At 54.2% G+C, this 68,864-nt stretch overlaps 1 protein-coding gene across 1 annotated transcript; it reads right to left on the reverse strand.

Moving 5' to 3' along the window:
- Positions 1–2,730: 2,730 nt before the first annotated feature.
- On the reverse strand, positions 2,731–34,685 carry LOC102109356 (potassium inwardly rectifying channel subfamily J member 12). The gene is made up of 2 exons (XM_088064252.1): positions 34,478–34,685; positions 2,731–6,588 (listed from the first exon to the last, which is right to left on the reverse strand). Exon 2 carries the CDS (start codon positions 6,428–6,430, stop codon positions 5,141–5,143), a length of 1,290 nt encoding a protein of 429 aa, XP_087920378.1. The 5' UTR covers positions 6,431–6,588; positions 34,478–34,685; the 3' UTR covers positions 2,731–5,140.
- Between the last annotated feature and the right edge of the window lie 34,179 nt (positions 34,686–68,864).

Consider the following 68,864-nt stretch of genomic DNA (forward strand, 5'->3'; position numbering starts at 1 on the left):
GCTCTGTGTCCACCAGGCCATTAACCTCTCCTTAAATAGCATCTCACACACCGTCTCCGCTTCCCTTCAGCCGTGACGTACCATTAAAGACATTTAAACTGTCACCTGGACTTGGTGTGATGTCCCTTGAGGTCACACAGGAGGCAATGCCCGCAGGAAACAGCTCCTCACAGGGCCCAGGGGGACCAAGAGTGCTCTGGAAAGATTTGTTGGGTCGGTCTTGGATGACTGGTTTTGTTCTGCTTGAGCTCCAGACACATTTTCCCATCTCCGGGCTCCCTGCATGGCTGAGCCGCTCCTGTGGGCAGAGCCCATCAGGGCAGGGCACTGCAGCCAGCGGTACCCAGGGAGGGGCTGTGTTTGGGGGGCCTCTGCAGAGCCCCCCCCATGATTCTGAACATTCCTGCAGCAGGGAGGAAAATTATCCTCCCAAGAAAAATTCAGGTGTGTGGTTTTTTGCTCCTGCCTAAAGGCAGCAGGATGGATATTTGCTAAAAGGCTCTTAAAAATAATCTCTGTTTGTCGTGCTGGCCCCAGTCTTGCTCAAAGTTTGCTCCACATATCCTGTGTGTGTGACAACTGACAGACTTGGAAACACGTTGGAAGTTGGCTACAGGCAGACACTTCACTATGATCTTTAAAATATACAGCATGACGCGAGATATTTTAAATAGATCAAAATACATTTATTACATATTTATATTATTTTCTCTAGTCTATTTATATCTTTTGGAGACTCTTATATATAATATATATAATATATTTAAAATAACATAAAATTGGCCAGTTTTGTCATCTGAAATACATTTTACAAATATATATATACATTGTCACATATATCTCAAATATATGTGCAATGAGACAGAGAAACACCGGAGGTGGAAAAGGTACAGATAATTCATTGCATCCCTCAGCTTCTCTACCACCACTGCCCCAGCGAACAGACTCAGCGTGTTACCCCTGGGAAACCAGTGCTCCCAGTTGCCAGCCTGCCCTGTGAACTGGTGCCGGGTCTCCGACCCCAAACCCACGTGGGGCCGAGCCTGGGGGAGCACTGGGGTGTGTTTGGGGGGGAGATGGAGGGGAGACGGTGCCCTGGGAGTGGGCAGCAGGACAGATGTGCACAGCTGGTGGGCGAGGGGATGGATGGCATCGGGTCGGGCACTGCCCCACGTCCTGTCCCTGCTCGTGACACATCTGGATCCTGCCCTGTGCCAACCCCCCCGTGGCAGCGTTCCTGAACTGGGGGGTGGGAGAGCAGGAGGTGGCCGGACACGGCTGCCACACGCTCGTTTCTGCGTGCAAGAAATGGGAGGGGGGGGACGACACACTCAGGGGACTCTTTTGGTTGTCAGCACGAGAGGAAAGAGCAGGAGGGTTTAAAAATAAACGTATTTGTTCTGCCTTATTAAAGATAGAAAAGGTGGCTCTGAAGTCATCTCCTACAAAAGGTTTGAAGGTCAAGCAGGCACCAAATCGCGAAAGGTTGAGCGCTAAGTGATTGTCCCAGCCCTAAAAGACCAAGTGCACTAAATTGGGTGATGAGAAGCTAAGGCTCATCCCGATGGCCCCCGGCCGAGTGAGGAGCCCCCAGGGCACAGGATGCTCTTCCCAGGGGTGGCTTTGGGGCGCGGGGATGCGGCTGCTTTCTGCTCTCACTGGGGCGTTTTTTAGGGTGAAGCCAAGCGGGAGCAGCAGCAGGTGCAGCCCCGACCCCCAGCTCGGGGAGCTGCTGCTGCCGGAGCCCCGGCCCGGGGCAATCCCTACGGGATGCTGGCCAAGAGGATTAGCGGCTCTCTCCTTTCTCGGCCTCCTGCCGTCCTCCAAGGATCAAATGAACTCCAGGGATGGAGCTGGCTTGCTCGAGGAAATGGCCGGCGGCTGGGTTTTTTTTGAGGGGGACATTTCACCTTGCTCGTCTCCAAGCCCTTTCCCACAGGGATTCCACTCCCCAAAACCCCACACCCCCAGAGCATCCCTGTGTCTTCCCAGCCCCCTAAGGAAACCCAAGTGCCGAGCTTGGGCTTTTTCCACCTTTTTTAATTTTTTCCCCTTTTTTGCCCCTTTTTTAGACAATTAATGGGATTTAAACTATGGCTGGGCAGCCTTCCCGATGCTCCCTGGTGGTAGGAAAAAAGACCAGTAGCTCTGAGCTCTCACAGGTAGGCAAAAATAATATTTATACACTATGTACCGGTGTGGTCCATGGTCAGGACAAGGACTATACAGTAGATACAGGACTTCTCACCAGAGCTAGACCCTCACTAGCAGGGTTTGGGGCAGGGGGTGCGTGAACAGGGGCCAGGGAAGGTCCTAAATCCCCTCACTGTGCCAGCCACAGGCGCTCCCTGTCCCAGTTCACATCCTCCTACACAGCAGTTTAAAAATACATCTGTATATATTATTCTATTCTCCCAGGTAACACTGTACAATCATAGAAGTTTCTTTAAAAGCAATAATTTACTTAAAGACATCTCTATTTCTCTTTCGTTTTTATACAAATATTTACTGTGATATATATATATATTTATAAAGAAGTTTAACCCTCTGAGAACTCTACAGCAGCAAGATGTGCACCTTTTATTTTTTTTTAATAATTATTATTTATTCAAAAGAACCTAAAACCACTTAAAAGCATTTGTTTTAAAAAAATAAATAAGTAGTGCTCACACAAAATCTCTCTGCCCCCCCCCCTCCATCCTTCCCACCCCCCAGATGCTGTGGTGCAAAAAGCAGGGGGCAAAAGCATCCCCCCAGGAGCAAAGGGATTGGTGATGGGATGGCATCCGCCTTCGCTGCCTTAGAAACAGAAATATCGTGGCTGGAGCTCAATGGCACGTCCCTACGTGTCCCCACATTCAGGGAAAACGCATTTGGGGCACTCAGTGCTGAAAAATCTGCCTCTCAGTGCTGCCCCTGGAGGTTTTCTCCCAGAGGTTTTTAGTGGAAGCCAAAAACAGAGCAGCCTCTTGGTGGGCAGTGTGGGGTGATGGTGACAGACCCTGGTGGGAAGAAACTCTGCAGGGGTGATGTCCCCAGCACGGTGCTCGGTGGCACAGGGCAGTGGGACACTCAGGGCAGCGGTTCCCCTGAGCCCTTGGCAAGAAGAAGATGGGGATGGGGACACAGGACAAATCCTGCTTCTGCCACCCATGTTTGGACACGCCACAGCAAGTCCTGACCCAGGACACAGCTTCCCTGGTGTGGGCTGTGGGGGGAAAAGCACCAGGAGCCCATCACAGCCAAAATGCCATGGAAGACCCTGCTGTTGAGCCCTCTCCCCAAGGGCTCTGTGCCCACGGTCAGATGAGGGATGCCCATGGGTACAAAGCCCTTCCCATGGCCACAGGGATCAGGGAGCCAGATTTCAGCTCCCAGAGCACCAACGAGCAGCACAGCCAGATGAAGGGACCCACAAACCTGCACCTTTCTGACTCCTTCCCTCTGTGGGGAGCAGGGCAGGAGCGGAGGCTTCCCATGCATGGGGTGCTTTGCCTCGTGCCAGAGCTAAAGCTAAAGCAGGTTGTCACCAAGGCCAGCCTGAAAGGCGGTGGATGAGGGGGAGTGGGTGCTGCAGAGCAAAAGGGGCATCACCCAGAGGAGGGGATGCAGGATGGGGGCTGTGGAGAAGGGCTGGGACACGGGATGAGTCCACATCTCTAAGGCACAATCCACCTTGAGGCCGGGACACAGGGATGGGCTGAAGCGCAAGATGGGGTGATTTTCTCAACTGGCATCTGTTCTTTTGGGGAAAACATCTGCCTCTGAAGCAGGAGTCTCTGGTGGGTTGGGAATTCATAAAGCCCAGCCTGGCACAGACACAGCTCCAGGACTTGAAGTGCAGCCCAACGAGATGACTTTCCCATTGATTTCTACATTTGAAAATGTTCTTCAAGGAAGAAAAGTACCAAATTGGTCAGAAAAGTGAGGAAATACCCACTTTTGAGAGCTCTCCTCTCTCATTTTTGTGCTTTTCACTCTTACAGTGAACCTTATGAATTCCCCATCAGAGATGTTGGGGAAGACCCAACACTTCAGCAGCTAATGCTCCAGACCCCATTTCCGCCCCAAAATCCAACATTTCCAGAAACTGGCTAATTACCATGTTTACAATGCTTTTTTCTCTCACAGCCCTGCTAATCCTTATTACCTCCTTTGTCAATAATTCCACTTTCTTTCACTGCCACAGACCTATAGTCACTTACATCTGTTTTCTGCCTATGAAGCCATGCCAGTGGTAAAAAAACACCCCAAAATTGGACGCAATCTTAACTTTTAGCTCTTGCATTTACCCAACAAGTCACCCCCTCAAAGGACCCTGGTGGCTTCTTCATTCCCTTGTTCATTTTCAAAAAATACTGAATGACTTCTTTCAGATTTAATATTATTATTATTATTTTTATAATAATAATAATTATTATTATTATTATTTTGGTAAACAGTCTCCCAAACGGTGCGGTGAAAATATTAAAAACCCTCTCACCTCCCTCCCCCATTTTTTTCCCAAATTAAAAAGAAGTACATTAATGTTGCATGTTATTTCAAGTGTTGTTCTTGTGCAACTGAACCAGACCACCTGCCAAAGGAGCAATGGTTTTGTTGTTGCTGCTCAGTTAAAAAATAAAAGGAAAAAAAAAAAAAAAAGAGAGAGAGTGAGATTTGTTTCCTGATATTTCCTCTTTTTTGGATCACGCAGTGCTCAGCTCCAGGAAAACGCTGGCGTTTTCCCCGCAGGGAGAGCAAAGCCCCACGGGGCCGTGTGGGGCGAGCACCTGCCCATGCCCCACGGACCCTCCTCTCCTCATCCTTCCTTCCGTCCATCCATCCATCCATCCATCCATCCATCCATCCATCCATCCATTCATCCACCCATCCCTCCATCCATCTGTCCATCCATCCCCCAGAGCCGTGGGCCCTGCCGCGGGCGCCGGGCACGGGGGACGCGCCGTGGCCTGCCACCGTCCCCTCCTGCAGACCGCTCAGTGGTTATTGCGATGAAACTGAAAACTATGAACGATACTAATTTCTCAAGCATTCCTATGGCACTTGCATTGTTCTGCATAATTTGAGCGGGTTGTAGGGGAAGAGATTAGAGGAGGAAAAAAAATACCCTTGGAAAAGTCAACGGAAGGACCAAGTGTCATATTTCCGACTCCCTCCTGTACGACCGCTGATCCAACGCTATTGTGGCTTGAAGCCTGTCAAACTCGTGCCTGTTGTCCGGGCTGAGGTCCTCCAGACCCCGGCTGTCATCGTCTTCCTCTTCCTCGTCGCGGCTCATGAAGGCCAGCTCATTCTCGTAGCAGAAGGAGTTGGTGCTGGGCAGCAGGAATTTGTTCTCCACCAAGTCCTTGGCGCTGCAGCGGGGGGTGGACGGGACCTCGTAGGTTTTGTGGAAGTGGGAATAGTCTACTTTGTACTGGTTTTTCTCCTCGAACAAGACGGGCTCGAAGCGGTGGCCCCACAGTATCTCACTGGCCAGGTAGGAGCTCCGAGCTTGCGTCGTCATGGCTGTGGCCTCTACCATGCCCTCCAGGATGACGACGATCTCAAAGTCATCTGTCTCCAAGTCCTGGCGGCTGATCCCAAACAAGGGGCTGTCTTCGTTGATCTCGTGGAGAATGGTGATGGGAGACACCAAGAAAATACGGTCCAAGCCTTTATCAAACCCCACGTCAATGTCTATTTGGTCGAGCGGGATGTACTCCCCTTCCTCTGTGATCCTGGGCTTAATTAGCTGAGCTCGTACGTGGGCTTCTACTATGTGGCTTTTCCGTAGGTTCCCAACTCTCCACATCAGGCAGAGTTTTCCATCTCGCATCGCCACTACTGCGTTATGGCTGAAAAGTAATGTCTGGGCCCGTTTTTTGGGCCTGGCCATTTTTGCCATTATTGCACCAATCATGAAAGAGTCGATTATACAGCCCACGATGGACTGAACCACCACCATGAAGACAGCGAGCGGACACTCCTCGGTCACGCAGCGGAAGCCGTACCCGATCGTCGTTTGGGTCTCAATGGAGAACAGAAAAGCAGCCACAAAGCCATTGACCTGCAGAACACAAGGCTTGAAAGTATCGTCTCCACCTGGGTTTTCTAGGTCTCCATGAATGAGTGCAATTAGCCAGAAAATCAGCCCAAACAATAACCAGGACACCAGAAATGCCAGGGAAAAAAGCAAGAGCATATACCTCCAGCGGATGTCAACGCACGTGGTGAACATGTCTGCAATGTACCTCTGTGGCTTGTCATCCATGTTGGTGAACTCCACGTTGCACTGACCGTTCTTCTTTACAAACCTGTTCCTGCATTTCCTCCTGGTGTGGATTTTCCCATTGCCAAAGCCGTTGATACCTGGCATGGTGGTCAACCTCAGCCCGTCTTCCTCAGAGGACACGATGCTGTAAGGGTTGACTCTGCCCGTAGTCATCCCTGAGCCAAGCCCACAGTGAAGGTGAAGGGTCTTGCGACTCCCAGTGTCCCCCTGACCCACCCCTGCCCACCCCCCAAATTCTGCTGCGGTGGAAGAGAAGTCCCAAACTTCCACGTCTTGGCTGCCACGTCACCACGACGATCCCGTGAGAGGTTCTGCAATGAGAAAGCAAAGACAGGGCCGTTACCAGTCATGGCACAGGGACCCGAGGGGCTGCTCGCCCAGTGGTCCTAATGGGCTGCATGTTGAGTGGCAAGCTCCTACACTGCTCTAATTCTCCTTTCCTAGGCTGGGCTGCTCCCAAAAAAACATACAGAGGAAAGGCAGAAGGTGTTAGAGTTTGTTTTTTCATGATACAAAGTGAGTGAACAAATCTTACTGCATTTGTGGGACACTCAACAACTCCAGCAGATGAAAAACCTGGGGTTTCTCCACTTCACTTTTCCCACGAGCTCCGCCACCAGAGAGGAAAGCAGAGAGAAAGCAGAGAGGCCGAGCTGTTCTCCTTGGGACACAGATACCAATAAAGGTACTCCTGGAAGCGGCTCCATCAGTTCACATTGCCCGTGCCAGATGGATCGATGCCCAGCCCAGCGCCGACCTCAGAGCACCAGCTCTTCTGGGCTCGAGGGAAAGCACAGGGAGATGTGGATTTAACCTCTGTCCTCGTGCCCGGGGATGGAAGAGGACACAGCCAATGTGCATCTGGTTGGGGAAGGCCCCGGGAAGGTACTTGCTCAGGGCAGATGTCCTGAGGAGCAACTTTCCCAACGTATCCATTGGGACCTGGAGCCATCCACGGTCACAGATGGGTTTAGCTGGCCAAGTCTCATGAAGGAACAACTGCCACTGGGGAATGGGGAGCTGTTTTGGTCCCTTCTGGAAGGCTCAGCTGCAGGGTCAAGGACCTGCACTCAACTTTGCTTGGGAGAGAGGTGACATGGACATGGGAGAGGTGGCCCAAGCCTGGTGGGCTCGCTGGTGGAGGTAAGCACATGATGAGGAAACCCAGTGACACTCTGCCAGGCTGCTGGACCCCCCAGCCCCTTGTGGGGCTGCATCAGGGAGCTGACAGGATTGTGGAGAAGCCATGTGGCACATCCAAAGCACCTTAAAGAGATGGCACCACAGGAACTCTCCACACACCACCCCCAGCCACAGGCCACCCTATTATTTAGCGCCATGGGACGTGCCACTGTGGATGGAACTGCCTTGCTGGCAGTGAGACCTGCACAGGGCAGCAGCGTGGTGGGAGAGCGGGTGCAGAGCCCCCCGTGATACCCCAGCTCACGCCTGGAGCGCAGCGAAGCCGCCGGGCTGGACACGCTGTGCCGGATCCACCGGCCCGATCGATGCGGTCGATTCCTGCAATCAGCTCCAGTGCCCGGGGACACGCTGGGACAAACACACCCTTTCCATTACACAGAGTCCAGGGCCAGCCAGCAGCAGGGAGCACTGCCAGGCACAGCCTGCCTGGGGCTGCATCATCCCGGCTCGCAATGATACCCTGCACTGCCTTTTACTGAAATGCTCCCCAAATCCAGCCTGTGAATCAAGAAACCATCCAGAAGCACTGCAGCACAAGCAGGAGCACTAAAGCCTGCCCAAACCTCCCAGGTGCTGGACACAGACCCATGTGTGCCACCACCTTCCACCAAACAACACATTTCCCCCTGCTGCAATCCAAGCACAACCATTTTTATCCCCAAAGCTGATTTTTTAAGAGTCAGGGTGGTTTGTTGGCATCTCAGCAGACCAAGGGATTGCTCATACGCAGAACAAGAGCTTCTCCCTCCTTGGAGCCACAGGGGAGACTAAAATAGGGACAAACAGTTAATATTAATAGTAAATATTTACAATCTTACTGTCCTTGGAAGTTAAACAGGACCAAAGTGGCCTTGCAGAGCAGATCTGTCAGGCCAGCTGCCCAACACCAACCTGGTCTCCCACCCTGAGTCTTCCTCCTGTCCATCCTGATTGCATCCATTAATGTTTCTCGTCTTTTTTTGGGCCAGAAAAGGCTGCTCCTCTATCACCCTTCTGGCTCGCCCCAGGGCAATACACCGAATGCTTTTGCCACAGGCAGAATTTAGAGTCGGGTTTTTTTAATTAATTCTAGATGCATTTGAGAAGTGAACAAAATGCAATGAGCCCCCAGTGACCTGTGAGAGGATTAGCTGGGGTCTGGATTAACTGTGCTGGAAGGGGAGCTGTGCCCGGGTGACTGCGGAGGCAGCAGCGCTGCCCTCACCTGGGGTGGGGCCCTCAGGTCCCCGTCACCATCCCTGCACTCCTTTCCCCATCCCTCCTTCCTTTCCTCCACTCTTCTGTTTCTTTTCCTTCCTTCCTTCCTTCCTTCCTTCCTTCCTTCCTTCCTTCCTCCCTTCCTCCCTTCCTCCCTTCCTTCCTTCCTTCCTTCCTTCCTTCCTTCCTTCCTTCCTTCCTTCCTTCCTTCCTTCCTTCCTTCCTTCCTTCCTTCCTTCCTTCCGTCCTCCCTCCCTCCCTTCCTCCCTTCCTCCCTTCCTCCCTTCCTCCCTTCCTCCCTTCCTCCCTTCCTCCCTTCCTCCCTTCCTCCCTTCCTCCCTTCCTCCCTTCCTCCCTTCCTCCCTTCCTCCCTTCCTCCCTTCCTCCCTTCCTCCCTTCCTCCCTTCCTCCCTTCCTCCCTTCCTCCCTCCCCCTTTCCCTTTTTCCTTTCCCTTTCCTCTCATGTCACACAGAGTTTCAGGGACCCCTCTGCTGCAGGGTGATGCCAGGACAGATCCAAGGAGCCGACTCCGTTTTGGGTACCGGGAAGCTCTCGTGGCACAGCCCCTTTCCCATGCGGGACCCCACATTCTCGGACCGAGTCCTTCCCGGAGCTCCTGGCGGGACAGAGGGACAGAGGGACAGAGGGACAGACCCCTCCGTTCCAGGCCGGCAGCGGCAGCCTGGGGAGACGGCAGCTAAATAAAAGCAGCAAAGTGGATGTGCCGGAGCAGGCGGCCGCCTGCGGCTCGTCCTTTATTTAGCACAGTTTTGTTTGGAAATACACTTTCTCGAGTTCGCTGAAAGCTGAATTTCTGCTTTGGTTTAAATTTTGAAGGCTGGAGCCCCACGCTGCCGCTGCGGGAGGCTCAGGCTGGGAGAGGGCTCATGCAAACACTGGAAACCCGTGGCTGGAAGGGCTGTGACAGGGGACAACATCCCCGTGATCACCCGACATCTCCTCGGCTCGGGAGTGCATCCTCCAGCACCAGCCCGGCATCTCCCCACAGCCACATCTGCCCCAGGGGGCTGCCAGAGGTGTTCCAGAGGTACATGCCCCTTCCTGCCTGCTTCCCAGCAGTTTCGCAAACCCGCCTATCAAAATTTTCCCTCACAGGAACTAAATCAAAACTTCCCGTGACAATCCCTGCCCGTCAATCCCAGACAAACCCACGCAGGACCGGGACCATCCCCTGCTGTTGGTGCCACGCGTCCCGTGCAGAGCTAACAGCGTTAACACTTAGGAAACAAAACACTCATAATTCGAGTTTCGGGAATGAGCGGGCCCCGGCTCCCCGCGGCTCCGAAGGCATCGGGGACTGCCCCAGCTTATGAGCTGACAAGACTTATGAGCTGACAAAAACTCCTGCCACGAAACTGCAGCAACCCAGCTCCCAGCGCGGAGCGGCTCCCCGCCGACAACCCGAGTGCCTCCAGCAATCTGCCAACTGCACTGTTAATTTTATTTATTTTATTTTATTTTTTTCTTAAAAGGGGATGTTAAATGTTCCAACAATATTCGGAGCAGCCAGCACGCTGGGAAAATGTGCTGAGTGCCGGGGAAGTCATTAGTTAGAGCCGGCTGAATGTGTCAGTGCGATTTATCATCACACCTTTCCCTGCACCTCTGGAGGGGGACGCGTTTCGGCTGCCACCCCCCAGTCCTTGCACCCTCCCAGCGTGGATTTTCTCCTGGAAGCGCGCCCAGAACCGGGCTGTGCTCAGGTGGGGGCTCGGAGGAGCTGGGTTTAGGGATGTTGAGTTTGCAGGTCCCTGTGTGCGGGGCAGGGGAGGTGACCGGCCGGGAGGGGACGGTGTGAGCAGGTCACACTCTGCTGCCTGCCCCGAGCCGGAGATAACGCTGCTATCTCCCGAGGCGATGCCCTTCATGCCCCAGCGGCAGGACAGCAATGTCAGCGGCGAGGAGGGAACTCTGTGTGCGGCGCAGCAGAGAGAGACCGAATATCCCCTGCTCATCCCGTCCCGACAAAGCCCCGGGTGCCCGCAAACCCAGGGCAGGCAGCTCAGGGGCTGGAGGCTCCCCGAGCCATGCCCGGGCAGCTGCAATGCCTCAGCAACTCCCTCCTACAATGCTCAGTCTTTGAGCACCGCCGAAAAATTAAGGGTCAGTGCAAGGCAGGCCAGGTCAGGACATATAAAGAATAAATGAGAATAAATGGCTCCCTGTTTCCCCTCCACTGCCGGGGAGGGGGACAGGAAAGAGGTTCCCACCACAGTGCATCCCTAATGAGAACAAACTGCTCCGTTTTGGAAGGGACACGGGAAGAAAACAGCCATGGGCCATGGGCACACAGCCCTCCCCAGGCCCCCCATGTACTCCCCTGTTTCCAACAAGCTGTAAAGAAACCGCTGTCTGCAAGTCTTGGTGGCACATGCAGAAGGGAAACTGAGGCACCTGGGACAAGGAAGGCCTTTGGAGGCAAGACCGGAGGTGACGGAGTGCCTGGAGAGATGCTGGCTCATCCCTGTCCCCCTGAGCCACATGTGGATGCCACGGGACGGGAGCAGAAAAAAGGGCCCCGTGCAGCATTCGTCACCCCTGGGGCCAGGTGGCCCCTGCAGGGTGATGGGCTTGTATTTAAGCACCCTAAAACTCCTGCTAAATGTGCCCTGGAGCAGAGAGATCCTGGAAAAGAGTCTTTCAGAGGCTGCACTGAGCGTTCATTTGGCCCCAAACTCCATTGTCTGATGTGAGGACTGAGCATCCCAGTCCAGCTGCCTCCACATCTGTTCCAGCTCCAGCACCCATCCCTGTTCCAGCACCCACACCCTTCAGTGACAGAACCCCGGGGCTGTAATCCACCCCTGCTGCCTCCCAGTGCTCCTGGGGGCTGTCCCCCTCCCTGCCTGAGGGATCTGGGAACGCCACAACACCCACGGTCACCCCAACCCACAGCCAGCCCTGCCACCCCCCGGGTCTTGGAATCCCATCTCATTCCCCTGGAAAACACAGGCTGTTCTTCCAGCCCCTCACATCCATACACCCAGAAAACAGGACATGGCTGGGGGGAAGGATGAGGGCAAGGGGGTTTCAGGCCTTGGCAGGGACCCACCTGCACCAGGGGCTTCCAAATGATCCCCCAAAACCCCAGGAGATGCAGCCAGACTGCCCTGTCCACATGACACCCACCCAAACCTCTTTGGTACCCCCTTACTCCTCCCCACAGCCGCCTGCAGACCCCCACAGCCCCCCAGAGCTGCCCCAGCTCAGAGGACGGGTGTTAATATCCCAGGAAATTGCCCTGGGAAGGGGCAGAGCCCCAGCTGCTCCCCAGGCAGGGGTGGGGGGCTCTGGCCAGATCCTGGAGGAGGGGTCAGCCCTTACCTGGTGTGAGCCCAGGGGGACCCCAGCGCTCCCCGGCCATGGCTGCAGGGCACAGGGTGCCCCAGGGCCCTGCTGCAGCCTGGGCAGGAGACAGAGAGTTTTAATTGAATTTCTAGATTATCCTGGGGGAGAAATTGTAATCTCCTTAAATCCAACCTCTGGTCGAGGCCCGTAACCTACTGTCCTGCGCCGGGGAAGGGATTTAGCAAGGGGGAGGGGAGGTTTCCCAGCCTGCTGATGCTCTAGACCCTGCACCCAGCAGGATTTGACCCACAGGATGTCAGAGATCTGTTCCCAGCAGTCCTGGGGCCATGCAAATTAAAGTCCTGCAGCAGCAATGCCCTGTCCCCGTGTCCTGCCATGGTCACAGTGTCCCAGGAGCCTCAGGAGCTGCTGGGGTCGGGACTCTGGTGATGGAGATGGCTGGTGCTGAATCAGCAGGGTCTTTGGAGGGTGAAGAGGAGCCCCCTGGGTGGGACTCATGGCTGGCAGGTGTCCAGGGCTTAGAACTGAAATACCACCTAGCCCAGATGCTCCAAGGGGCCAGTGGGCTGTACAAGTCCCCAGGCAAGTCCCGTTCCCTGCTGTGGTGGGCACCTCCCTCCCCAGAAAACCATCCCTGGATCATGTGGGCCAGAGGATGTTCTTGGATGGCTCAGTGACCTTGGGGTGTCTCCATCACATGGTCCTGGTCCCTCCTGCATGTTCCCAAATCCGGATATGTGCCGGGCTCCAGCTCCAACCCCAAACCTCCCAGTGGTGATGGCAGAGCTGGAATCAGTCAGCCACGCTCCTGCCTGCCGTAGCTGGGGCCTCTGCAGGGACACAGATTTCCATTGGGAATGGCAGGTTCCCATCCAGCACATGCCAAGAGGCTCAGGGGAGAGGCAACACCCCTGCCCCTGACCAAGAGGGGAGCATCCAGCTGCTAAAAACCACCGTGGGAAGAAAGGGAAAAGCGAGGCAGAAAGGGCAAATGTCTCCAACTGGATTTTATCACCAATGAAACGAGCAGAGGGCTGCAGTGCTGAGTGCTTCCTATCCTGAAGGTAACACCAATGCTTGGAAGCATCCCTGGGATATCACAGGCACGGATTATTTCAAGAGCCCTCTCACACCTCAGGGTCAGAGGCAGGAGATGATGGATCTGGATCCATTCATCCTCGTTCAGCAAGATTAATCCCATACCTCCCGCTTGCCCGGTTCCAGTTGAGGCCTTTTTCCCAAATCCCATTATTCCCAAGGCAGGTTTTCATTTCTTCTCACCTATCACAAACCCCCCTCCAGGAGCCGTGTCTCCTGCTCCTGCTCGCGTGTGTGGGCAGAGCCCGCGCCCAGGAAATGTTTATCCTGAAGGCACAACACGCGGCAGGTTGGGAGCGATGGAGCTGCCAGCAGGAGCCAGGAGCTGTGGGGAGAGCGATGGCATCTCCCCACGGTGACATTCCTGCTGGGAATCTGCATGGAAAGGAGCGGGATGACCATGAGAACCGGCTCAGGATACACACATCCCTTCCAGCCGGGAGAGTTGGGATGGAAGCAAGGCCGAGACATCGACTGCACCCTCCACCCTTTTTCCGACCTTGAACCCACTATCATTCCTGCTCCATCAAAGCATTAACAAGTGCTCAACTCTCGGTGACGAACACAGCCCGTGTCCCGCTATCCCAGGCTGTTTTCCTGGCTCCATGGCCGTGCCAGGGTAAAGCTGTCGTTTCCACCCCTGACGTGCTGTGTTCCCAGAGCTCTTTGGCACTGCCGCGGGTTAAGGTGTCAGCAGAGCCCTAAACGTGACTGTTAACCCCAGGAGGAAGGAAACGGGGAGGAAGGACATGCCAAGCTCGGGGACAGCCGCCCTCCTGGCTCCACTTACCCCGCGATCGCAGCGAGAGCCGCGGATGCTGAGCCCGGTGCCGGCGGCCGAGGGAGCGGGCGGGCGGCGGGGACTTCACCGATGTCCTGTCTAATTGCTCCCGAGCTCAAATTACAGCCTCGCTTCTTCCCTACATGTACAGGAGCTGACACCTCGGCCGCGGCCCCTGGGAGCCACCGCCAGCGAGGGGGATGTGCACCTTCGGTGGCATTTCCATGGGGCAGGGAGGGGAATCGTGACAACGGTGGGGAGCCCGAAGCGCCTTAGTGGTCCCCGAGGCGTTGGAATAGAAGCAGCTTGGAGGGGATTTCAGAGCTTTTTGGGAAGTGAAGGACCAGCCAGAAGGATGAGACACATTCCGAACTGGTGGATCAGACGGAGGTGCCAGGCAGTCAGTGTTCCAAGGCAAGACCACTCTGTTCTTGCTGCTTAACGATGGCCATGACACAAACCCCATCTTCTCAGGAGAGGATGAAAAATCCTCCTCCTTTTCTGCTGGGGCTGTCCAGATCCCCTGGCACACTTGTGATGCTGTCCAGCATCTTCAAGACAAAGAAGGCCCTTGCACTGTTTTTGCAGCTATTATTTTTCCTCCAGCTCATGGCTCTGCCCACACCAGTTCATGAGTTTCAGTGTCTTCGAAATCCTGTGAGGGCTCCCTTTAAATCTCTCATTTCTCAAGCAGAGCCTGTTTGGAGGAAGTCTCCTTCCCAGGGGGTAACAGGTTTCTGTCAGAATGTTTCTTCCCCTTCAACCCTTCTTTCTGTCACCAGAGAGCTGGACAACCCCAAACTTCAGGCATGACCCCAAACCCAAGTAGCTGAAGGGCAGCAGAGGCAGGGCAGGGTATTTTGGGGACCGTCTTTATCTGCTGCGTGAAGATTTAGCACAGGCGTTGTGTAACGCTGGGGGGGTCACTGCTCTCGTGCCCTCTCGCCGTCAGAGATCAGAAACTCAATTAATCCTCCCTCATTCCCTGCCCACGGGGACCAGCCGTGGGTGCCCTCTCAGCCTGGCCCTGGCAGCAAGAAGTCAAATCTCTGCCCGACGTCAGCATGCACTGATGTTGGTAGCCTGGGGGTGAGGAGCTGTGGGACACTCCACTGCCACCACCCAGGGCACCCACCTTGCTTGGAAAGCCCTGTTCAAATGGAGGTGGCCAGGAAGGAACCAGACAGCAAGGTCCCTAAGATGACTCATTATTTCTGTGCCCCATCCTTGGGTTCTGCTGTTAAGGGGCTCAGCAGACACAGACCCTGTGGCAGAGATCTGGGCATTTAAGGCATTTAAAAGGTCATTTTTATACCACCAAGGCTTGGTGCACATCTGTCTGTGCTCCCCCTCTGCTCCTTCACACAGAGCAGGTCACAGGTGGGTGGCTTGCTCAGGCACACACTGCAGGATCACAACAGCAATGAAGGGATCCCTATTTTTTTTTGGCCAGCCCTAAAATAACAACCCCCACGTCTGTCCTTGGGCAACCCTACAATGAACAAGGTGAGTGCCTGGCATTGGCGAGCCCGGGCACTGCTGTGTGTGCACACATGGGCTGACAAGGAGAAGGGCACCAGCAGGCAAACCCAAAATGCTGTCACAGGAAGATTTGGAGAGGTAAAGGTGGTGTCATGCTGCTGCCACAGCCTGCAGAACCCCTGGGGTCCTGGTCCTGCATCCCCTGAGTGGTAAAAATAGACATCACACAGCATCCTGGCATGGCTGGGTGGCCCTGATGGCAATGGGAGGGCACAGAGCAAAAGGGTCCTATGGGTGGGACAGGGGCCGAGTCTGGTGGCACTGGGGAGGATGACAAGTCTGGTGGCATCGGGACACGGTGACATGCCCCTGGTGAAGAGCCTCACGGAGAGTTACACAACGCCGGCCCGGCCGCCCTTGGCTGTGTGCGCCGTTTGTGCTGCTATCGACACGGCCCCGGCCGCCCTCCGACATCCCCGCGGGCACAGAACTCTGCAAGTGGCGTAAATGCAAGTGCACGTGAGCAGGGGACCTGCTCCAGCCCCCCCCTCAGAGCCTGCACCTCCTGCAGTGGTCACCAGCCATGCACCAGCATCTCCTGGCTCGGCTGTGCCACAGCAGAGGGTCAGGAGGGCTGGGATGGAGCAGGGGGAACAGGGCAGGCACCCACCCCCAGCATCCTGCTGGGAACACATGGTGGCTGAGGCACCGCATGACCCCCACCCAGAGACTTTTAGGACATCAAAGACCAGCCAGGAGAACGCAACAAATTCAAAAAGTGGGAATGTGATACCAGATTAGGGCAAGGCAGTCAGTGTTGCAGGCAGGACCTTGGTTCTTTGGTCTTGCCACTTAAGGAGGTCTGTGACCCAAAACCACCCTCAAGGCTATTCCAGGAGAGGAAGAAAAATCCCCCTCTTTTTCTGTTGGAGGGGAAGAACACTCGCTGCTCCGTAAGCAGCAAGGAGCCCTCCCCTCAGCACAACAGCAGGAGAAGCAGGGATGCTTTTGTCCATAGAGATGGGGAAACTGAGGCACAGTGGCTGGAGGGGCCTGAACGTGGGGACTGGCCTCAACCCTTGTCATCACTTTCCCCCCTGCCTGGCCTGGCCCCAGGTCAAGATATTTATAAAGCCGATAAGGGAGCAGAAAGAATTTTCCAAACGCCAAAGTTACGTAACCTCTCCTCGCCCTCCACGGACATCGTCTTTAATTATAGGCTTGGGGTGGGGGGGAGCCCTCCGTGGTGGGGCTGGTGGGGGCCACCACTGCCACGGTCACCCCAAAGGGCTTCATCCTCCTCTCCCTCACTGCACACAGTCCCCAGGGCCAGGCACCAGCCTGTGCCACCGTGTCACCCCGTGGAACCCCATCCCTGAAGGACACTGAAGGTTTTGTGGCCAATCTCCCCATCCTGTGTAGGGGACCCCAAGTTTTTGTCTGGGTTCTGGGTCTGGCTGATCTCTCCAGGATGTGCACACCCTGCAGCCCATCCCAGCACGAGCTGGGTGTCACGACAGATGACAACCCGAGCACGGCTGACATTGCCACAGTGGCAATCGATGGCTGCTGCTGGGAGGACTCATGTGGGGGTGCTGCACCAGCACCTGCCCCCCCCAAAGAGCTGCCCCCCACCCCAGAGACTGCAGGTACCCTCCACCAGCCCCATTCCCACCACCCCCACAGGCAACTTCCAATCCTTCTCCATCACCTCACAGCTGCCACCAAACCCACCAGCTGTGCCTCAGTTTCCCCAGCCCTGCCCTTGCTACCCCAGGGGGGGACGGAGTCCCTTCTCTGGGATGTTTTTCTCTCGCCCAACTTCGGCCAAAGCTGCGGAGTTGGAGGGATGCTGAGCGAAGGCTCCGTCGCTGTGGCAACCCGCGGCGGCCGTCTCCAGGCGACCGCCCAGGGATGCTGCAGAGATGCTCTGGAGGCAGAGCGAGAGGGACCAGGGCGGTGGGGGATGTATCCATAGGGATGCCATCCCCCCTACTCCCCTTCCCTCCCCAAACCACAGCCTGGATCTTTGTTACAGCGTGCTGAAACACCCTGAAAACAGCCGCTGATTTGCTCGGCTGGCTGAGCACCGATACAGGCTGGCTGCTGGGAATACCAGCAGGATGCTCCCGGGTGGGAGCAGGGCCACTCCGTTTCCAGGGACACCTGCAGAGCTGTGGAAATCATTGTTGGAAATAAGCCCGTTAGCTTCTTAACCCTCATTAAAGCAGCTTAGGGGGGACACGCGCCATCCTACGCAAACCCGGAGGCGGAGAGGGCCCTGCCGGGGGTGACGGGATCTCGGTGGGTGCTGTGGGGGTGGCACGGGGGGCACGGCCCCGTCCCCGCCCTGGGCGAGCTGCGCTCCCCGCATGCAGCCGCCCTGTTGCTCCTCGCCAGCCGGGCCCATCGGCAGCTCCCGGCAGCGCTGAGCAGCGGGCAGGGATGGTGATGATGGGATGTCACACCCGTGTGACGAGTGTGGGAGGTCTCAGCCGCAGCCCCGGCGGGCGGGGGGAGCGGGCTGGCGGTGACAGCGAGGGGCGATGGCCCGGCCAGCGCCCGACACCGCGGCTGCGGGACGGAGCGGGACGCTTTTAATCACTCCACTTGGAAACGGTCCCGTTTTTACATTTGTTAAATTAAAGGATGTCAGCGTCTGATGCCAAGCCCAGGCTCCCTCGGAAATTTAAACTAATGACAGCGAGGAAAACGAGCTGAAAGCAGAGCACAGGCGCTCCCACGTTATCCAGCCGCACCAGCCATCTCTGTGGCAGGGCTTACATGGCAGCTTGCAAAGCACCAACCACCACAAAGATCTCAACTTTCTGCCCCAAAATCCAACCTTGCCCTCTCTGCTGTGCAAGAAGGTGCATTGGTGGCACCTGGGCAAGCCAGGCTTGGGGCCCCAGAGACCCCCATCCTCCTCCAGCCTCTCAAAGGGCAAACATCTCCCTCTTTCCAGGGTGCCACTGCCCTGGGCAGTGGGGTTGGTCAGCACGGGGTGCAAGTGGGAGAGCAGAGCAGAGCAGCGAGTGCGATGTGGGGATTTCTCCAGCTCTGATGATTCCTACAGCCGGCTCCATCCTGCCTGGCCCTGTGCCAGCAGGCAGCGGGGTCCTGGCAGAGCTCGGGGGCCCCTCGCTGCCCCTCTTCCCCACGGAAATACCTGGGCTCAGGCGAGGGCTTCGCTCCCGGCGCTCTCCAGGCTCCGCTGGGGTGGTTTTGTGCTGCAGCTGAGTAAAACCACAGAGTGGTGGTTGTCTTTTTTTTTTTTTTTTTTTTTTTTTTTCCTTTTATAATTTTCTCGGCGAGATAAAATTAAACAAACAAGCCCTTCTGGGAGCAGCGCGAGGAAGGGAGCCTGCTTCCCTACAGATGTGCGTGTCCTCAGCTATTACAACCACCGAATTAAGCTTTCCCTGTGGCTGGGACATTTGCACAATCCCACTCGTTCGCCTCCTGCGGTTTCACTGGTAGGAGACTGGCTCACTCTGCAGCCTCCCTCCCCATGAGGTCATTACCCAAACACCTATTTTTCACAAAAACATTGAGAATGTTGGCTTTTTTTCCTGACCTCACCATCTTGCCATCAAATTAGAGTAGTTTGGAGTGAGAGGCTGGGAGCGCTCAGCAAAGCAGAACATGCTGAGAATAGAATAGAATAGAATAGAATAGAATAGAATATGAAATAATAGAATATGAAATAATAGAATATGAAATAATAGAATAAAGATGCAGGCAGACATTCCCCAGGGGATGGGGCTGCAGAGGAGGGGGAATGCTGTCGGTCAGGAGAGGAGTGGGCTCTCCCAGCTGCTCTCCAAGCCCCGTCTGCATCCCCCAGCCCCAAAAAGGAACAATCACGGCATAAGATTTGCAAACACACCTAAACTTCCCAGCTTCATCTGCCTCAGGAGCCAGCACAGAAGCGTTGCCATAGCTTTGAGGACCACCGGTGGGTTTTGCAGCACAATCTGGACCACAGATCTATGCAAATCCCCAAGGCAGAAGTCTTTATGGAGGCATATGACAACCGAAAAAGAATAGCGCTCAGTGCTCTACTCCCACACGCCACCCCCCAACTTCACCATCATTTAAATCAGTCTTAAGTTGGAAGAATTCAAATCAACACTGTCGTCACAGAGCCAAGCAGAGAGGTGACACAACTTGGATGCTGCCAGGGAAATTGCCCCCCTGAGACTCCAAACTCATCAGCCCATCACTTTTTTTTAAACCCCATCGAGGAAAACAAATGAATTGGCAACTTGCTGCCCCCCAGCCCTCCATTGCCTCTGGCCAGGGCTGCTTCCAACCAGCCTTTCCCCTGGGATCAACAGGAGGGGGACCGGTGGGAGAAAAAAATATCCGAGACATGCTGTTGAGGCTAGAGAGCCACAGTTGGAAAAGAAATCAAAGCTTCTAAAGAGAGAGATGCCAAGGAGATGTGTGGTTCTCAAGAGAAACAGGACATTCCTCTCCCAGGGGGAGAAAATGATGAGGAATGCTTGTGCCACCTCTTTCAGCTCCCTGGCATAGGTGCTCAGCAGTCTGGGCACAGCTTGTCCCCGCTGTGCCACACTGCAGACACAGATGGCATCGCAGCTACTCATTTTTTTTCGTGTGTTTTGTTGGGGTTTTTTACCCCAAAAGCACATTTTCCATTTGGAGGAAAGGCTGCTGGGTCCTGACAGACCCAAGGCAGATGTGCAGCCACTCTTTGGGTTCCTGGAGACCTCCCTGCCTTCCTGCACCACACAGAATTGTTAGGGTTGGAAAAGGTCTCTAAGATCACCCAGTCCAGCTGTTAACCCAACACTTCCATGGCCACCACTAATCCATGTCCCCAAATGCTTCATCTACACCTTTAACCACGTGCCCAGACCTGCTGCTGTATCAGAGACATGACTTGGCATCTGCAGAATCCTCAGGGATCTTATGGGAGTCACGAAGAAAAGAAGCTGTGAGGAAAATATATATTTTGCTATTGCCAGAAACACCAAAATCAGGTCCTGGTTTAGCCCAGAGGGAGAAGGATCATCAGGTCAGATTTTCCTTACAAAACATATTTGAGTTACACAAGCAATGGGATCAGGCTGGAAGCAAGCAGGTGAGATAATCTCAGCGAGTCCTGGTTGATCCCCTGAAACCACCCAGTTTGGCTGGTTCAGCACAATTCCTGCAGCAAATTGTTCCTGCAGGAAGTTTTATACCTGTGCCCTTGGGCTAAGCCTTGACAGCATCTCTCACTGGGAACAAGCTACCTGCCTCCTCAAGGCAACACCTGGGGACTCCAGAGGGAGAGGAGAGCTGGGGAAGAGTTGGCCTGGCTATAAATAATCCCATGGAAAAGAAATGGGAGAAAAAGCAGCAAGCAGAAACTTGATAAATCCAGGGAGATGTGTCCAGGCACTCAGTGTGAACAGCTCCTTGTGCTCCATGTGATCCCACAGAATCAGGCACAAGAGAAAATGGGATCCATGGCAGGATCCAGCCCAGATATTGCCTTTCCATGAGAAACACAGGATGCAGCACATGGCTCGTGGCATGACCTCATCCACTCTGCTCCATTAGAAAAGATAAAGTTGAGAAAGGGGAGAGTTAAATTACAGAGAGTTAAATTAAGATGCTTGTTGGACCACGTTAACACAGAGCTGGCCTGGCTCCTGGTGCCACCAGCATTGAACACCCAGCAATCCCATCCCCAGAAAGCTGGGAAATAGCCTGTGTTTAAGGCAATCATTATTTGCAATCTGTGATCCCAGAGAAAAGGGCAGAAAAAGCAACTTCTCATTTTCACCAATAAAAGAGGAATTGCAGAAGCTCAGCAAGCACAGTGGCCAGCAGGTCACAACCAGCCGTGCTGAGGTGATTCATCCTAAATGAGCCAGATTTAGTCAAACTAGCCTAGAATAAGGCAGGGAAACAGCCCAGAGTTTTCCCTGCTGGTGCTCACCATTATTCACCCAGGGGAGCAACAGGGCCAGCGGAGACAGAGCAACATCATCCCCATCACCGCTGTCCCCTCCAGCTCCAGGACAATCAATGAAAAGCTTCAATCCCAGTTCCCACACCTGCACTGCACAAAAAACAATTAAAGAAGGATTTTTTTCCCTCTTTTCCCAGCCCATCTTCCCAGAGCTCATCAGTTCCCAAAGGTGCTGGAGGACCAAAGGACCAAGCACCGCTCCACAGCATCCACCGGACTGGTTTTCCCCATAAAACCACCTGAGTAGCTTCAGTTTGCCTTGTGTGTAACTTATTATTAAAGCTGAGCAAATAATTCAGGGCAAGAGCTCCAGGAGCAGCGTTTTGCCTTTTCATTTTCCGCTCTCGAGCTGTCTGCAGTTTTCCCAGAGCTCGGGGATGATTTAAAGACCTGTCTCCGGACGGGAGCGTCTCGCTGCGACGCCGGCTCCGAGTGTTTGATGGCCTGGATTTCACGTGCGCGTTTGAGGACACGCCGGACACATAAGGATGGATGAGCCTTTCCTGGCACCTTAATTAGATGAGCAGCATTTGCAAGTGGGTTCTGGGGACTTTTTTTTTTTTTCCTTCTGTGTTGGAGACCTGCAAACACTTCACACAGAGTTAACAACTGCCTGTTTGCTAGGCAGGGCTCCGTGAGTGCTTCGCTTCATGGCGCATCATTTTTCCAGTCAATGGTGCCATCCTGGACACGAGATTTCCTTGGAGTATCCCGTTCCCAGCTCCCTTTTACACCCCAAACCACTAAGGACGTGGGAAAGGAAGATGGGGCAGCGGGGCTGTCAGGCTGTGATGGCTCCGACCTTCCAGCGCTGCAGCCATCCCAAGAATTTGCTTCCTCATTAGTGGAAAGGTTAGGGAGAAGGGATGGGCTCTGTGCAAACTCCCCGTGGTGCTCATGTGACACAGGCTGGCACAGGCAGCTCGCCCCAGAGCTCGGGCAAGTGCCAGCCGAAGGAAAAGCAGGGAAGGGAGAGCCACATTCCCAGGCTGAGGAACCCAAATCAGAGGTCCCCACCCTTGGAGTAGAGCCTGTCCCCCCCACACCGTCTGCCGGTCCTGGGAAGCCCATCTGTCCTCAAGGCCGTATGAAATGCTGACTCCAACTGCCTCCACCCTTTTCCTGGAGGAAAGGGCTGTTGTCAGCTGCTGCTGCGACCCCAGACACTCATCAGAGAAGCTGAAGGGGCTGAGAAAGGGACACCCCTGCTGAAGCTGCAGTGGAAGGGCTGACATTGAGGACAGCCCTGTCTCTTCTAAGGGCTCAGCCCTGGAGAAAGGTCTCAGCTCCCAGGATTGGGCCAGGCAGTCTCTGTCACTCAGTTTGCTGCTTTCAGGATGGAGCAAACCAATTCCATTGACCTCCCACTGTAAAACCCCTCAGAGCAGCTCATGTGCTGGACAGAAGGAGCCATTTAATGCCCCCCAGCACCTGAAAGGGGCCAGGGACACTTTGGGGCCATCCCAGGTGATCAGGCCTGGGGGTCCATTAGTCCTAGTTGGAAACCCCTCTCCAGCTGAGCAGCTTTCTCCTCCCATTGCATAATTGCACTTTGTTGAGCAGACCCAGCCTCTGGCAATGCATTTTCTCCAGCCTTGCTGCTCTCCTGCAACATTCCCCTTATTCCTTTCACTCTCTCTGGACAGTTCCTGAAACACGTGAAGAGGGAGAGGAGTGAAAAACCCAGTGCTTATCCTGCCTGTAAAGCAAAACCCCAGATGGGAAAAGGGGGAAAAAAAGCAGGGAGTGGTGTCAGGTGCCTCTCCCCAATCCATCCCCTCCCGGTTTGCCTGTGGGGGTTTGACAAAAGTGATTTTTGGCTGACAAAATGATTACAGGGTGCCGAGACAGTAAGTTGCACATGGGTTTCTTTCCTGCATTTCAAAAGGGTGAGGACATGGCTGCACTTCTGGAGGGGTCACAGTGATGGGGGTGAGGAAGGGGGAATTTGGGAAGAGGAGGAAGGAGGGGAAGAGGGATATTTTCCGCTTGGAGAAAAAACACAAGGACGGTGCAGGTGGGAATGTGTGTGAGTGAAGCCAAAGGCAGGTGATGCTGAAGATCCGTGATGGGATGGGGTTAGGGCTGGGGTTGGGAGGATGCTGCTGGCGGTGTCTGGACCAGCCCAAAGTAGGGAAGGAAGAAGGGAGAAGCTGCAGCCGCTGGCCCTGAGCAGATCCTGTGGCCTTGCTGCGAGGTGGGGCAGCGGCACCACTGGGAGAGAGAGCGGGGTGTGCTCAGCTCCAGCTGGGAATACGGGCTGTGTTCAGCTCCAGTGGGGAATACGGGCTGTGTTCAGCTCCAGTGGGGAATACGGGCTGTGTTCAGCTCCAGTGGGGAATACGGGCTGTGTTCAGCTCCAGTGGGGAATACGGGCTGTGTTCAGCTCCAGTGGGGAATATGGGCTGTGCTCAGCTCCAGTGGGGAATATGGGCTGTGTTCAGCTCCAGGTGGGAATATGGGCTGTGTTCAGCTCCAGGTGGGAATATGGGCTGTGTTCAGCTCCAGGTGGGAATATGGGCTGTGTTCAGCTCCAGTGGGGAATACGGGCTGTGTTCAGCTCCAGTGGGGAATACGGGCTGTGTTCAGCTCCAGGTGGGAATATGGGCTGTGTTCAGCTCCAGTGGGGAATACGGGCTGTGTTCAGCTCCAGGTGGGAATACAGACTGCGCGGAGCAGAACGAGGTGCCCGGGGCACACTCGGACTCGGCGTTCCTGCAGGCAGTGGGTGCTGGGCAGCGGGGAGGAGGAGAGGAGGATTTCAGCTCCCAACTCAATCTGTTGGAGAACTTGGCCTGCTCCCCGTCAAGCTGAAAATAGCACACATGTAAGGACGTGCACGCAGTGCTGGCTGTGTCCTCGCCGAGCGCTTCCTTCCTGCTGCGCTCCATGCACAGCCCCGGCCTCCGCCTGCGCCTCCGGCCCCCCGCAGCCCCCTGAGCCCCCCAGGGGGACAGCACCCGGGCGAGATGCTCCTCAGAGCATCCTTATGCCACAAAGCAGTGCACAGATGCAAGATCCTTTCACCTTCAGCTGCTTTTCACTGCACCGCGAGGTCCGTCCGCCGGCGGCTTCCCCGCCGGTATCATCTGGAGCGGGCGAGGCTGAGCGCGGCTCACGGCCGGAGCCCAGAGCTCGATTAGGAACAGGCAGCTGCCTTCAGCCCTCCCTGCAGCCCCCGGCTCAGGTTTGCCACCAGGATGGGGCAGAGAGCACCCACGGGTGCCCCGGAGGAGGGCAGGGAACTTCCACAAGTCCCCCGGTTTTTCTCCCGATTTTATCTCCGAGTTTACGATTGGCGATGGGAGAATAAAGCCGCGGCGCTCCGCTGCAGGAGCGTGTGCTGCCCGGCCGGGGTCGAGCCCCAGCCCTCGGAGGGACGGGGAAGCAGCAGAGCGTGCTGCAAGCTGGAGGATGGAGATAACCCTGGCAGCAGCCGGAGCTGATTCCTGCAGCGGAGAAGGAAGAAAAGAGGCTGAGCTCCCCACGGACATCAGGCACAGGATTAATGGGAGAGCTCTGTCGGGACATCGCTGCAGCTCGGAGCACAGCTTGTGCAAAGTGCTGCTCCTCTCCCATGCCTGCTGGGAATACCTCTAAAGAAATGTTCCCCTAAAGGGCAAGTACCCCGGGATGGAGGAAATCCAGGAAGGAGCCTTAGGGGGAGGTGACTGGGGAACCTGGGAAGTGCAAAAAGCAAATAACACCAGGGCTGGGGAGGGATGGACAGGGATATGCACAGATGTACAGCTGATCCACGTGGAGCTTGCTGTTTGGAAGAGGGAATTGTTAGAAACAGTTCAGTTTGTTCACTGAACAGGTTGTTCTGTGCTCAGGGTAGTCAGGGTGAGCTATACACAGACTATGGGGTGATCCCCTGTGCATCCTCCAGCTTCCAGGATGTCCCATGTCCCAGGGCATGGCTCCACAGCAGCACCCAGCATGATGGGCGCTGCCTTGTGAGAACACATTTCTTCCTCCAAATCTCCACTCTGCCAGGGTTCTGCTTTATGGCCACAGTGGCCTCGTGGTGCAGCACTTGGCTGGGGACAGCAGCAGGACACCAGAGAATATCAGTGGCTGGGCAGAGACTGAGACCACACTCACAGCACGCCAGATCTGCACCTGGGCATGGCCAAAACCTCTCTGCTTCCCAAAACCCTCTGAGGAACAGCGTTAGCCAGCGTGTGGTATCAGCTCTCCTGAAACAAAGCCATTGTGGTTGAGGCAGGATCCTTATTAATTCTTTCCTCTCTTTAATTTCCATTTTTTTCTCAGTTCCCTTTCCCACTGCTCAAGCAGGGCTTGGGTAGGGCCCTGCTGCTGCCAGCCCTGTGTCCCTGTGGCACGGTGCCACTGGTGCTATTGCTCCGTGACACGGGGATGTGATGGCTGCATTTGGGGTCGATGGTGAGATCAGAGGAATGCAAAGGGAAGAGAGCCATGGGTGGAGCAGAGAGCTCCAGATGGAGGGGAAGGGGAAGGTGGGGAGCCCCAAAATAATGCCCCATCAGCACCAGGCAGTGGAGTGGGAGGGATGCACAGGTGGGTCCCAGCCCCATCCATTGTCCAGCTGGGGGGATGGAAACTGCCACTTACTGAAACATCATTGAACAACATTGAACCCCAACTTCTCCCCAGACAGCATTCCTAGGGATGGACCACAGGGAAAAGAGTGGGACAGGACATCCTCAGCACCCACAAAATGCAGCAATCGCCTTTCCCACCTCTGCCAGCAGCACCTTCCTCAGCCACCCATCACCAACACACGCCCGTCCACCCTTGGTCATCCCCTTCATCCCCCAGGACACTGAAAATCACCTTTTTTCCTGGTTACAGCCCACATCCATCCCTCCTGCAGTCCCCTCCAGCACCAGCCCTGCAACACTGATGGCCATTGATGCCACCAGCCTGTCCCCAGCTCCCCCAGGCAGGGGCCAGCAGAGGAGCCTGGATGGCTCCAGGCCGTCCCCGCCCGTGTTACATAAACGCCTGGGCCCAGGACTGTTTGTGTTTGTGCTGCCTTCAGCGCCCTCCTCCTCGGCCCTATTTGCATAACAAATAATTAATAATAATTAATGACTGGGAGAATGGTGTGGGTTGCCAGATTGTGCTAATTAGCGAACAAACGCCATTGCACAAGCGAAGGCAGGCGTCACACGGCCCCGTGTCCTCACCAAGTGTGGGGACACGATGGGGACAATGTCCTGTGTGGCTCTTGGCTCTTCTGGGGAGGGGGAACAAGAGGAAGAGGAGGAAGAGGAAGAAGAGGAGGAGGAGGCAGCGCTGTGGGAGGTGTTGGGGAGGGTCAGTGATGCTCCCAGTGATGCTCCCACTCTTGGCATCCCACAGCATCCCGCAGCCAGCTCTCTCTGTGCCCTTATTAGAGCCTGGGACAACACTCCTTAATTGTCTGCTGATGGCGCCGCTCCACATCATTAACGAGCAAAGCAGCACCAGCTCATTAAGGCAAAGCCTTTGCTCCGGCAGCTCCGCAGCCAAATCGTGCTGGGGACACTCTGACCACAAAGTCCCTCGCAGGTTGCACCCCCTCCCTGGGGCAGGGGGGCTGAAAGCACCAAAAATATTCCCCCTGTGCCAGCAATGCTGGAAAACACGGAGGAGTGAGGATGTGAATGATGGGGGGGCCTGTTTGGTCATCTGGACACCTGGACCCAACCTCTGCCTGGACCTCACACACCTGCAGCTGCCTGGGGAGCTGGGAACATGGAGCGTGAAAGGAAGGGGAAAGGGGGAAAGGAGAGAGAAAAGGAACAGCAGGAAAAAAAAAAGAAAAGGGGAAAAGAGATTTGAGAGGGGAGACAGAAAAAGGAAAGGGGAAGGGGAAGGGGAGGGGGAAGGGGAAGGGGAAGGGGAAGGGGAAGGGGAAGGGGAAGGGGAAGGGGAAGGGGAAGGGAAGGGGAAGGGGAAGGGGAAGGGGAAGGGGAAGGGGAAGGGGAAGGGGAAGGGGAAGGGGAAGGGGAAGGGGAAGGGGAAGGGGAAGGGGAAGGGGAAGGGGAAGGGGAAGGGGAAGGGGAAGGGGAAGGGGAAGGGGAAGGGGAAGGGGAAGGGGAAAGGGGAGGGGAAAGGGGAAGGGGAAGGGGAAGGGGAAGGGGAAGGGGAAGGGGAAAGGGGAAGGGGAAGGGGAAGGGGAAGGGGAAGGGGAAGGGGAAGGGGAAGGGAAGGGGAAGGGGAAGGGGAAGGGGAAGGGGAAGGGGAAGGGGAAGGGGAAGGGGAAGGGGAAGGGGAAGGGGAAGGGGAAGGGGAAGGGGAAGGGGAAGGGGAAGGGGAAGGGGAAGGGGAAGGGGAAGGGGAAGGGGAAGGGAAAGAAAGGGAAGGGGAAGGAAAGGAAAGGAAAGGAAAGGAAAGGAAAGGAAAGGAAAGGAAAGGAAAGGAAAGGAAAGGAAAGGAAAGGAAAGGAAAGGAAAGGAAAGGAAAGGAAAGGAAAGGAAAGGAAAGGAAAGGAAAGGAAAGGAAAGGAAAGGAAAGGAAAGGAAAGGAGGTTCTCTTGTCTTAGATCTGCTCAAGAAGTGGCTGCTGGTCACACATGGGAGCACTGGAGCAGTGGGATGCTGGAGTGAGCAATGGCCAAAGCTTGTGGATCTGTGTGGGCAGAGACAGACTGGGGTCCCTTCCTCCCTGGGAGAGCAAGGGATGAAGGAGAGCAAAACCCTCTCTCAGTCCCCTCCACAAAACTCTGCAGGTCCAACTCAATCTCCCCAATCCCTGCAGTGTCCCAGACAAGCCCTGGATGCCAGCAGAGCTCCGGGGCCACTCAGCCTCGCTCCCACTGCAACTCCAAAGCAGCCCCTGCTCTACCCCGCAGCAGAGCAGAGCTGGGTGCAATTACACTTCACTGCCTCTCCTCTCTCACTGTAATTCCTTTGCTCCACTGAATTGCTTCCCCTTCAGCACCACACATAATCCATTGCACTGTAATTACACGGGAATTTTAATATCTGATGTATTTATAAGATGCACTTAATTCATCAGCCCCTTTAACCACACTGTCATTCCAGCCTTCAGCACGGTGGGAAGGATGACTCGCTGTCAGATGGAGATTAGCTGGCCCGTGTGTGTAACGAGTTGGAGGCTGTTCTCAGCCCAGCTGAGAGCCTCACTGCCACATCCCACCCTGGCTGGGGAGCAGGGTCCCACCATGCCAGGTGCCCCAACCCTCCAGGGGATTGTGCCAGGGCTCGCTGCGCTGCTGCAGAGACAAAGGGCAGCACGATCCAGAGACTCTTCCCCAACATTTGAATTGTCCAACAGGTCTGAATTTGGCAGAAATTAAGGGTCTGTGTTGGGGTGAGTTTTATCCCTGCAGCCCAAGCACTGAAGGTTCCCCAAAGGGCTCCCTAAGGTGAGGGATCTACATTCAGATCCCGTGAAGAAAGTAGCCACTACAAGGCTTATTTTTCCTGGCATTTATTTTGGTGGCTCCTTTCCAGCTGTGTCCTAAAAGAGAACCAAAGGCCTTTGAGCCTCTTGCAGGGAGCACAATGCAATGATTTTCCCAGCTGGGGCAGGAGGGATGAGCTCACTGCTGTCCTTGGTTCCCCCGGCTTCGGGGTGCGGGGTCCCTATGCCGAGCACAGCGTGCGCCGTGGCTCCTGGGGGTGCCCAGGAGAGCAGTGGGCTCAGCAGAATGCTGGGGGTGCCTGGGCTCCATCCCACCAAGCCCCAGGAGAAATGCCAGCTGAGCCTGGGAACGAGGGGAAAAGCAGGAGAGAAAAGGGTGGTCTCACTGTCTCAGTCCTGGGGGCACCCCAGCTCTTACTGGTGGATGACACCACATATTTCACACTGGGATCACACTGGGTTTCCCCACAGTGACAGCTGTGCTGCCCTGCCAGGCACCCCTGTGGGCAGCTGGCACTCACAGGGGGTGGCATTGCCCCCATCTCAGCACTGGCCATGAAGCACCACGGAGGCACAGCCCAGCTGTGTGAGCAGGATGGGCCAGGGACCCACCAGGTCCCCACAACACCGGGTGACCCTTGGGACACGACCCCTCCTCCTGCTTCCAGCGAGCTGTGCCAGAGCAGGGCCGTGCCGGACTGGGACTGTGATGACATTTCAGCTGGGGAAGGACCTCCAGCAGGGACCACCCTGAGCCCCTGGGCTGCTATCAGCACCCTGAGCCCACCCACAGCCCTCGGGCTCCCAGGGCTGGGTCAGATGCCAGGTGTACCCCAGCAGTGGGGACATGCTGGTGACAAACTGGTCACCCCCCAGACCACGGCACACCCTGGCAGTGAGGTCTCTCCACACAGCTCCCTGCTCCGGCGCCCTGTGGCTCCCTGGAAACTCAAGCTGGGGACATGAAGGGTGCTGCAGCCAGCCTGATGTCCCCCCATGCCCCATGTCATGTCACACACCCCCCAGAGCTGCACGTCCCTGTCAGGCTGCTCCGAGTGCCAGCAGGTCCCTGTGCCCGTGTGCCAGCCCTGAGCAGGGACACCAGCTCTGGGGCACAGCTTGGGCATCTCCAACCCAGGGTTCTCTGAGGAGCTGCTAATTCCCCATGCCTTCCCCATCCACAGAGTCCCTGGTACCTGCTCCCCACGGGCTATCACTGCCTCCTGCCTCAGTTTCCCCACCTGCACAGTGCTCTCCGAGAGGGTTGAGGGTGGCAGGGGGTGCATCAGGGTGCACCAGCTTGGCCTCTGGCTTAGGAGCAGGACAGGGCCCTCTCTGCTGTCCCCATCCCCAACCCCTCCTTCCCCAGGGTGCTGCCGCCCAGGGGGAATTCTGGCCCCCAAGGTCACTGACAGAAGGGGCTGGGGGCAGACACCTCAACCTCACGCCCAGCCAGCCTTACCCACTACCCCCTCCAGCTCCTGGCCACTCCCTGGAGCTCAGCTACCCCGCAGGTGTCCCCCTCCCTCCCCGCTGTCCCCAAAAAGCAAATATTCCGGGAGCTGGGCTCCGCGCTGCAGCTCTGCCGGTGCCACTGGCGCTGAGCAGAGCAGACACTGCAGCACGGCTGTTACATAAGCCCGAGCCAGCTCTGGGGATGTAGGACACCGGGGTTATCCCCCGGCCCCCCCCGGGGCTGCCACCCCCCCAGCCCGCCCCAGCCGCGGGGCTGCCGGACTTTGGGGGAAAACCTCACCAGCTCAGCCCACCCTGCAAGGGCTGCGGCGGGGCTGGGGTGGCCCTCGGGCTGCTGTGGCCCTGCCATGGGGCACGGGGGTGGCACCGGGGGTGGCACTGGGGGGACAGGAGGGTTGTGCCGCGGTGGGGCAGGGAATGGGGCAAGCGGTGGGGTGGGATGGGGCTGGGGGGAAGCGGGTGCTGCACCCACATCCCAGTGAGTCCTTCTGGACTCTCCAGGGCTCAGCCGTGCAGGTGGGAGCGCAGGGAAGGAGCCAGGTGGTCGGGTTGTGACTCCCGGGCTGTGCCTCCCTCGGGGTGAACACGGCCAGGGCAAAGGATCCAGCCCCGATCCCAGGCTGCTACATCTGCATCCTCATCCTGACAAGTCTGGAGGGTCAGCAGCCCTAAGGACAGCCTTCCTGGGGCCAGTATCCCTGTGACAGCATCCCCGCCATCAACCTCCTTGGGATCGGCGTCCCTGGAACAGCATCCCAGAGAAGAACATCCCTGGTGCCTCCAGCTCGAGCTGGGGAGCCACGATCAGGGTTTCCCAGAGCTGAAGGGAAGATCCTTTCCCTGCGGGACAGCCTCGGCATCACCTGCCCTGCATCCCTGCGGGGAAACGGAGGTGAGGGACGGCACAGCCGGCATCACCCGGATCACCCATCCCCAAAACACCCATCCCCCGTGCTGGGGGCACAGAGAGTGGGCAGGCAGTGCTGGCAGCACTGGGGGTCCCCCGGGATCTGCTTTATCCTGGCTAACAGACCACCGGGATCCCGGCAGCATCCCCTGCCGTGGCGCGGGATGGGGACAGGGGTGGGGACAGGGATGGGGACAGGGGTGGGGAACCCACAGCCCCACAGTTTCTCTCTGGCTTTCTGTCAGGCACTGTCTGGATCTTGCCATTTCTGTTTGGGGATGTCAGGGGGGAAAAAAAAACCAGGTTAAAGGTCCCAGCAATGGGAGATACCAGAGCAGGAAATTAATGTTAATTAATTCATAATGACGCTGAGATAGTGATACCAGATGCTTCAAAAGTCCAACGGGGGAATCTGAAAGAGCTTTGCAAGAAATCCATCGCCCACCAGCAGTCCTGCCTCGCTGCAAGCTGGGAATGAGGGAGTGAGCTGGGAACCAGGATCAAGCTGGGACTGGAAGACCACACTGGAACTAGGGAACAGGCCAGGAACGAGCCAGGAATGGTGAAAGAGGGGAACATCCCTGTGAGGTGACAAGCTCACAGTCACCCAGAGCTGTGGAGAGCAGGGATCCTGCCACCTGCCACCACCTTTCTCCCTTCCAGCCCAACTCAGAAGCTGGAGTGGAGCTGGAGTGACAAGACTCCTGCCACACTCTTCTCCCTGGGGCACAGGGGCTTCCTGAGACCCTTAAAGCTCATTTTTTCCCTCTCCTTCCCTCCATTTCGGGCACACCAGGTTCAGGGCAGGTGGCTGGGCATGCACTGGGCACTCAGGGGCCCAAGGGGGATGGAGGGACAGGCTCATGGTCTGGGACATGAGCCCCCACACTCGGAGGACAATTTCTCCCTCCTCATCCGTGCCAGCCTGCCTTTGCCCTGCACTGCCAAACACAAACAGGACTGGATTTTAGCCGAGGGGTGCAAAAAAGCCTAGAAAGGGGTTTGAGCCCAGAGCCACCTCCCCAGGGCTGGGGACGCCAGAGCCAGCGCTGGGAAGGGTGCAACCAAGAACTCTGCAAAAAGCACAGGCAAACCCCTGGGCTTGGAGCTGTTTGCCCTGACAGGGGAGATTCTGCTCCTTCCCACAGTGACACAGCAGCACCTGCACCCAGAGGGGACCCTCAGAGCCGGGAATTGAGGTGGCCGAGGCCACACAGGGCCTGGCAGAGCACGGTGGCACGGCTGGGGCACGGCACTGCCATCACTGCTTACATAAGGTGTCCCCTCCAAGTGCCAGCACCGAGCGGTGACACGAGAGCAGGACAGAACTGTCCCTCCAGCAACCCCTCACAGGGACAGCGCTCCCACTGCTTCTGGAGACAGCACCCCCAAAACTGCCAACCCGGCCTCCTTCCCCCTGCACAGAGGTTGGGTGAGGCTCCCGTGTCTCTCAAGCACATTCACACCCTAAAAGCCCCTCAAAGCTGGCAGGAATTGGGGTGGGAATGGTGGGTTTTGGCTCACGGCGCAGTTCCCCCGACAGCTCCTCCGAAGTTTATCTGCAGCAGGAACGGTTTGTGCTGCGCTGCCGGTGAAGCCACCCCAGCCAGCAGGAGAGGGGAAAACCCCAGTGTGAGCACCACGGAAAACTACAGAGCACCACGGCACCAGAGTCGGGGAGACACCAAAATCCCACCCCAGCTGGTCCCAAGGGACTTGTCGTAACCCCCTGGGTTATTCCAGGGCTAAGGAAAAAACTACTTTGACTTCACAGGTAAAGGAACTCTTTTGGGTAAAGAGCAGCAGAGGCAACAGAGGATTTCAAAGTGTGTTTTTGATCAGAGGCAAGAAGTGAAGTGGCCTTTACGGTGCCTTCTCCAGCAAATCCAGGGCTTTATTAAGCTTATCTGGCAAGGATGGGAACGCTCGCTGTTATTCCAGGCCTGAAAAGAGCAGGCAAGGATATTTTCTTTCTTTAATTTTCTTTTTTCTAGTCTTGTTTTCATTATTTTTTGGTGGCTTCACTGCTTTATGCTCACACAAAGGGAATTTCACCTGCTGTTCCAAAGAAAAGGCCCTGGAAAGTTTTGTGGAGAAGGGGATGAGGGGTAGAAGGTTTGTAGGAACAAAATGAGTTGTTGCAGGGCTTGTTGTGGATTTTTTTCCCCAGTGACCTGTAAAACATCCTCAGCTCTTTGCTGCTTGCAGAAGACCTGGCACCAACATGAGAGTCCCCTGTCCCCACCAGCGTCACCCCTGGCATGGGAAGGTCTCAGAAACTGGGGATGATTTGGGGTGCAGAGGGAAAGCAGCGGGACCGCTTCCCATCTTTATCACGGGCGAAGTCACGCCACGCTTTCTAAGAACAGGAAAGAAAAAAAAACCCAGCCCTTGTTTGCTGACACCACAGCAAAACAGGTGGTTCAAAATCACAAGTGCAAGGGGGGGAGGAAAAAAAACCCCGATTTGGTGATTTTGTGCTCATATTCACTGCAAAACTGTCCGGGAACGCTGCTAAATACACACCATTTTCCCTCTCACACTCTTTGCTCTATAATTAAGAGAGACTTCTAAAAATACAAACGGCCTCGAGCACCCAGTTGAAGGCGTGCAGGTGCTGCTAACTGGAGGCACTTTAGTACAGCTCATTTTCTGGACAATTTTACTCGCCTGGCTCGTGCTCAGCGCCGATACTATTACAGTGATGCAATTCTGCTGCTGCTGCTGCTGCTGCTGCTGCTGCTGCTGCTGCTGCCGTGGTCGGCTCCCTCGGCTTTTTCCCTGCGTTTTGCAGTTTTGCCTTCAAAGCCCCCCCAGCCCTGCAGCTCCCAGGCTCCCCCCAAGCGTGTCCCTGCCAGAGGGGCCTGGGGATGAGAGGATCAGGCAGGTTTATTTTGTGTGTGTCTGTGTGTCACAGCCACATGTGAACATCCCTGTGTGGGCATCGAGGGGCATAACCCTGCGTGGGCATCGCCCAAAACAAGAGCTGTGCAAAAGTTTTGGGTGAGGAAGCCAGCTGGCCGGGGGAAGCGAGCAGAGGGGAGCACGAGCTCGGAGAGGAACCCAAAAAGCAGCAGCAAAGCCTCAGTGCTGGCTGGGCAGGGAAGGGGGCCCATGGCACGGGCACGGTGACGCCGCTTGGCAAAACATCTCCCACCCCCCCAAGCTGGCATTTGGGGCACAGGGGTGAGGGGGAACTTTCCCCGTGGAGCCGCCGCTGCGAAACTTCCCCGTCTTATTTCTCCATTAGGGCTGCAATAGGTGGAAGTGATTGACTCACTATGAGACTGCTGTTTTTGCCTCTGACTTGGGATTAAGACGGAGCTGGAGGAGCGGAGGAGCCGCCGTCGGCAGGCACCGGAGCCGGCACTTACCTCTCACTGCATCCAGCCCCTCCGGCCGTGGGGCTGCAGCTCCTGGACAGTTAGCTGGCAGGGGACCCCACATCCACTCGGGTTTCTCCCAGGACCGACGTTTGGCTGCTGCTTCTTAGGCACAGACCCAACCCCTCCATTCCAACCACAGGGGGGAAAAAAAGAAATCTTCTTCCCAAAGAAAAAAAAAAAAAAAAAAAAAAGAGAAATAAAAATAAAAAATAAAAATAAAAAAAGGAGGGAGATTAAAAAAAAAGGGGGTGGGGAAAAAAAAAAAAAAAAAAGCAAACACGCTTTTTTTCTTGGTTCGGTTTCCCCGTGGAGAAAAAAAAAGAAAAATAGATAAATCCCAGCGACCAAGAGATCCAGACTCAGGTGAATTTAGCTTCAAACTCCCTCTGCGCTTTCGGAGCCTTCACCCTCAAATGGGCTCTGGAAGATGCTGGGGGACCCATGGTTGCCAAAGTGTCATCAAATATCCTTCGGGCTCAACTCCGCTCCTGCCCGGGGAGGGTGGACTTCTTCCCTTCTTCCCTGCTTGCTGCGTGCTGTGGAGTTGGCAGGGACCTGCCTGTTCCAGCCTCAGCGTGGAGGGTGGGTGGGTTTGGTTGGTTGATGTGGGCTGGTTTTCTTTATTTTTTTTTTTTTTTTCTCTCCGCTATTGGTTTTCTTGCTATCTGATCCTGAGCGAGCGCTGCAGCTCGCCGCTTCCCTGCTTTCCCCCCCCCCTCCCAGCTCCCAGGCTTTTGACAGGGAATGAAACACAGACACCCAGTGAGACAGGCTCCGGCTTCTACAAAGCTCCACTCCCTCCTGCTGCCTTTGTCCGCGAACAGCAACTCCTCCAACTCTGCCCGTAGACACGAGGGAACCTCTGCATCAGCACTTTCCTAATGGCTGCTTCACCCCTTCGGCCTTCCTTCTTCTTCTTCTTCTTCTTCTTCTTCTTCTTCTTCTTCTTCTCCTTCTTCTTCTTCTTCTTCTTCTTCTTCTTCTTCTTCTTCTTCTTCTTCTTCTTCCTCGCTTCCTCTCCTCTACCTTGATGGCTTCCGCTTGTTTTTTCTAGCCCTGGCTCCGGCAGCCACGGCACAGGGAAGCAACAGCCCTTTCCCGATGGATCCATCTCAGCTCCCCCGCTGCGCTCGGGGGGCAGCGGCCCCGCTCTCCATCACCCTCCTTCCTGGGCACCCTCCGTGAAAAACCCATCCTGGGAACCTGAAAGCTTCACTTTGGGCTGGTTTAAGGGGCAGGGGGCTGCGTGTGTGGCAGAGGGAGGGCTGAGAATTGGAGCCACTTCTTTTTATTGCAGGCGGGGATTATTTTTATTTTTATTTTTATTTTTTTTTAAAAGGTTGACTGGAGTCCAAGTTTGTTTCTTTTGTGGTGAACATTATTTTAAGCCATTTGGGAGGCTTTAGGTGTCTCCAGGTCACATTATCCTTATAACAGCGAGGCCTTTTTGGAGAGGGTCAAAGTGAAACCTTGCTCCGACAGCCTCTTTCCCCCACGGAGGGGAGCGGGAGGCACAGGGATGCTGCAGTGGGCTCACAACCTCTGCTGGCTCCCAGCCAGAGGGAGATGCAAACCAGCCACCGTCTGTAATTTTTGCTACACTTCCTCCACACTCGGTCACCCGCGAGATCCCAGGGCTGCTGCCTGTTCCTTTTTTGGGGATTCACAGGCTTTGTTAAAAAAAAAAAAAAAAAAAAGAAAAATCACCAGGAGGTTTTTGGTTTTTTTTTTGCCAGGAGACCTCCAGCCTCGCCAACGATGCTCGGTGCTGCTCATGAGCTGGCAGGTCACAGAGAAACCATAAAGCCCCCCACATGTAGAGGCTGCCTCCCCACCTGCCCTTTAGCAGCCTCTCCCTCACTTTTCTTTGTCTCCCACCACAAGTTTGGGACCAGCAATTCCTCCCTCTCACCTTTGACAGCATCCTGGAGCAGTGACTCTGCTGGTGCCCAGCTCCCATCCTCTCCTGAGATGGAGCATTGTTCCCTCACTGCTCCCAAACACCCCAGACACCAGAGCACCTCAGGGAAATGCTCCCGGTGCTGCCTCCACTCCCCTCTCCACACTGACTTGTCCCACCTCAGCCCGTCCCACAAACCTCAGGAACACTGAATTTTAACCAATACCAGCATCCCAGGATGAAAAGCACTGCAGGGCCTTGTCACAGCCCTGATGGATACAGCAGGGATTTGGGATTTGCAGATCCGAGGGGAGACCAGCTCACACGCTGGGCGTGGTGGGCTTGTGCAGGACCACCCAGGGACAACCTGATCCCAAAACATTTCTCCTTTCTATCTATCAGGCAGCTCCCCATGTGCCAGCTGCTCCTCCCTGGTGCCTCCTCTCCTGTCACCCCACCATGCCCATGGATCACTTCCCAAATATCTCCCTGCCCCTATGCCCAGCCACAGGTGCCAGACCAAAGCTCCTCACACTCCCTTCATAAACAGACACCATTGAAGCACCCAAAGACTGGCTGCAGAGCTGGGGTGGGAGACTGGCCATGGGCCAGGGGCACGCACTGGGGTGAGGGGAGCAGCTTCAGGCTCCCCAGTCCAAGACTGGGGCTGGCTGGGAGGGCTGGCTGGAGCTGGGCAGCCACAGCTGGCCGGGCTGGTGTTCCCATCACCTGTCCATGCTGCTGGCTCATCCCTCTCTCCCCAGTTTGCTACAGGAATTGCAAATGGATAGCCTGGGACTTCCATCCCGATAAGCCCCAGGTTCCCTCTGCTTTTGGGCAGAAGTTCCCCATGTTTTCCCACCAGGGCTGGGGAGAAGCTCGTTGTCCCCTTCTGTCGGCGCAGGACCCCCGTGTTCCATGGGCTCCCAGCCAGGGAACAGCTCCAGCCAGGATCCAAGCTCCCACTGCCCCAGGCCATGAGTGGCCACTCTTTTAGGAACTGCCCGAGAGGGGGAAGGAGACAGGGGGTGAAACGAGAGGTGCACCCAGCGGGGTCGAGCCCCTTGCGAGCGCCAGCAGCGCGGCTGCGCAGGGCCACGAGCGAGTCAGCACTGAGCCATTAGGGCTAATTTAATCAAGACGGATGGCCCGATTGGAGGGCTGCCGTCCATAAATCCCCCACTCCCGCTGCATTAGTGTCAGGGCTCCCAGAGGAACTGGCCGAGGCGGGGGCGCGGGGGAGCGGGGATGGGGAAACGTGCTAAGTCACCCGTCCTCCCGATGGCACGGGGCCGCTCGGATCGGTGCCACCACCCTGTCCCACACACCGTGGGGACACAGCCCACCATCCTCCAGCCCTTCCAAAAACCTAGCAGCTGGAGAGGGTGGCATTTCAATCGGACTGGGCTTGCTGAACCCCAAAAGGTGCGGGGATGTTCACAAATCCCGCAGGGCGGGGGTTTGCTCCCATGGGTGTCTTGCCCATTTGCTCCAATGGGTTTTGCAGCAGGAGGAAGGTGGGGTGCTGGGGGAAATAGGCTTGGAGCTCCAGTGTAGGTCCCAGTGTGATAACTGGGACTTGGAAATACAAGCTGAGAAAGCACCAAGGCTGATGGATGCAGCACTCGCCCCAGAGCCCAGCAGGACACGCAGAACTCAAGCCACACCAGACCACGACAGCACTGCAGGACATCCCCATGGAACACCAGCTCCTCTCCCCCAGCACCCCACTCCCCTCCCTCTTCTGCTCCTAGAAAAGGCCATTTGCAGGCTCAGGGTTGCCATCTGATGACCCAAAACACGTCCCCCCCATCCACCGGGCAGTGGGAGCCGCGCCGCACGAGCCAGCTCAGGAAATAAGCTCTCATCCATCCAGGTTAAAAATAACCGTGAGCTTTGCCATGGACACGCCTCGCCCTGACGCTCTGGCCGAGCTGGCTCCCATCCCGCCTGCCCACCCAGCCCACCGAGCTCCCGGCCACAAACGGGCCGTGGGGAAGGGTCCGGTCGGCTGCGGCCATCTGCTCCGGGCGCTGGCAGCGCCGCCGGCGCGGGATGCCGGCTCTGCCAGGCCGCGCTCTTGGCCGGCAAAGGGATGCAGAGGGCCAAGACCCGGTGGGATTTGGGAAGACAACGGGCCAGGGGATGCGGCAGACGGAAGGGAGGATGACACGGGTTTGTGGGCACCGCTCTTGCCCCTGGAGCGCTCACGGAGGCTGTGACAGGGGAGAGAGCAGGGGTGATAGCCCAGCACAGAGGATATTTGTGTTACCAGGGGATCTCAGCCTGGGAGAGCAGTCAAGGATGTCCAGGAGCAGTTGGATGATGGAGAGAGGGATGCTCAGACCTGCCCTCCATGTCCAGAACATCTCGAGGGCTGTGTTGGCACAAAGGGAGCAAAACCAGAAGAGCTCTGGGAGGTTGACCCCAGGGCTTGAGGAGCAGTGAACTGTGGCACTGCCGTGGATTTATCTGGAAACAGAGGGACGAACATTCCTGTGCACCTCTGGTTTCTGGCTGTGCCTCAGTGAGACCAGGAGGGAGGGAGGGCAGGGAAGGAGCCCAGCTGCCAGCAGGAGGAGCACAGCAGCTGAGGTCTTTTGATTGTGGTGCTTTTTTGGCACTACGAGCGAGGTCCTGGGGACCACAAACTGTTGATGGAGCAAGAATTGGCCATTGCCATGCAGGGATGTGGAGGGGCTCTCCATAGGTTGGTTGCACCATGCCCAGCAGGTCTTGCTCTCTCTGCTCAGCACCTTCGTATCCACTCCCCCAGGAAAAAAAAGTAGAGGCAGGATTGGGCCTGAGGAACCGTCAGCCAGGAGCAAAAATCTGTTCCATGAAGAGCCATGGAGCAGGTGAGCCATTTCTCCCCGGAATGGCTAGCACAGGGAAAAAAAAAAAAAGACATTTGTATTTCTGCCAGTTGACAAAATGAAATGCCACTTGTAGCCAGTGAAACTCTGCAGATTTTGCTAATGAAGGACTGCTCCATCCAGCTTCCAGCTGGATTGCAGCCCCAGCCACAACACGGACACTGGCAGCATCCCCCGTCGCATCCCAGCACCGGTGCCACTGCAAACCCAAGCACTGCCCCATGGCAGGGACACAGATCCCATTGCCAGGTGTGCTCCCACCCCTTGCTCCCCTGTGTTTGCCCTGGGGACAGTGCTGCTGGGATGGCACCGTGCCCCTAGGGAGGCTCTAACACATCTTAGGAAATTTTCCCATTCTACTCAGCTTAATTTCACCCATTAGAGCTTGTTTCAGCGGGGTCCCGAGGGAATGTCGCTCCCCAGCATCCTCCTCTGACTCTTCGCTTCTCCTCTTCCCGTGCACACAGCTCACCTCAGGATGGCTCAGCCTTGCTCCTCCATGAGCAGGGCTGGTCCAAACCATATCCTCCATAAAATGTGCCCCTCCCTACAACCCCAGAGGATTTCCCAGCTGGTCATGATACACTTTTTAGGAGGTGAAAGGCACTGACCTCACCCTGCTGCATAGAGAGAGGTCCAGCCCATGGACCTTGAGGAGACCTTGGCCAGTGCATTCCGTCGTGGCCAGCTCCTTGTCCACAACTGAAGAGCAAAAATAGAGCTGGTTTGGGAAAACTGTGCACCCTCAGCATGCCACCTCTCCAAGACCAGGCCAGAGACCCCATCACTCTGGGAACCTGACTGGAAAAAACATGATAAAGCAGGAGGAAAGAAGCTTATCTCCTGCTGTCATGGCCTGCAGTGTTTGGGGGGAGGCTTTGGGGCAGCAGATGGGAATTCCTAGACTTTGTGCACAATCCCAGTGCCAGCTCCATGGCCCGGGCCAGTTGTGACGAGCATAGCTTTGGCTTTTTACCATGGAATGCTCCAAAAGGAACAGCAAAGGGCAGCTCCCCTGGGGGCTCACAGCACCCAGGAGAAACCATGGATCCCTTTCACCTCTCCTCACTCCACGACCAATGCTCAGCTGCCCTTTCCCTCACCCAGGGGGTGGATTCTTTTAGGAAGGGAGGAGGAAAAAGCAGCAGCAATGAGCTGACTGATGGCTGCTCACAGCAGAGCTGGACACCCCAGGGGTCAGACAGACACCTCACACAATGCAGAGGTTTGGCTGCAGCCAGAGAGCCCGACTGGTTTCTTACATAAACGACCTGAGGGCAGCGCCTCTGAGACCACCAGCGCAGGCAGCAGATGCTCCGAGGCCAAATCCACCCGGTCCCGGGCAGACGTCACCTAATCAGCACATTGGCTTCTTCCCAAGGCGCTCTTGGGGCACACAGTAAATATCTTATGTAAGCACCCCTGGCCTGGGGCTGCAGCCAGCTCAGTCACACAGTGATTCCCTCCTGGGCAGGGCAGGTCTGGGGGGCCTGAAGGGATTTTCCCTGTCAGACCCCCTTGGTGACCCATCTCACAGCTTTGCCAGAGGCTCCAGGAGAAAACTCTGGTGTGTGGAGAAGAATTGCCCATCCCCAGAGGCAAAAAAAGACAGAAGAAGGGGTCAAAATGACACTTCTGCCCCCAAACTATTTGTCTTCCAGGACTTGGTAGCTGAGTGCAGAGCTGGGAAGAGCCCAAGAGCCCTTCCTGCAAGGCCAGCACTTCCAGCCCAGCCTCAGTTGGCTGGACCATAAATCCCTTCAGTGATGGAGACATCACACCAAGCCAGGAAACTCTGCAAGCACTCAGCTCCCACCACATGGAAATTTCTCATCTCAGTCTCCCCCAAATTTGGGTTAGCCCTCAAATTTCTCAGCACTGACAGAGACAGAGAGAGAGAGAGAGAGAGACAGAGACATTCCTTTTCATCCTGAGCATCCTTCTGAAGACAGCTGGAGTTGGGAGGCTGGAGAGAGCCCATGGATGGACAGAGCTGGGGGTAAAACCAGCTGGGCTGGGGCATTAGCAGGATGCAGAGGATGGATAACCTGTGAGCATCTTCAGCACTGAAGCACCTTCAGTCACTCCAGGCTGCTCAGTGAGGTGAAAACTATGGTGAGGGCTGTGCTGGCAGATACTATTTCTTCTTTCTCTCTGGGCTCACATCTTCAAAGGATTTACCCACAGTAGTTTTGGCCAAAGAAAATCCCAAATAAGTGGCCTCGAGGCTCACTGTTGCCTTTATCTGTCAGCATCAGCCTTTGGGGACTTGCCCATCCGTGGGACATCCCCTCCTGTGCCAAAGCAGGTGACACGCGGTGGGTTCAGACATCAGCTGGAGGACAGCTGGAGACAGACAGCAGGAGGGGACAGGACACGACCCGCCCCAGCCTCCTGCTCCTCTCTGACCCGTCACTTAAACACTGCAGCCGCTGAAAACCCGCTCTGTCTTTCACAAGAGATATTTCACACCCGCCCCCGCTGCTAAATAAAGCAGCCCCAGCCTTACTGCACCTCCCAGGGCGCTCCTGGGCACGGAGCAAGGTTAAATTCATCCCTGCGGGATCAGCACCAGCAGCTTCTCCATCAGTGCTGGAGCTCCAGGCTGAGCCAGCACCAGGCTGGAGAGGAAAAGAGAGGCAGAGAATTTGGGTGTCTGTCTCTGCAGCTGGCAGGGGGGAAAATATGAACAAATATTTGTGCTGTCCTGCTCTTGGCAAGGCCTCTTTGGCCATTGCTGGCAGCTCTCAGGGTTTTGGAAAGGGCAGACGGGTATGGCAATAAAGGTAAAACCTCAAGGGTTGCTCGAGTCCTGTCCCCAAGCACACAGCCCTAAGTGACACTGGGCAGCTGCAGGCGCCAGAGCCAAGTGCTTCAAATTTATAGAGTGAAGAAACAGCCAAAACTGGTGCAAAACCCCCCCAGTTTTCACCCTCTGCTCAAAGCCACAGGCAAGACCCACACCAGACACCAGGACTGTGCCAAGGAAGCCAAGAGGCCAGTCTGAAACAGCTGCATTTCGGGATCACCTGCCTGTGATGGGTTTCTGGAGGGTGGGGTATTAGAAAACAGAGGTTCACCAGTGCCCAGGGCCGGGTAGATGAAAGGTTGGGCTATTCTTTGTGTTGTAGAGCAAAATAAAATTGTACCTTCATATGAAAACAAATTATTTTTAAGTGAAAGACTAAATTACAAAGGTTTTTTTTTTTTTCATGAGCCTCAAAATGGTTTGTTCAATCCAAAAGGAACCAACTCTCCACCAGGTTGTTGCGCTCATTTGTACATCACAGTTCTCCTCTAGATCATTTAAAAAACCTTTTCCAAAGCAGAAGAGGCAATTGAACAAAATATATAAATAATTTTAATCTCCAAACAGAGCATTCTGACCCTTCCTAAAAACTTCACGTTTCCAAAAGCCAAGGTAAAGCACCGTGATCTTCCCAGTTGTTTCTTTCCCCCATTTTGTGCAATCACATGTAATTCCCGAGCTCTGCATGACTTTGGGATGGGTGCCAGGCTCTGCAGTGCCAGTGTCGAGCACACGCAGCTGCCGGCACGCTCCGGATCAGAGCCACAGCACCCAGCAAAGCCGAGGGTAAAGGGGTGAGGAAATGTTCTTTCCCTTTTTCTGGGGTGTTTATCCCTGTGGGGTGAGCCAGGGAATTCCATTTGAGATGCAGGGGTGGCACGACAGGTCCCATCAGGTGATACCTGCTGCTCTGGGATGCTCCAATGCAGCAGCTTACAGAGATTACACAGAAGGGGTGATTCCCACTTGGAGCTGCCATGGAACTTCCTAAACCCCTCCTTTCCAGAAGGGATCTCACCCCTCTGCAGTGGTGGCACAGGCACCTCACGTGGGGATGACAAAGCAAGAAGCATCACATAGGTGAGGTGGAATACCCAGGGAAGGTGTGATCCAGATCTCTGGGAGGACAGGAAACTCCTGCTGCTGCTAGAGCAGCCCATGCCTCAAATCCAGCCCCACTGGGATGGAAATTTGGCTGTCACCAGCTGTAAATGCCCACGGCAGGGCAGAAGTTATGTGTGTCCTTCCCTAAGGACTGCAGCCAGCAGGAGGGCACTGCCCACCGTGCCAGCACTTTGTGCTTCCTAACAAAGATGCTTCTTAAGAATTCCTATTTTCTTCCATTTCCATCATTCTGGATGCTGGATGATAAAAGACAAAGCAGCAAAAACTTCCCAGAGCCCAGACCCAAGCAACCAGGACCCCCAAGTCCCCACATGTCCCTGGATGTCAGCAAGGTTCTGGTGTAAATTTTTGGGTTGGTTTATCAGGGATCAAACTGTGCCTCTCCCTAGGGGATCTTCCACTTCTTCTCCATTAAGATAAAAAGGAGAAAAGTTTTAAAAGCCCACTGTTTAACAAGGCAGCTGCAGGGAGGCTACTCAACTGATTGAGTTTTTACCTGGTCCTTACAGGCAAGCTCAAGTACTTAACATAGAAATGAGGTTTAGTCACAGCGAGGCATTTGGGATTAGAGTTGGCTGGAGAAACTCTGATGAAACCACGTTCCTCCAGAATATGCACTCTTGTCAAAATTGAAATGCTTTGTGAGATTGAATAGGTTTAGCCAGAAGTTCATTTCCCAAAGAAAATCAGGGAGAGGTTGCAGGAAAATTTGTTGAATGAAAAAAGATGTTCTTTTTCTTTTGAGCCATGCTGAGGTGGATGTTGTTGAAGAGGTTGGTTTTTTTCTTTTTTTTTTTCGTTGTTGTTTTGAGGGTTTATTTTTAAGTCATGTATTGCTCAGGGAGGAACCTGAAGAACTATTTTCTCTCTAATGACAAGTTTACCCAAACTCAGCAATTCCCCACTCCCTGCTGGCTCACAGACTGGTAGCCCTGAAGACATTTATGGCTCTGCAAGAAATTCTTGCTATCAGACTCCAAGGACAGCACAACTCAATAAAGACAAGCTATCGAATCCCACCTGGAGCGATCCTGGGGAGGCGAGGGAAGCCAGGCAGGACCAGGGCAGGCAGAGCAACTGCAAACACCATCAATGACCTTCACTAAGGTGAGTCCCCAGCAGCAATTGGGAATTTCTCACCCCAGCCCCACTCCCTTTTGAGGAGCAGCAACCCACTGAAAAAAAAAGAAAAGGATGGGGAACCCTTCAGCATAGAAAAAATGGGTGAGTGATTTCTGTACGGATGACAGACCATGGGCGTTTCTGTAAATGTGTTGGTTTCAATTTTCTAACTGTTCTTCTGCCAAAATCTGTCATTGCTCGTGTTAGATAAACCCATTACTTGAGTCTTTTGGTAAAAGTTCATGATTTTGGGTCTGACACGTGAAACCTCAGGGTCAGGGTTTCATTGGGGGGTGAGGATCCAGTTTTTGGGCTCTGGTTTGAGCATCAGTTGGGACCAGCGATGGCCTGGGCTTCTCCTGCTCTGAGACAGCATCCTGGAGCACCAGCAGGTAGGGGAAGGAGCATTGGGATTTCAGCAGCAACTGCCAGAGCGGCCACACGGATTTTGCACAGCCCTTCCCTGTGATCACACCCAAGGGGCTGCAATCACCTCTGGGCTTATTCAGCATATGCCAACAGCCTCCTCTGCTCAGCTTCAGGAGGTAGGAACTCCAAACTCCCTCAGACTGGCAGCAAGTTGGTGTCTTAGCAGCCCTGCCTGGAGCAGGTAGGCTCAGAGCAGACACTTTTCCAAGGGTAGGAGTAACAGGCAGAGCTGCTGGACCCAGTCACAGCAAGGGATCCTTGTTATAAATCAAACTACAGCCCAAAACATCTTCCCCAGGTTGTTGGGGGGTGCCCAACAGTTACAGTTGTATAACTATACAAGTGGATATTGGAGAAACAATCAACATCCCACAGTCCAAAGCAGAAAATTCAATTTTCCTCCAGCGCTGTTAGAGCCACTCATGGACATTCTAATCCAAGGAGGGTTTGTGCCCGACCTCAGGCTGGGGGTGTCCAGGAACCCTCTGGCTACTGTTCCTGTAGCCCCAGCTGTGAGCAAACCATCCAAATCCAGCAGTACTGGGGGGGCTTTGTTTTTGTTCTCCCTCCCCTTTGCTTTGGGATGAGAGGAGCTTTATAAAAGACTTCCGCTAAATCTCCCTGCCAAGCAGACATCGCCGGCTCCTGCCGTCACATCGTGCTCTGGACACACACAGAGTTTTCTGCCCTGCCTTAAAAAGAACATTGTTTGCAGAACACAGCCAACAACATGTGAAAAGGAGGGAAAAAAAAAAAAATTAAAAAAAAAGAAGGAGAGATCTGTGATGTTTGCTGGAAGAAAAACCCACTCATTTGTTTGGACAAGGATTCTCAGCACGTACAATCTCAGGAACAAAAGGAGATGCTTGTTCTCCGCCGTGTTTGTGGGAAGAGTCCTGTAAATATTATGGGATGTTTGTGCTGTAGAGATGATCTCCAGCCCACCCTCAGAAACTCCCAGCACCCCCAAAATCCCTGCTGAGGGGTCCAGCCCTCGCACAGCCCCACGGATCTGGACCCTGAGCCCTTCCCTTTATGTTCAGTAGCAGCCTGTTCCAATAGAATTCCTTTGGGAAGAAGTTTTGGGGAGAAGCACGGCTCCATCTGACCTTGCTGGTACTCAACAAGATGTAGGTCAAATATTTTAATTGCCAAGTCACTAATCCCCCACACACAGCTCTCCAATATTTGCACATTGCTGCGGACTTACTGCCTTTGGAAGCCTCAGGGGGGGGAAAGAAATAGCAGCTGGATTGATGGGGAAGCAATTCCTGCTGAAACACAGCACTGGATACAACTGCTTGGCATGAATGACTGCAGGGAGAAGGGAGAGGAGCAGGGGGGAGTTGCTGCTCCACCAGCTGCATTTCCAGTTGGATTCCAAGCTCTTCCCACCTTCCCAAGACAGCAATCTTCAGCATCAGAGCACAACTGTCCCAACTGCGCAGGCAGCACACGAATACACCCTTCAAACCTCCCCCCTCCCATGGCTGTTCAGAAACTCGGAGGAAGAGAGGGATTTATTTGGATAAGAAATCAGAGAGAATGAAGCGGCGGCGGCTCGAGTGCCTGCGAGCATCTCAGCGCCTGCAATGCAGCCACCTCCAGGCTGCAGCTCGCTGACACCTGAGACTCCTTCGGCAGCCACAGGACCAGCAATTGCCTCCGTGCTCCCCAAGGAATTTGAAGAGATGGAGTGTGATTACCCATGATGGAATTTGACTCACACACAAAAAATAAAAATAAAAATTACTACAGCAGGAATCGCAGCTCCTGGGTCATGCAGGGACAAGGAAGAGGACCCTGAATCACCAAGTTCAGACCCTGCTACCAGCTGCATAATCAGGTTCAGAAATCCATCATGGAAATCTTTAAATTAGCTCCATTTTCTACCCCTCGCTGCTGTTGGCATCCTGCTCTGGAGTTGCCTCCTGAGGATGCTCCACTCCAGGTGTGCCCACCTCAGAGTGAGCTTCCCCACATGTTGGGGAAAGCCTCACCTTGGGGCTGGTTTCAGAGTTAGGCATCACCAGCATTAGCTCAGTGACAGCATCTCCAGAGAGGAAAGGAAATGGGGATGGGGGAGAGGGACGTGTGGCACGGAAAACCTCACATTTTCAGCTCAGAATTAAAAAGGCCAGTTCCATTTATCATCTCTCAGGTACAGGAATGGTCTAGCTCACTCAAACAGGGCTCAGCAAGACACAGCCCTGAGCAGTGATGCTGCTTCAGCCCTGAGCACAAATGGGAAATTCTGATGAAGACAGAGGTTGCATCATTAAAAAGGAGCGAGTTGGATTCTGCCCTTATATCTACCCCTGTAAATCCCCAGCAAAAGATTTTCCAGATTACATATGCACATTCCTTTCCCTGCTGTCCCATTAAAGAGCACACAGTGCCCCTCTCCCAGCATACACCAGAGCATCACCCCAGACATGCAAGAGGCAGGTTCAAAGCTTTGGGACCCAGGGCTATCCAAGGAAGGAGATTCCCTGGAGAAAGAAAAGACTGTGGGGCTTTTTTCCCCCTTTTTTCCCATTTTTAAGAGAGGATGTACCTTTGCTTTTATGTGGCAGAGGGAAAGCTCAGGTGGTGACAGCAGCAACCCGTTGGATTTGATGCACAGCAAAAGGAGTTGGGTATTTTTCTGTGGCTGTTCTGGATACTAGAGACATGAGACTGTGTGCTGAGGCATCACACAGACACACTTCATATTCAGTCTCTTTTTCACATATAAGAAGAAAAATTTGATTTTCACTATTTCTCTTCCTTAGTCACACAGGAAAGCTCTCCCCAGTTTTGGGACCCAGGACTGCAGAAGAAGCTGTGGCTGCTGGGGTACAGGGCTCATCCCCTTTCTTTGCTTCATTGCCCCCACATCTGGGAAGGGAGTTATTTGTGCAGCTGCTGCCCAAAGCACATCCCATGGAAAGCAGGGAACAGGTTACAGGGCATGCTGGCCTCTGGAGCAGCGTATGAAACTCCAGGGTGTCCAACAGGGACAATTATCAAGTGGGAGAGTCAGTCTCCCCAACTCAAAGCCATTAGTTACAGAACAGGGAAGAGGGCTTAAAGCTCTTATGTTTGAACATGTTAGCTCAGCCCTTTAGGGAACTCCTGATGTGCCAGAGCATCTAATCTCTGCAAATCGCTTTTATTCAGCCTTGCTCTGGGTTTTCCTTTTTAATCAACTTAATCTTTATTCATGAGGTGTGTTACTGCATTACAGAAACGCCCAGATTCTGAGCATCAGGGTCAGGGAACGGAAATTGAGGAAACTTGGTGTTTGTTCCAGTCAGGGCTTAAGGTCTGGAGCAATTTATCTGGACTTGTGGCAGGCCCTAGAACTCCTCCATGTCCCAGCAGGGAGGAGAAGGGAAACATCCCAAGTTCTGAGAGGACAAACACTACACCCCGGGGCTGGCACGTGGTGAGCAGCACGTCTCATTGCTATATTTAATCAGAGAGGTCCCCACTCATCCAGCCTCAATGATAGAGCCTTTTTCTTATTTAAAAAAAAAAAAAAAATTATAATAAAAGATTCTGTGAAATAAAAATAATAAATTAAAAGGATCAAAGAACCGAGCAACTGGCAAGTGACAGCAACATGAGGCAAAGAATAAAGGAAGCGTTAATGGGATTTCAAGGGGAGAAGGAGGGCAGGAGGGAGGATTTGCTCCCAGAGAAAGCAGAGAGCTGCGGTGCCAGGACCCCATGACCTGTCCCACATGGGATCAGATACTTATCCTGATCCATCCCTCCTCAGGAAGAGTCTCATGAGGCCTCTCTAAACGGGGATGTAGGCAGAGCACGGCAGGACAGAGTGGAGTTTGACAACCAGCACAAGCTCCTGGGAGCAGACTGGGACACGGCAGTGCTGGCATTTCTGTTTTGGGAAGGCAGGAGCAATTTCAGTGTCTGCTTCCCTGGAAGCACAGGGCCATCATTTGGGGGTTGCCAAGAGGGGCTGTCTGAGCAGGACCCCATCCCCACAAATCAGCCTCAGAACACCCCCGGTTACCCCAGTGCAAAGAGCAGCTCTCAGCAGCCTGGAGTGCCCTCAGTCTCATACTCTGAGGATCAGCTCCCCCCTATCATGATCCAAAGGAACTAATGGGATTGTAATTCTTCTAATGAGCTGTAATTAATTAATTACCCTGTTAGCACAAGAGCTTTACATTTTTTGGCAAGCACGGTTCAGTTTTGTAGCTAGAGGGAGGCTCTTCCCCAGCACCACCAGGCTCTGATTGTGGCTGCAGACGAGCTCATTCCCCTGCACTTCAATCTGACACAGTTCCCTTTGGGAAAGAACCTTGGAAGCAGCCTCACAGCTCACAGTTCTCTCCCGAATTACAGACAGCCAAGGCACAGACATTCATTCAGAGGGATCACAAACATCTCCTCTGTCAGTCCCTGGAGAACATCCATCCCCTCCGGCAAACTTAACCAGACAAACACACCACGAGCAGAGAGCAAGAGATACCGAGACCCTCCGTGGTCCCTGCAGAGCAAGAATATAATGTGGGAAATTCCAAAAAGCGCTAAGAATGAAGGCAGAGCAAGCAGTGTCTGGTCTGGGATGCTCAGATCCACGCTGCAGCCTCCTGCATGCCCGGGATGCAGGACTGCATCCCTGCACAGCAGCCACCTCTTCCAGCTTGGCTTCTCCATTACCTCCACGCTTAATAATTAAAGCATCAGTGTAAAGGCATTAAAGTTTCAGGGACTGACACGTTCAGAGCAAGACAAAGGGCTCAGGGATAAGGCAAGTGCTGCTGCTGGTTATCCCTGAACACCTCAGTCCATGAGGAGCAGGTCCCTACCCTTCTGCCCCCCTGGACATGTCCTTTTCTCCTCACAGATCCTCTCTGCCCAGATCTGCTTTCCAAGAGCATCCACTCCAGACTGTAGGGGAGATTTGCTCATCATCAGGTGTCTCTAAAAAAATCCTGATAGAGGGGGGTTCTTCGCAGGGAGCGTGGCTTTTTATAGCACACACGGCTTTGCGTGGAGCCAGCTCCGAGCAAGGGTTACGAGGTACCTTTGGCTGGCTGTGGAGGCGGAACAGGAGGGCTTTCTGCAGGAGCAGATGGAGCTGCCATGCCTGGGAGCCAGCCCAGCCCTGCTGCGGTGACAGACTGTCCCACGCCACCGCCCCCAAAGATGCTGCACTAAGACCCCCTTGCGGGAACTGGGGGAGGCACTGAGGGGCTGAGCACAGGCACAACTCATCCCACTGCCAGCAGACCCCACAGCAGGCAACCCCTGCCCAGCATCCAACCCACGCTGCTTGTTTCCTCCTATTTATAACCAGCAGGCTGGGGAGGAGGATGCCTCTCCTCTCATTCGGTTGAGCTGGGCAAGAGTACACCATCTTGCCTCTAATACACCAATTAAGCTAATTGCATCCCCCTGAGTAGCTGATGCTGGTTCCCTGATCACACAGCACAGGGGTTCTCTGCATTTTGGGGGATATGAGCTCCTTGAGTCTAGGATGGAATCCCCCAGACAAAGCTCTTTAGACACATAATTTGCTCCTAAAAAAACTCCGAATCCAACCAGAACTCATAAGGTTGGGAACAGAGCTCATCCCTCCATGGAGCAGCAGAGATTTGGGGTTGGTGGAGCCCTGCCCATGGGCTAGCAGGGCCAGGAGAGATTTGGGGCTGAGAATGCAGGCAGGAGTGCCCAGACAGCCCCTTCCCTTCCTGCATCTCCTGCAGAAATGGAATGCAGCTTGCATTTGGAAGCGAGGATGAGCGGGGCCATCTGAGCCCAGGCTGGGTGTGCCAGGCCATCAATCCTGCCGTGACACCAGGCCCGGGCACAACCGAGCACTACCTTGATTAAAAGAGATGGGTGCATGCAGCTCTTGGTCCCAGCAGCCTCCCAGGAGAGCCAGGCAGGACTGACCCCCATCATCAGCTCCCCCAAATCAGCGGGGACAGCAGGAGCCTGGTGGGTCCATCCAACCAACCCGGCCACCCAACACTCCCAGGGACCATCCCTCCTTCCCAGGCAGCCAAAGGTTGTTTCATTTGTTAATCCAGCATCTCCTCTGAGGATGCTCCTGCTGTTTCAAAGCTTCTCCTGGTTTGTCACCTGCCTTTTCCTGACCCTGTTCTTTGTGCGATGCCACCAGCCAGGCGCACCAGAGCCCCTGGGTACAGCCCTGGACTGGATCTAATGATGCCACAGGTCACCCTCGTCTTCTACCCCCAGGTTGTTGTCCCAGTTTCCAACCTTGTTTCACCACTTTTGTATTTCAAAGAGATTTTTGGAGAAGTATCTTTCATGGAAATATTTTCATAGAATCCCAGAATGGTTTGGGTTGGGAGGGACCTTAAAGCTCATCTTGTTCCAGCCCCTGCCATGGGCAGGAGAACCTTCCACTGGACCAGGTTGCTCCAAGCCCAATCCAGCCTGGCCTTGAACACTTCCAGGGGTATAAATGTGATGCACAGGGATGTCCTGCTGCAAGGTCACCTTTCTCCCAGACTGGCCCCATTTTGCTGGTCCCTCTCCTTCACGTCTCTGGAAGCTGCAGCTGACTCCCACAGGGACCCTTCCCAAGTCCCTTCTCCCGCTTGTGTTCTTGCACCTGCTTTAGTTTGCTGAACACTAAATATTTTATTTATTACTCTGGAAAGTTACTGGGGAGATTTTCCAGAATAGGAAATAGTCAGAGCTGTGAGCTGCTCCTGGGGGATGCACCAAGCCCGGGGATGGTTCCAACCATCTCTTTAGGTGTGCTTTGAATGTGCTTTTTTATATCATCACTATCCCTTTTGATTTGGGTCTTTGACCAAGCCATGACTTGTGCTGCTTCAGTGGCACTGCCAAGATCTTCCCAGCCACAGGGAGGCTGGTGATCCCTGGGGCTGCTTGTCCATCCTCAATCCACCTCTGCTTTTTTTGGGAATGTGGTGCTCATCCCCCAGGCATGACCCTCTGAATGCTGAGGACATCCATCAGCAAGGACGGTTGGAGGGAGGAGAAGCCAGGCTCGTGTCCCTGAGCGTGGTGGCCCCACAGGCTGCCCCAATTCCCCGTTCCAGGTGTCAGGATGATGAAGCCGAGCCCAGCTCGCCAGAGCAGGCGCAGCTCCCGTAATTAATGGCACCGCCAGCACTTCCCTGCCGGGCCATGAATAAAACATTGCTGCTGAGGACCCAAACTTTGAAAAATCTCTCCTTTTTTTCCTCCGTTAATTATATTTGTCGGGACATTGTGCTTTTATTATTGTCTCCTCCTGCTTAATCTGGGGGGTGGAAGTGAGTTTGGGGCCGCTTCTTTCAGACTGGCTCCCTGTTTCCTAAAGGGATGGCATAAATGCCAGGGAGATTTCCCACTGCCCAGATTCTCTTCCCTCCCTTTGGAAAAGGATTCACCTCTGCATCTTCAAACCTGCTGGATCTCTAAATTTGCTACAGCCATTGGATTTTTTGGCATTTCTGGGTCTTTCAGCATCCAAGAGCCTCTCCTGGAAACCAGCCTCTCCCGACCCTTTCCATCTTGCAAATGTTTTTGCTGCATATCCAGGGTATGAACATGGAGCTCTCCATTTTCCTCATGAAGATGGGACTGTACCTCGTCCCTGACCTCTTTCATCCAGAGAAGGAGGGACAAGACAGAGGGACCCAAGGGAGCCAAGGGAGCCCAAACACTTCAGATTAATTCCTGGAATGAGTTTCAGCCCATCTCCCTGTCTCTGCTTCCCCATTTCTCACAAAACCCTCAAAAGGCAGTGGAGGCTTTTCCCTACCTGTCTTTGGTAGCAGATGCTCACAGGGAACAGCTCAAGGGGAGAGACGAGGCTGCTTACAGCTCTGGGTTTCAAACCAGACCCTGAACATTTTCCTCTGCCTGCCCACCCTGCCATGGCTTTTGTGTCAGATGTATTTCCTCCATCCCAGCTAACAACCCATCATATCCACCCATGCTGTGCCGGCAGCATGCAAAGATTTGCATTCCTGAGTGATTTTGGGAGCCCATGTTTGTGCCACGAGCCAATCCCACCCCACAGCTCCTGCAGGGAGAGCAGCTCCCATCACTGCTTGGCTTGGGAACGGGAGCGATGTCTGAGCAGGAGAGAGATGCTGCCTGCACATATCCAAGTCTGAGCATCTCCCTCTGTGGAGAAAGGTGAAATTCCACCCCGGCTCTGCTGGCTCCCATCCAGGAGCTTCATTAGCAGGGCTTTGTCAGGTCAGAATCAGACTCAAAACCAGTCACTGCTGTTGCAGAAGTGTCTCAGCCACCCAAAGTGCTGCAAGAGGGGATGATTCCCTGCCCTGGGAGCCTGGGCAGAGGCACCAGGAGCTGAGCTCAGGGCTGTGCCATGCTGGGACACTGCAGCACCGTCCCCTTGCAGGTGGCAACAGCCAGGACTTGCATTTCCACGATTCCCAGTTGGTTTTTAGCTGTGGTTCTGCAGGTCCTGTGGGGCTGGGTACCACAGCTCTGCCCACACCACCCTCACACGAGGGGGACTTTCAGCCGAGGCCGGGGCTCTGGGACACAGCAATTTCCTGCTTGAGCAACAAGCTCTTTGCTGCTCGCCAGATCCTCTGCCAGCCAATTTTCTCTCCCTGGGCTCCTTCCAGCTCAGCAGCCCAGCCCCAGCACGGCACAGGGATGCAGCCAGCAACCAGCACATCCAACCTGTTTGGGATGGATGCAGCACTGGCTCAGCCCAGCCACCTCATCCTGCAAGGTGCCTTCTCCTTCCCTTGCATGTCCCGGGGGGCTGGTGGCCTCCTCTGCCCGTCCTGAAGTGCTTCTGTCTTCCTGAAGGTCCTGGAAATGTTCTGCTCTCGGTGAGATCTGTGCTGTACCTCTTACAGGCTGGAGTGGAAGTGCTTGAAGTGCTCTCAAAGGGAAGAAATGGCATCTCTAGCACTGGGAAATAGAGTTGCAGCCACTTGTACGTGCTAAGGAGGCTTCCTAGGTTTTTTAAGAGGGGTCCTGCAGAAGAAAGGGATCTTCTCATAGCTTTGTCACCACGGTGAAAGCCTAAAGCAAATAAAGGAAATTGATTCTGCCAAGGTGGAGAGGAAGTAAGGAGAGAAAAATGACAGTAATCTCAACAGGGCCACTAAAACCCCCCTGGTGCTCTTCAGCAAAGCTGAGATTAGCAGGAGGATTTGCAGCCATGCTGGAGGCTGGGACTCAGATCTGCTGCTGAGGTTTTGCATGGGCTTGGGGGAACAGCTTCATCTCATCCCATCCTGTTTCCCTGTCTGGGAAGCAGTCTTGATTGTCCAGAAAAAAAAATCTCCATTTAGTGGTGGTTGTGAGGCCCTTTGAGAGCCTCCAAAGCAGGGAGAAGCCATAGGGAGGCAGAGTGGGGCACAATGGGGTGGTGAGGAACCATGGAGGTGATCTGTGCTGCTTCCTGCATCCAGCTCTTCCCTCAGATCCCTTCATCAGCCTCAGTTAATTGCTCATTTGATGTCTCCAGGATCTGCAGGAGCTCCTGGCTCCCCCAGCCCCCTGAGACATCAATCCCCACCAAAACCAGACTCTTGAGCCAGGGATTTTTATAAAGGCAGAGAGATGAGAACCTCTAAATAAAGGCAAAGCACACACAGGGCACATGAGATGGGTCTTTGTGAAACTGTACCGTGTGGTGGCCGGGGCCTCACTTCCAGGGCGGTCAAGGTGAATCCTTCCCTGCCTGAGGGTCCCAGGACACCTCCCTTCATCTCCACAGAGATGGAAATCAGCCTTCCCCATCCTGGAGCCATGGCAAGGACTGGGCTTTGCTGGGCACTGGTACCAGGAGGCATCAAGCTTTCCCAAACCCTCCTAACACAAAATAAAAAAGAAGGATTTGAACCAGCCAACAAAGATGGACCCGAAGCAATCCCAGAGGGAGTATATTTTTATAAGCCAGGGCTATAAGAGAAAGGGCAGGAAACCTGACCCACCACAAATCACTCTCCTGTCACTTGCTGTAATCTAGAGATGCTCTATTAAAAACAAGAGCAGCCCCAGCTGCCGGCAGTGAAAGAGAATCGAGGCCAGGGAGGAGGGCAGCTCGGGTTGGGATCTGGCTGCCAGGTAGGTGGAAGCCTCTGAGGCTGGGAAGTGCTGCTCTGCTCGCCTGTGGTTTATAAATAAATGGAGCTGCCCGGCTCCGTGGCATCTGTCACCTGCAGCCAGCAGATGTAGGTGGGGGAGATGTCTCCCTCCCTAATGGCTGTCTGGGCTCGGTCACAAAAGGGCTCAGGACACAGCTTCGTGTTTCCAGTTTGTCCTCAAAAATGCACTCCTTGGACAGGGCAGGCAGGGCCCTGAGCTCTCAATTAATTGGGCCCAGTGCTAATCTGGGAAGTTGTCTCCTCTTCCCTCAGCTGTGGCCATGGTGCTGTGAGCCCCTGTGGCCACCACTGCAGTAAAAAACATCAGCTAACAGTGACTCACCTGAAAAATGAGGTTCTGGGGCAACAGGAACACTTTGCCAATTCAGCACAAACTGAGGCAATAATTACCAGGGGAGAAAAATAATTCAAGTGTTTTGAAGCACTTGAGGGCTTACAAGAGGCTTTTTCCTTGGGAAATGCAGATTCACATTTACTCTGAGGTTTCCTGGGTGAGATCTTTGAGAGCATTTTAACATTTTCCATGTCCAAACCCAGCTGCTCTGATCACAGGGCATGGAGCAGCTCAAGAGGAGTCAAGAGGCACCAAAGAGAGAAGTGGGAGTCTCCTCCCCCCTTCCTTCCCTGGCTCCATCAGGGTTTCACAACCACAAAACCTATTTTCTCATGTCTCTCTTCCTCAAAAAACCCAAATGTCCTGGACCACCTTCAACTCCAAGCACTGGTCAAAAGATCTGGTGATCCCAGGAGTCTCCTGGACATGGAAAAAGCCTGGAGCAGGGTGTGGTGAGGTGCCCCCAGCCCCCTGCTGCACCCTCCTCTGAGGCCAGTGCACACCAGCTTGCTCAAACAAAGCCCATCTGTGCAGATTAATTACCAGACGATGTTTGCTCTGTTGCAGGAGCTGATTGGGCGACGAAAGTTTAAACAGGATGGAGAAAGGTGGACGGAGCACGGTGTCCTAGAGATGAAGCACAGCCTCGTGGGTCCCACCCAGAGTCAGATCCCCATGGCAGCACCCCTTGAACCCCTGGGAGCACCTCACTGGCACAGACACAGAGGGTGGCATCCCCAGGGAGCCACCAGCCCCAGGACAACCTTCCCTGCAGGGTACAGGAGACACAAAATGACCACAACACACTGTCCACACGCCGAGGATGAAATCCCTGTCAGTGTCCAAAGGTCCAGGGAGTCCTGTCACAGACAGCCCAGGGTGCTGCAAACAGCCCCCAGGAACAGGCCTGGAAAAGCCTGTGGTGAGATGGGGAAGGACAGAGCAAGGAAATCCCTTTGCAGAAATAGTTCCTACAAAAACAGACACCTGCTCTGGCCTTGCTGCCCAGCTGAGAAGAGGAGCCCTTCCTGGTGCTGGAGCACATTGCTGCACCCCGAGCTGGACCAGGAAACCACCCTGAGTCCCTTCAAGCACCAAGATAACCCCCAGGCCACCACATCCACACTTCCCTTCACTGCTGGGGGCACATGAGGAGCCCAGGCCTGGAGAAAAAAACCCAGATTTCCTCCTAACCCTTCCAGGTCCCATGGGAGATGGCTGGTTCATCCCCTGAGCCTCTAGAACACTTCCAGCCGATGTGGACTGCTCCAAATGACCCTTCCTGACGATCAAGGAGCCTTCTGTGCCTCAGTGGGAGGTGAAACAAGGCTGGAGCAGCTGCATACACTCACCCATCCCACCCTACCCCATCCAGCTCAGCCCCCAGACTCACCCAGTCAGCTCCTGAGGTGGTTCCTGGAGCTCTCCTCTTGCTCCTGCCTCCCAAGCACAGGTGGAGGAAGATCTCACCTCTTTGGAGCCTTCACCACCCTCTTCTGCTGCCGGAGCCCAGAGGAGACCACCACATCTCCATTCCTCCCGTGGGCTCGGCTGAGGAGCCGGGGAACATCGGCAGCTTGGAGAGGATGTTTCCCCACGGATGGATCCAGAGCAGGGAAAGGACTGGGGAAGGAGGAGAACCTGCCTTCAAGACAGCAACGCTTGCTCAACCACTGGTTAGTGGCTCCACAGGAAACACCTGGCCATGCTCACCTGGAAAGACATGTTCCTAGTGAGGCAAGGCCGTCAGCGGGCAGGGAGTGGACGGGAGGCTGCAGGAGATCCACCCCTTGGCACATGCAACCTCCTCTTGGCCACAGCTGGTGAGGACAGGAGGCTGCCAGCAAGTCCTTTGTGCAGGATGGGGTCTGCTGTGGCCGTTCCTAAAGGTAAAAGGGTTTTCTCATCCAGGACTAATCCAGCCTGGGCCTGCTCCAGTGTAGCTCTGGTATCTGATGTTCTAATACACCTTCGTGCTCCTCGGTTTTAGTTTGGACCGAAGCTGTGAGGTCACTCATGAGGCTTTTGGAGAAATGCTTCTCCCTACCCATTCCTGAGCTGCTCCAGGAGCAGGATCTGCAGGTTCACAGCGTGCTCCAAGTCCAAGCTATGGCTGGTTAAAACCAACAACTAGGCTGAAAAATGGGTGTGAAGATGTGTCCAAGACCACATTGGACAGGGCTTGGAGCAACCTGGGACAATGGAAGGTGTTCCTGCCCATGGCAGGGGATGGGAATGAGATGATCTTTGGGATCACTTCCAACCCATTCTGTGGTTAATTCAGTTGCTCTAAAGTTTGCTTGACCTTTGGGGCATCAACAAATCCTGGGAGTGTTGGGAGGCAGAGAAAAGTGTTGGGAAGGACCCCAGGCTTCACTATAAGCCCATGTGGACACCTCAGCACTAGAGAACCTCCCAAGAGAGCTGGCTGAAGGTGTCACAAAGGACTGGGGACAGCAGAAACCTGGAGCAGGAGGTTGGGACAACATCGTACCCAAACAGGTCTTGCCTACTTTGTGGAGAACAACCCAAACCTGCCTGTTACAGTCATGGCAGAGCTGCTGGATGACAAGGAGTAGCCACCCAGGCTTGTCCCAGCATGGAGCTCCTCCATGGCCACCTTCTTGCTGCCAGCTCTCATAAACAGGTACTGGCTGTGGCTCCCTGCTCCAGGACACGGCGCCCACGTCTCCACTGCTCTGCCCTGGACCTCCCTGGGAGCACAGGGCATGGTGGAAGGCTCCATTTTCTGGCAGGAGAAGGTTACTCAGAGTAAAAGCATGTGCTCATGTGTCATATAAACAAACACTGCGTCCTCCTCCCACCACAGTCCCCGCAGAGCCGGCCGGGATCTCCGGTGATCACCACAGCCACGCCACCCTTTCCCATCACACCCCTCCCAGGTGGCTCCACCACGTCCCTCAGAGCACGGGCATGGGCTGGAGGAGAGGAGCCCTGCATGGACGTGCCAGGAGCCATCACATCCCCGAGGGACAGCTCTCTCAGCTGGCACCAGCCTTACCTTGCGACACGGCACACACCATCCCTTCCCCTGCTGTGCCGTGATGGTGACAGATGCTCAGAGCAAAGCAGCACAGCTCCACTGTCATCAGGGACACAAAGTCCCTGCCCATGATGAGGGGGTTGGGACTAGATGATCTTTAAGATCCTTCCAACCCAAACCATTCCACGATTCTGTGACTCAAAGCCATTTTCCAAAGGCTGGTCTCACCCTCCCAGGTGTTGGGTACTTTCCATGCCCAGACCCCTCTTCAGATGCTGTTTCAAACAGCTTCTGGGTGGCTGAACAAGGCTCACATAATCTGCCTTCCCACACTTCCACGAGGTCTGCTCTGGTGCAGAGCCTGGCTGCTCCATGCTCAGGGAGGTTGAGACATAAAGTGGGAAAATGTTGATTTTTCAAGAGACTGCAACAACACAGGTGAAGCAAAGCCCAGCTTGGGAGAGCTGTAGCTCAAACCAAGCCAGGAAGAATTTCTTTCCAGCCACACATGAGGGAAGGGGAGGAGGAGAACCAGGTGAAACTCAGGATGAAGCATCATCTGCCACGTGGCTCTGCAGGATATCACCAGTTTTCACAGCCCTGAAATGGAGATCTCTCGTTTGTAAACACACAAGGGTGTCTGGTGAAATCAAAGGGCTGTGGGCTCAGGGTGAAACACTCCCATAGCCATGAGTCAATCCGTAGCGTTGCTGTGGACAGGAAGCTGGTGAGTCACGGAGCACAGCCAGGCTGGAGGTGACCACCCAGAACATCCCTGTTATTTATAGCCACGACACTGATATGGGCAGAGAGACCCCAGGCAGGGACAACACAGAGCATTCCCAGCACGTCACCTCCTGGGCACCTACTGCCCTCATCTCCTGCGTTCCCAGCCTGGATTCCCAAGCCAGAGCTGGGCTCCTGGTGTGCTGGATGTGCCCCTACACCCAGCTAACACTCTCCATTCAACAGCCAGTCTGTGCTAAAGCCATATGGAAGAACAAACACAGAGTTTGCAGAGGGATTTCTTACATAATTTATCTGTAAATCAAGTGGCACTAAGGAGAAGCAGGAACTCTTGGAGAAACCTTTCTTCTGTCTTGAAGGCTTGGCTTTGCTGGCTTTGCCAGCCACACCCCACCTGCATGGCTCAGGACTTTCCTCCCATCTCCACAGCCAGCCTTCATCCTCAGACTCATCCTCCATCCCCCTCTGCACCCTCATTTGAGACATTTGGGCTGTGCCTCACCAACAGGGACGGAGCAGCTGCGAGCACAGCATGCAGAGCTGGGGGCCAGCAGCAGAGCTTGCCAAGACATCCGAGGAAGGGCTGGTGGTGAGGAGCTGCCCTTTGCTTCGTGCCTCCCTTCCGACTGCGTGGTGCACTCAGCCAAATATCATTAAAGGTTTATCCACACGCTGATCAACTTATCTGCCTTCAAAGCTGGAGTGAGAGCGGTCTCCACGGGGAGAGGTGGCGGATGTCGCACCATCTTCCAAAACAACAGGGGATGTGCAGGCACTCCGAGCTCACTTGGCTGCGGAGATTGGCGAGGACATTCTGGAAAGGAGTGGCCATGCCTTCAAAGTGGAGAATGGGTTGATAAGAGGGGAGTGGGGAGACACATTTTAGCTCCTACTGGGTAATTATCAGCCGTGGAAAGCTGAGGAGTTAGCTGGTGGGAGGGAAATTACAACCTATCATAAAACCAATCTCTCCCAAATCCAGTCTCTTCAGTGCTCAGGAGTGTTTGGTCTGGTTCCAAGGCTCGGCTTCTGGAGGAGTTTGGAGAAGTCCCTCGACAGAACTCCAACCCTCTGCAAAGCAGACACCACATCCCTTTTGTTCGGAGGAGCACAAAAACGGGGGACGCGTCAGGTGAGGGGCTGAAGGAAAACAAACGGCTTCATTCAGGAGAACCAGTCCTGGTGAGATGAGAAGGGACTTAATTACAGTAAGTCCCTTTACAGCAAAACTGCCAGGTGCTAAAAGACTTTTTAATTTAGCAGAGAAAGGCAGATCAACACCAAGCATCTGGAAGCTGAAGACGGAGAAAATCCAATTAAAAATCAGGCAATGCTGCGAGTAGAACAAGCTACGAAGTGATGGATTATTCATTCCACGATGTCTTCAATCCAAGAGAGGGGTAGAATAATCGATCCTTCCAGCACTATGTCTGTTGATGACGAACACTCCAGCCCAACTTTTGGGAGCTCACATTCCACTGCGAGAGCCAGGCCTGACTCTAGCAAACTGCAAAGTTCCCATGGATGATGGAGGACAATCCACCAGCCCTGCTAGGTAAGTTGTTTTATGCTTGGAGGCATTAATAACCCAGAACTAGCAGCCAACTCCATGGAAACCAACTGGTAGTCAGTGACAAGTTCTCCTGTTGCTATAGGAACAGGGCCCAAACAAATAAAAATTACCTATAATTTCTCCTCCCCAAAGATCTCCCACATTACATTTCCATAGCAACTAATTAGCTCATTATTGATCCAAACCCAGCCAGTGGAGATGTGAACCAAGCCAGTGGACCAGTGGAAGTGCCCAGCTGCCATGCCCAGCTCCGTCCTCTCTCATGGTGAGCTGAGACGAGCCTTTAAGATGGTTTATGCTGGGTTTGAGAGGAAAGGCTTGGACAGGAGGAGCTGGGGATCTCAGGGCTGCATTCCTTCATGCCTTCCCCAGGATATCTCTGATACAAATATCACTTGCTCACTTCTATTTCTAGCTGTCACCTTACACCTCAGCTTCTTTTCCTTGTCATTCCTTTCCAGACTCCCTCCATCTCCTCCAGGCCCAGAGTTGCTTTGTTGGACACCTGCTTGTCTTGGCAATGTTCCCTCATCCTTCTGGCCAGGATATTTGAGTCTCTTGGCTTGCTGCTATCTCTCCTGGATCAAGTCAGCACACTGCAGGGTCCTTGCAGGAGTCTCTCTTTCCTCACAACTACAGCCCTCCATCCTCCTCTGGCAGTTCACTGTCACAGATCTCTTCTGTCTCCACCCCTGGAAGTGTTCAAAGACAGATTGGATGTGGTTTGGAGCAACGTGGTCTAGTGGAAATAGTCCTGGGGTTGGAACTGAATGATCTTGAAGGTCCCTTCCAACTCAAACCGTTCTGGGAGTCTCTGATCCAAGGAGATTGGGTGCATTAAACCACAGGGCTGTACCGTGCAAACAGCAATGAGGTAAATTAGCCACAGCCACCTGCTCAATGGGAAAAACTTCTGTAACACCTCAACCTAGGGAAACAGAGCTCTGGAAGGTCAAGAAGAGTTCAGGCAGAGCAAGTCCACCAAGCCTCTGTCCTGGGAAGCTGCAAACTCAGTGCAAGGCTTGTGGTCTCGTGCAATGGCACATCCCAGCACTACAGGGATTGGGGTTGTGTTGTGGTCCCTTGTCTTCCCCACGTGCCCTGGGGTCAGCAGCACTGGCACTGGAATGGGGACACATGTCCCTCCAGCATCTCAGGGGAGAAGCTGAGGTCAGGGTGGGGGATATTGTTTTCATCCCAACCTGGGGGGAAATTCCTGGTGTCTCAGCATATCCAAGGCCTTCCCTGCCATGCCCAAGCCCCTGCCAAGGACCAAGGGATGGAGGAGAGGCTGCTGCTTGCTCTTCTCCTCCTGTTTCATTATCCCCTAACTCAAGCACACAACAAACACCCCATGGAGAACTTGCTGACAGAAAGGCGTCTGGAGCAGGGGACAGCACAGGGAATGTTCCCCCATCCCAGGGGCTGCACTTGCAGTTGAATTCATGTAAATCACACATGAATCCCCATATTTCATTGCTGCTGTGTGCGAGCAGTGGCAGATGTGCAGAGAGCTGAGCCACATCCCTGCACAGGCTCCAGGCAGGTCGGGATGAGGCCAAGCTGGGTACCAGGAATGCTGGGGGATGCTGGCTTTGCTCCAGCCTGCAGCAAGGTGGAGGGCTTTGCCGAGGAAATCGCCTTTTTTTAACCAAAACCAACACAACCTGCAGGTTTCAGCCCTCACTGAGACATTCAGATAATCCCCAGAACGAGACCTGACCCCAGAGCGGACGGAGCCCGGCTGCTGTGTCACTTCCCTGGTGTCTCATAAGGAACAAGTGGCATCACACTTGTCCCTCCTCCCCGTCCCTCCTCCCTCCTCCACCAGCCCCATTTCCAGTCACCCATGGGAATCTGATTATCAGCAAGATCTCTGCCACCGTCAGATGTGATCAAAACCACAATTCAATTAAATTTGATTGGATTGAAAGCAGAGGGTTTCAAGGAGACAGGCACGCACACCCAGAGCAGGATGCCTTTCCCCAGGAAAGCAGGCTGGGGTCTGTAGGATTTGCAGGATGGTCACCCCAGGTGAAGGAAAAGCCGGGATGCAGCTCTGACCCTGGGATGAACTCCATCCTTTGGGGGCAGGAGTGACTTTGCCAAGTCACTCATCCTCCTTCTGAAGGATCCTGGATAGAGTAAGGTGAGCCCAACCTCCTGAAGACACTTTTAATTCTTTCTCATCTTCTGAAATCAAATAAAATTCCAACTGAGAAACTTTGTCATCTGAGCAACAGAAGAGAGAAAAAAAAAAAAAAAACAAAACCAAAACCCCACCAAACATGCCTGGAGATGAAAGGGAATTGTAGATGGATATTTCATCTCTTGCTCTTGTAAGGAACGTGAACATGAAAAAAGGGAGAAACAAACAAAAAAACCCAGACACGGTTAATGAGCTTTGCATTTCAATGTGCCACCAATGTCACTGCACAGACAGTTCCTCCAAGGTCCCACGTTCCTTCTCACCCCAGACAATGGGTGCGGGACAGCCTCGCAGCAAACACTGGGTGAGATTAAATTCCACTGGTGTTTAGTAAATAAAACATGCATTTCGAGAAATCAGGAAAAAGTTTGTTAAATATTTTAGTACATCTGGTCTCCCCACCCGTACGCGGCCTTACAAAATGTTTTGCATATTTATTTTAGCATGCACCAGATTTATTTAAAAATAGCATCACCAGCACTGGAAACAGCCCACTTGCTTTTCATCGAAATCTTTGCATTGAATCAATGAATCCAAAATTAAACAAGGTTGGGTGAACTAAATCTATACGAGGACCTATTTGCTGATCAATACAGGAATGGATGCCTGGGATCTCTTTGGTGTGTGAAATACGAGGACTCACGACAGAGAAATTGCTTTTGTTATTATATTTTAAAAAAAATCAGATTTAATCTCCCCACATAAAAAAATTATTTATCGGAGAGATGTTTGGTCCTAAATAATTCATGTGGTTGTATAGTACCCAGAAGACAGAAGACTCCTGTCTTCCATTCCTAATGAGAGGGAAAAACACCTCAAATACTTTTCTTGGATTCACTTTCATCACTGCAGGGAGATTAAATTCTACTTGGCTTTTAGAGGGTGTGCTCCCCTAGGGGAGCAGAGCCCCCCCAAATCACAGAGAAACCACAACGTGCTGTGTATGGAAGGAGAAGAGCCTCAGACATGTCTTGGAGGTCAAATTTTTTTGGTTACCAGTAAGAGACACCTGGATCTGTTGAGGTTCAAGGTATGACTTTGGTGACCAAGGAGCCAGAACAAAGAAGGGTCTCCTGAAGAAGCCATCTCAATACAAATAATACTTTTTTCATATAATATATCTATATATATATTGGCCATAATATAAACTCAGCCTCTCCAAAACAGGAAAAAAAAAAAAAAATCATAATTATTGGGCTTTTAGCCCATCTTGGGCACAAAATTTGGGAAGTGCCTTGCATGGCTGTTTGCTCAGCCAAGTCCTTCTCTCCTAAGCCTGCTGTAGGAATTGATCCACTGAGGGTTGTACCTGCTCTACTCTGAATAAATCTGCATTTCAGCCTCTTCCATGAATGAAAAATGCATGCATCGGTAAATCTGAGATTAAATAATACATCTGTTGTCAGCAGCCTTCTCCTTTTTTTTCCTCTCTTCTCTTCCACAGGTTTCATTAAGAAGAGACACATCAGCTGTGATAAAGTTGACACCACCAGCTCACTAATTGCTGCTGAGCTTCCCCGTTGCTTTGATGGTGGATCGCTGCAAAAACGCCTGCCCCAAGCAGGCAGGGAGGGGTAAAGTCACCTCCCTGGGGTAATTCTGGGAGAAAACATGGGAAAGTTGTGGAGGCCATGGCAGGGAACGTCCCCAGGCTGTGGTGAGAATGGGGACACAGGAGTGGCAGAGGTGTCCCACGAGCCCTGTGAGGTGCCAGCGATGGATTCGGGTCCTGCAGGGCTCCCAGCAGGCTTCCTCTGAAGGAGAGCAGGAATGAGAATTAGCTGCCCCTGGCCGGACATATCATGGATCCCAGGGGAAAAACTGAAGGAACAATCCCAGCCCCAGGTTCACCTTCATCCACCTCCATCGTCCAGCCCTTCTCCACATCAGCAGAAGGTGCAAAATGAGTTTGGGCTCGTTGCACTCGCTCCCTTTGCATCCCCACTGGAAGGGCTCCATGGTGGGAAGGATGCAGAGGGACCCAGTGCTCTGGCCCCACTCCCAGCTCAGATGATTTCAGGCAGAGCAAGGCTGGTCCCAGCAGCTCCCCTCGGGATGCCAGGTGGGGCAGTGCCAGTCCCTGCACTGTCCCTGTCCTGTCCCTGCGTGGCCCACAATCAGGTTGGCAGCTTGCAACACACCCAAGCACGCTGCAAAGAGGCAACAGCTGCTTCCCGCTGGCCCAGATCGAGGATTTTAATTAAGGAGAAGATTTGGGGGAATAAAGGGCAAGATCTCTCTCAAAGCTGTAATTAAAGAAATTCAGGGTGGGGCAGGATGATGAAGAAAGGACACGTCCTGCTGCTGCTGGGGCTCGGGGAGGGCAGTGAAAGGGGAGTGGGGACCCCCATCAAGGCCCCGTGGGGCTGGTATTGTCCCCCTCCCCAAGGGGAAGTATCCCCCAAATGCAGGTCATAGAGGCTGCTCTGCAACCCCAAAAATAACCTTCCAGTCTTGGCTGAGGTTCCCCACAGGGCAGTCAGGTGCTCCAGCCTGCAGCAAACCCAAATTCCTGTGGATTCCACTCTGAGTTACGTCAAAGGTGAGCGAGAGGCTGGAGGGTCCTCACAGCTGAAAGTCCTGACCCCTGCTCTTCCCCTCTGAGCCAAAAGGAAACCTCAGAGCCCAGGAAACCTTTGGGAAGCAGGGTGCAGTCACCAGAATCCCCACACCACCTTCAGGCTGTTTGGAAAGGTTCCTGAAAAGAGGCATGGCATGAGTTTCAAAAATACCCCGCAGCCCCTACGAGAAACACTGGGCTGAGGAGACAAGCTGGAGGCACCACTGCCTGAGAAACCCCAGCACCACCCCTACAGGCCCTGGGAGCCACCAGCACCTCTGCACCTTCCCCCAGGCTCCCAAAATTCCACCCAACGATCACTCCCGCCCGGCTTTGCCGGGTGTGTGGCCGGATCCACCTGCCCGGGGGGATTCTCAGCAGCTGCTGGGTGTTCACAGAGCCATTCCAAGCCTGCAGAGCATCCCTGGGGCTCCCGTTCCAGGAGCCAAACACCTCCTGCCACAGCCCTGGCAGCGTTCTCAATCCACGGGCACATCCTGGGGAGCCTCAGGATCATTGATCAGCTCCTCATGGTCGGCACAGAACCGGACCTGTTGCGCTGTGATGTTCTGCAGAGGGTCACGATGACCTGGGAAACGCGAATTAATTGCTCCACTGAGCGGAGCAATGGCGCTCAGAGCAGCCACACAACATTGGTGGCATTTGGGGCAGCTTTGGACCCAAGCTTTGTGCGAAACCTTGGTGTTCATTTATGAAATCCCAGCTTCAGCCAGAGGAAAGGAGTGTCTCACTCGAGGAGAGAGCGGGGAATGACACTGAGGAAAACACAGCTGATAGCAAGGTAGCAGCTTCAGCTCACCCAAGGTTTCTGTCTCCTCCTCCACCCCGAGCTGCTCCAAGATGTAAATCAAGTGCAAAAGCCACCTTGGCTCGCCAGGCTCCTCTCAGCCCCCTGCCCACAGCGCCCAGTGTCTGGAAATAAACAGCCTGTTCCAGCTCCGCTTGGCATTTCCAGAAAGGTTAACTCAGCATGTGAAGGGCCAGAGCCGCCGCTCGCGGTGCTGGGAAGGCTCCCGGCAAACCCACCGGGGGACCGGGGCTCCCTGCGTGGCAGGTGACCTCCCCGCTCACCCCCAAAGCGCTGCCGTCAAGCTTTGATATTTTCAGGCTTTGCGCTGCTAAGGCTTCCTCCTCCCACCCCCACGTTCCCCCACCAGCATCCCCGCCTCTGAAAAATCGATAGGACTTTCAAGCTGAGAGGGAAGGATGGAGGTTGGCATCCGCTGGGCAAGGCAGGAGTTTCCCCCCTGGTTTTCCAGCAATCACCCCAGTTTTCCAGCAATCACCCCAGTTCTCCAGCACCCCGCTGGTGGGGAGATGCTGTTGGTCCTGTGCAATTCCCAGGGGATGGAGCAGCAGAGCAGCTGTGCATGGCACAACTCACTCCACAAATACACACACTCTGGGGCTGGATGTGCAAACCAGGCATGCAGAAAGTGCTTGGGGATGCTTTGTCCAAGCCAGCAGTAAAAACAAAGCAAAACATAGAAACACAGACTCAGGGCTGACCAATTATCAGGGGGAAAAGGCAGGGCAGCAAAACTCCTGGATACCAGTGGTTAAAATCAGAGTTTGAGCTCTCCTCACCCCAAAACAAGCCACCTATGCTTCTGTTTGGAGAGGAGAGCTGGGAGACATCCCCAGCAGCTCCTCAGGGGCAGGAAAGATTTCTCCACCCAATGCACCTCACTTAAACCCTTCCCTCCCAGCTGGGCTGCACTGGTCCCTCTGGGTGCCAGCTGAAATGATTTTAGAGCCTCTGGCTGGGCCAGGAAAGACTGATCCATATTCCTGAGGCCTCATTGCTATTCTGCAGCTTCAGCTCATTAGTGCTTAGGTGCTACAAGAGCTTTGGAAGTTTCTGGGTGAGGCAGCTATTAGGGGAGGATTGAACACGTCTCGTACAAACCCCTGGCCTGGGTGAACTCACTAATTTACACTATCGAGCGACAAGGTACCCACAGGCCACCCAAACCAAAAAAAAACCTGTCCTAGATACAGGCTCAGCCACTGGCTGCAAAAAAAAACAACCCAAAAAAAAAAACAAAAAAGAAAAAAAAAGAGAAAAATTAAGCAAAATAAATAACCCTCAGCCCCAGAAAGCTGGCTGCATCATCACACCCCCTGCTAATCCATTAGCCAGGCCTCCTCCGCACACGGCTCTTAGGAACAGCGTGAGCTTCAGCTCAGGAGCTCCTGGAGAGAACCACCATAGAATGGAAGCACAGAACGGTTTGGGTTGGAAGGGACCTTTAAAGATCACCCAATTTCAACCCCCTGCCATGGGCAGGGACACCTTCCACTATCCCAGGTTGCTCCAAGCTTCATCCAACCTGCCTTGGGCACTTCCAGGGATGGAGCAGCCACAGCTTCTCTGGGTAACCTGTGCCAGGGTCTCCCCACCCTCACAGTGAAGGATTTCTTACATGTATCAAACCTTTATTTTCCCCCTTTCAGTTTGAACGTGTTACTCCTTGTCCTACAACTACAGCTACTGATGAACCACCCCTGCAAGGGGCCAGTACAACCAGTACAAACACCTACAGTGTACTGGGGGAGCACACTGGGGTCTGGTCACTGATAGGTGAGGTTTTATAAAGGGATGGCCTTGGTACACGGCTGCAGCCTGTTACTCTGGCTAAGTAGAAGGGAGCTATGGGAGAGTGTCTTGGCTGGAATAGACATGAGAGATGTGCTGTGTGTGCTGCATGTCCACACTGTGGTGTGTGGTGCTTGGTTGACTTGGGCTTGTTGTGCCTTAACACTGTGTAAACTGATAACCAGCTAACTGCCCAAAAAGGCTGGGATTTTGGCAATAAAAAACCCTCCTGTGCACCTGCCTGGGGTCCCTGCGTCGCTCATTATCACAACATGCTCCCAACACGTGTTTTCAGCACAGGGAAAGCTTCATCTGAGGAGGACTGAGCTGCTGCTGCCCTGGTGGTCCCCATGCCCCCTGCCTGTGTTGGATGTGCTGGGTTCTCCCTTCTCTGCAGTGGGAGCTGTGTCCTTCTCACCCGGGTTTGGGCACTGCCTGTTCACGCCTCGTGACAGTCCCATGGGGGAGTCACCAGGCAGAAATAACCTCCTTTTGCCTCTGTTCAAGACAAATGGGGGGGAAAAAAAACACCTTTTCTCCTAATAAGGGAACTCAAAGTGATGAATTTTCCACTTCTCCTGAAGTTCTTTCCTAGGAGGCACTGATGCATTTTTAATGGTCTCGATGTAGCTATTAAGCTGGTAATTGGAACAGAGCAGACTCCAGCTCACGGCAGGTCAGGCCCCCTCCAAGCATGTCCCCACACCACACTGATGGGGGTTCCTGGGGTCCCTGCTCTCCCCAGCACCGCTGATCCCCACCCCCCGACCCCATTTCCAGGCAAAGCATTTGCACCAAGGTCCCGGTGATTGAGGGACCCGATGTCCCCGCCTGATCCTGCCTGGAGAGGGCTGACAGGGAAAATATTTGGAAAGGGAATTGTTTCCTTATCCCAGTCCCCTGCCAAACCTGCAGCTCCATCCCTCATGGGCACGATCCCCCGGGTCCCCCTGCCCCAATC

Source organism: Pseudopodoces humilis, chromosome 18 (genome assembly GCF_049639895.1).
Source record: "Pseudopodoces humilis isolate 2021_Gansu_Grassland_sample_001 chromosome 18, ASM4963989v1, whole genome shotgun sequence".
Lineage (NCBI taxonomy): Eukaryota > Metazoa > Chordata > Aves > Passeriformes > Paridae > Pseudopodoces > Pseudopodoces humilis.

Bases quoted from the DNA above. Each gene is read 5' to 3' on its own strand.
- LOC102109356 (XM_088064252.1), bottom strand. From the start codon at position 6,430: ATGACTACGGGCAGAGTCAACCCTTACAGCATCGTGTCCTCTGAGGAA.